The 70,081-nt window shown below is 46.5% G+C and overlaps 4 protein-coding genes across 9 annotated transcripts in view; 2 read left to right on the top strand and 2 right to left on the bottom strand.

Moving 5' to 3' along the window:
• Positions 1 to 8,701, top strand: part of Olfm2 (olfactomedin 2) — a 74,988-nt gene extending 66,287 nt beyond the window's left edge. For 2 of the 3 annotated variants that reach the window (XM_028763797.1, XM_028763795.1), the window contains exons 2-6: positions 736 to 885; positions 3,570 to 3,716; positions 3,981 to 4,200; positions 4,510 to 4,616; positions 7,596 to 8,701. In XM_028763797.1, coding sequence (XP_028619630.1) covers positions 736 to 885; positions 3,570 to 3,716; positions 3,981 to 4,200; positions 4,510 to 4,616; positions 7,596 to 8,273 — 1,302 coding nt within the window. In that variant the 3' untranslated portion in view covers positions 8,274 to 8,701. The remainder of the gene's footprint in view (positions 1 to 735; positions 886 to 3,569; positions 3,717 to 3,980; positions 4,201 to 4,509; positions 4,617 to 7,595) is intronic. The other variant, XM_028763796.1, reaches the window with a different exon arrangement.
• A 3,916-nt stretch (positions 8,702 to 12,617) lies between these two features.
• Pin1 (peptidylprolyl cis/trans isomerase, NIMA-interacting 1) lies at positions 12,618 to 24,306 on the bottom strand. The gene is made up of 4 exons (XM_028763769.1): positions 24,178 to 24,306; positions 20,683 to 20,901; positions 13,991 to 14,101; positions 12,618 to 13,181 (listed from the first exon to the last, which is right to left on the bottom strand). Exons 1-4 carry the CDS (start codon positions 24,233 to 24,235, stop codon positions 13,072 to 13,074), a joined length of 498 nt encoding a protein of 165 aa, XP_028619602.1. The 5' UTR covers positions 24,236 to 24,306; the 3' UTR covers positions 12,618 to 13,071.
• Positions 24,307 to 28,704: 4,398 nt separating this feature from the next.
• On the bottom strand, positions 28,705 to 30,551 carry Ubl5 (ubiquitin like 5). Of its 3 annotated transcripts, none has more exons than XM_028763764.1 (5): positions 30,446 to 30,551; positions 30,079 to 30,145; positions 29,848 to 29,931; positions 29,664 to 29,730; positions 28,705 to 28,880 (listed from the first exon to the last, which is right to left on the bottom strand). In XM_028763764.1, the coding sequence occupies exons 2-5, from the start codon at positions 30,132 to 30,134 to the stop codon at positions 28,860 to 28,862; spliced, it is 228 nt and encodes a 75-aa protein (XP_028619597.1). In that variant the 5' UTR covers positions 30,135 to 30,145; positions 30,446 to 30,551; the 3' UTR covers positions 28,705 to 28,859. The 3 variants fall into 3 exon arrangements, with proteins under 3 accessions (XP_028619597.1, XP_028619598.1, XP_028619599.1); XM_028763765.1 differs by having other exon boundaries at positions 29,664 to 29,701; positions 30,446 to 30,546; XM_028763766.1 differs by having other exon boundaries at positions 29,664 to 29,701; positions 30,363 to 30,494.
• Positions 30,552 to 30,566: 15 nt separating this feature from the next.
• Positions 30,567 to 37,978, top strand: Fbxl12 (F-box and leucine rich repeat protein 12). Of its 2 annotated transcripts, none has more exons than XM_028763763.1 (3): positions 30,567 to 31,153; positions 33,002 to 33,074; positions 36,528 to 37,978. In XM_028763763.1, the coding sequence occupies exon 3, from the start codon at positions 36,528 to 36,530 to the stop codon at positions 37,347 to 37,349; it is 822 nt and encodes a 273-aa protein (XP_028619596.1). In that variant the 5' UTR covers positions 30,567 to 31,153; positions 33,002 to 33,074; the 3' UTR covers positions 37,350 to 37,978. The 2 variants fall into 2 exon arrangements, with proteins under 2 accessions (XP_028619596.1, XP_028619595.1); XM_028763762.1 differs by having other exon boundaries at positions 30,567 to 32,895.
• Positions 37,979 to 70,081: the final 32,103 nt, after the last annotated feature.

Raw genomic sequence — 70,081 nt, 5'->3', positions numbered from 1 at the left:
TAGCACCTAATTAGAACCAGGGGTGGTGTTACCCTCTTGTAATCCCAACACACAAGAAGTTGGGGTAGGTGGATCACAAGTTAAAGATTACCTTCAGCCATATGGTTAGTTCAAGGCTAGCCTAGGCTTCATGAGATACAGCATATATGTGGAAGTCCAAAGATAATCTCGGTTGTCAGTGCCCACTGTCCACCTTGTTTGGACAGTGTCTTGTTCATTCCTATGTAAGCCAGCCTAGAAGGTCCAGGAGCTTCCAGAGATTCCCCCATCTGCACGTCTCACCTTGATGCAGTGTTAGTGTTACAGACACAATCTGCAGTGTCTGCTTTATGTGGGTTGTGGGGAACCAAACTCAGGTCCTCATAGTGGCATGGCAAGTGTTTCCCCCCTTGTTTGTATGTGTGCATGTGTGTGCTGGTATGCACTTGTACACATGTGCAGAGATCAGAGGAAGATCTCAGCTGGCGATGTTCCTCAGGTATTTCCCACCTTCTGTTTGAGACAGAGCCTCTCATTGGTCTGCAAAGTTGTCCTGTGGTCCAGTCAGGCCAGAAAGCCTCCAGGGACCAGCCAGTTTCTGTCTCTATCTTTTTGCATGGACTCTGTGGATCTGAACTGAGGTTCTCATGCATGCAAGGCCATCTACCCAGGAAAGGGCTTCTGTTCTTCCCAGCAAGATGAGAGGGAGCCCTCTCTTTGGGTTTCTACTCTCTGACCACACCCTTTCCTCTGCAGACTCTCTTCCAGAGCCCAGAAGAGGGCTGGCAGCTCTATACATCAGCCCAGGCGCCGGATGGCAAATGCATCTGCACAGCTGTGATCCCTGCACAGAGCACCTGTGCCCGAGATGGTAGGAGCAGAGAGCTTCGGCAGCTCATGGAGAAGGTAGGACAGGCACTGAGGGATCGGGTTGGGGAGGATGGCTGATATGCCTGTTTGCTTCCTACTCTACCTGTCGCCAACTAGGCTAAACCACAAAAGATCCAGCAAGGTAACTTGTTCTAAAGTGACCAATGACCAAGATACCATCTAGGTAGATTATTTTTTCTTTTCTTTTTTAGTTTCATTTTTATTAAATCCTTTTTATTTATTTTTTTGTTTTGTTGAGACAGGGTCTCTCTATGTAGCCTTGGCTGTCCTGGAACCCTCTCTGTAGACCAGGCTGGCCTTGAACTCAGAGATCCACCTGCCTCTGCCCTCTCCATTGCTGAGATTAAAGTCATTTGCAACCATACCCATCTCTATTAAATATTTTGAATTTACCTTTATTGTTGTTGTTATTGTTTGTCTGAGACAGGGTCTCACTGTGAAGCTCTGGCTGGCCTAGAACTTCCTATATGAACCAAACTGGCCTCAGACTCACAGATCTACCTGTCCATGCTTTCCTAGTGCTGCGACTAAAAGTGTGCACCACCTTGTCCAGCTTGTTTTCTTTTTTTGAAACAGTATCACGTAGTCCAGACTGTCCTCAAATTCACCATGTAGCTAAAACTTTGAACTTCTGATCCTCCTGCCTCTGTCTCTAGAGTGTTGGGATGACAAGTGTATGTCCACTCTGTCTTCCAGGTGAATGTCTTCACTCATTATTTGTTCCAGGTTTCCTAGAGAGAGGCCACATGTTTATAGAGCTGGGAAGGCAGTGGTTGGGGGCAATGTGTGAATTTGTTCTTGTACACTCTGACCAGGCAGCCAATGCTCACGCAGCCTTGGGTGTCCCTACTAAGAAGGTACTTGGTGCCCTTTTCAGGCAAGGGTCTCACCTGCTCTTCGTTCTGTCAAGGCTTGTGCAAATTGTGCAGCTGAGAGTGGCAGTGCACTCCTATAATGCTGAGACTTGGGAGGCTAAGGCAGAATGACTGCCACAAGTTTGAGTCCAGCCTGGGCCCCATAGGAAGATCCTGTTGAGTGGGAGAGGAGAGGAGTGCTAGTTGGCACCAAGTCTTCCAGCCTGAGTTCAATCTCTGGGTCCCACTTGGTTAGGAGAGAGAATGAGCTCCCACCAGTTGTCCTCTGATTGACACATACCAAGCAAACAAGTGTAATTTTAACATTTTAAAGGGGAGACAGGAGAAGTTGGGAACCTGAACCAGTCTGGCTGAAGTATGAGCTTCAGGTTTGGTGACCCTGTCTCAAAAAATAAGGTGGAGGGCTATTGTGGAAAACAACCAATAGCAGTCTCTGGCCTCCAGACATACTTATGCAGATGTGTATGCACACACACATATACACACTTACATACATGGATATGTATGCACACATACATAGACATGCATGCACACACATACACTTACACACAGATATGTATATACACTCAAACTCACACACTTACACACAGATGTGTATGCACAGACACATACATACTTAGATATACAGATATATATGCACACACACACACACACACACACACACGCCTGCATGTAGAATCCTTTTCACCCTGGCTGCCACCATCTGCCTCCAGGATGTTTCCTTTTCTTTGCTGACTGAAGTCCCTGTCACTGCCCATTTATCAGCTGTGATGCCTGCAATCACTCCCCTCCCTGAGCATAGGAGGAGCCTGAGGCTTGGCAGCAGGGAGCACCTGGGGACCTGCATCCCACCCACCACTGACTCTCAGAATCCTGCTCTGCCCACTCCCCTTACTGAAACTGCTTTCCCCAAAAGCTGTGGACTTTCACGTAGTGTCCTCTGATTGTTCACAGTGGCTGAAAAAAATAGTTCGTGGGATGACTAGTGATGTGCACCTTCGGGTTTTGTATAGCCTAGGCTGCTCTTGAACTCACTGTGTACTCAAGGAGGACCATAAACTTCAAATCCCCCTGGATCCACTTCCCGAGTGGTCTGCATTACAAGTGTGAGCAGCCCAGGTTTGCTGGGGATGGATCCAAGGCTTCATGCACCCCAGACAACCACTCTACTACTGAGCTTTTAAAGCCCCAGGACCTTCCCATCGCTGGTTTTATTTTTTTGTTGTTGTTGTAGTTTTTTGTTTTTGTTAGAGGCAAGGTTACACTCTGACCCAGACTGACCTGGAACTCATGCTGTAGCCTTGGCTGAGGTGGAACTCATGGCAATCCTCCTGCTTTAGCCTGAGTGCTGGGATTATAACTGTGACCCACCACTCCCGGCTCTTTTTTGCCTTTCAAGACAGGACTTCTCTTTGAAGTCCAGGCTGGGTCTTGAGCTCACAGAGATCCACCTGCCTCTGCCTCCTAAGTACTGGGACTAAAGGTGTGCACCACTACTACCCAACCTGGGTTCTTCTTTTTGAGGATATCCTTGATATTCTGATCCTTCGCCTATACCTCCAAGTGCTGGGATTATGGGTGTGTGCTACCACACCTGGTTCTAGTCTTCATTTTGGAAAACACCCTCTGCTTTGCTGTGTCAGGAGGATGGAAGTCAAGCATAGGGGAGGAGGTGACAGGATGGGACTTTATGGAGCCTGCTATTGGAAGGTTGCTAGTGAGATCAGGGGAGAGTAGGGTTGGCAGGCGTCTGTGCTGGCCCTGGCCATCTGTTTCGTCAGTGGCTGGGAGGAGGAGCTTGTTTTCTGAATGGTTCTCTTCTAGGTCCAGAATGTGTCTCAGTCCATGGAGGTCCTTGAGCTAAGGACATATCGGGATCTCCAGTATGTTCGCAGCATGGAGACCCTCATGCGGAGCCTGGATGCAAGGCTCAGGGCAGCCGATGGGTCAGTCTCAGCCAAAAGCTTCCAGGTGGGTTCTCCAGAGTTCAGCTCTGAGGTCAAGAGAGTGGTTGGAGGGTTTGGGGGAGGAGTGTCGGTAAGCGTGACTGTAGTGAAAGCAGAGGACTTGCGTTCCCAGGGTAGGGCCGGGTCTGGGAAGAAATGAGGGGCTGGCTGGGCTCTGGGGTCCTGAAGACATCCATTGGCAAGGGATGATGAGCCTTGTATCCAAGATGTGAAGGTATGGGTCAAGGGTCAGGGGTCGGATCGGAGGACATTTTCTCCTGGTGAGCAGGAACTGAAGGACAGGATGACAGAGCTGCTGCCCCTGAGCTCAGTGCTGGAACAGTACAAAGCAGACACACGGACCATTGTGCGCCTGCGGGAGGAGGTGAGGAACCTCTCTGGCAACCTGGCTGCCATCCAGGAGGAAATGGGTGCCTACGGGTACGAGGACTTGCAGCAGCGCGTGATGGCCCTGGAGGCCCGACTCCATGCCTGCGCGCAGAAGCTGGGTATGCCTTGACCCTGAAGCTTGCCCCTACCCCAGATCTCCACACCCAACCCTAATGCTGCCCGTGTGTTCCAAAGCTAGGGATGGTTTGGCATCCAACTGCTAAGCCTCCCTCTTTGGTCTCCTCAACCCAAGGCCACATCAGGCCCCAAAGTTGGAAGTAGCTTTGGCTCATTTTCGACCCTCTATGTCCATGTTGACATCCCAAGATCACAGCCAGGTTTCCTCCCCGACCCCCAGCCCCCAGCGTCCTGCCCTCCCGGGGCTCTTGCTGGATTCTATCCTCACGCTCACCGTTCCCATCTCCCAGGCTGCGGGAAGCTGACAGGTGTCAGTAACCCCATTACCATTCGGGCCATGGGGTCCCGCTTCGGCTCCTGGATGACTGACACAATGGCTCCCAGTGCAGACAGCCGGGTGAGTGATCCCACTCTAGTGACTGCCTGCAGGTGCCCGGGGAATCCACACTTGACTCTTATCTAGGTTTCATTTTTATTATTTTTAACTCGTGGGTGCATATGGCGAGGTGGGTAGTGCACTTGAAGGAGAAAAGGCCACTAGATGTCCCTAGAGCTGGAGTTAAGATCTGCCTGTCTCTGCTTCTTGAGTGCTGGAATTCAAGGATGTGTATTACCATGTCCAGCCCACTCACTGTTTAAAAATAATTACATTATTTACTTATTTAGTGTGTGCATGAACATGGATATGTGTACATGTGCACCACAGCATGTGTGTGGAGGTCAGAGGACAACTTGCTTGGGTCACTTCTCTCTTTCTACCATGTGGGTCTTGGGAATTGAACTGAGGTTGTCAGGCTTGGAAGCAGGCACCTTTACCTTCTGAGCAGTCTCACACCAGTGACTTGTACTCCATCATCCTGGGTCTTTGGACCTTCCCTTGACTGGCTAGTGACCACGAGACTGTGAGGCTCTTCTGTCCTTGTCAGTCATCTGTCTAGAGAATACAGGCTACACTCATGTGTCCTTTGACATCAGGAGACGAATTCTGATAGGCAATCTTGTCATGGTGCAAACATCATATAGTACTTGCAGAAATCAAAATGGCATAGGGCTAGGGAGGGAAATAGCATAGGGGCATGAGTGCTTGCCCCACAAACATGAGGACCTGTGTTCAAACCTCAGGTATCCATATAAAAGGCCATGAGTGGCCATGTGTACCAATGCTGTGGGAAGCAAAGATGGGTGTGTGTGTGTGTGTCACTGGGGCTTGCTGGCTCCAGCTCTAGGTTAAGGTAGAGACCCTATCTCAAAGAAATGAGGTAGAGGGCGACAGAGCAGGATACCTGATGTCCTCTGGCCTCTGCCTCCTTCATTTCTGTGGTTGATAAATATTCTGACAAAAAGTAACTTAGAGAAGAAAGGGCTTAGTTTAACTTACAATTCTAGGTTAAAGTCCATCATTGTAGAGAAGTCAAGACAGGAATTTCAAACAGCTAGTGACATCACCACCACAGTTAGGATCAGAGAGAAATGCATTGCATGCATGCATTCTTGCCTGCTTGTGCTCAGCTCAGTTTCTCCCTTCTCATACAGTTCAGGACTCTTTTTCTAGTGAATGGTCTTGCTCACGATGGGTTGAGTCTCCCCACATTAATAACAATTAAGACAATTCCCTATAGCCCAACTCTCTGTAGACAATCTCTCACTGAGACTCACTTCCTAGGTAATCTCGGCTACTTCAAGCTGAAGCTAACCATCACAAGCTGGAGAGATGGATCAGTGGTTAAGAGCACTGGCTGCTCTTCCAGAGGTCCTGAGTTCAATTCTGAGGTGGCTTACAACCATCTTTAATAGGACTCAATGCCTTCTTCTAGTGTGCAGGTGTACATGCAGATAGAGCACTCATACATACAATACATAATAAATTTTTTTTAAAGATTTATTTATTTATTTAATGTATATGAGTACACTGTCTCTGTCTTCAGACACACCAGAAGAGGGCCTCAGATCTCATTACAGATGGTTGTGAGCCACCATGTGGTTGCTGGGATTTGAACTCAGGACCGCTGGAAGAACAGTCAGTGCTCTTAACCACTGAGCCATCTCTCCAGCTCCCCATAATAAATTTTTAAAAGCTAACCATCATAATGGGTAATCAAGTGTCACAGAGCAAGGCAGTAACAACACTACTCCACTGTGATCACCGACCTCAACAGAAGACGATGGGCCAACCAATTGGTTAGTTTAGAATTGGATTTGAAGTTAACCAGTCCTGTCCATTCTCAGCCAGAGACATATGGGCAGGTGCCTTCATATTGTTGTTGTAATTTTCTTTCAACATGGAAGTTCTAACGTTTCAGCTCCACAGTGAGAGTATTCACAAGTGCATTTTGCATGGTGCTGATAAGGATGCTGCTGAGAGGGTCAATGACATGCCTGGCAATGCAGTCTTGTGCTTGCAGGAGTTAGCCACTGACAATGAATTAGGGCCAGGCAAGGTGGCAAACTCCTTTAATCCCAGCACTTAGGAGGCAGATGCAAGTGTATCTTATGAGCTCAAGACCAGTTTGGTCTACAAAATGAGTTCCAAGCCAGCCTGGGCTATATAGTTAGATTCTACTCAAAAAACAAAAACAAACCAAACAACAAAAACCAACCAAAATATAGTGAAATCAAAGTAACTCCTTATTAACCCAATAGCTGTTCAGTGAATATTCTCACCCCAGTGTCCAGTGAATCTGTGATCCCAGTAAGTCTCCTAGAGGCAAATGTTTCCTGACCCCTCAGGTCATCACCACCAATTTAGAGTTTAGTTATGTGTTCATAGAGGTATGTGCAAAGGCAGGTGTGTGCCCCTGCATGTGGGGGCCAGAGGTCAACGTATTTTTCTCTATTGCTCTCCACCATGGCTTTTCCTTTTAGTGTGTGTTTGATGTGCACAGGTCTGTGTGCTCGCAGAGGCCAGGGACATCAGGTGCCCTGTTCTATCACTCCCAGCCTTAGTCCTGGATATAGACTCTCACTAACTGAGGTAGGCTGGCAGCCAGCATGCCCCAGTTGATCCTCCTGTCTGCTCTTAAGAGCACTAGGGTTATAGGCACACATGGCCATGGCCAGCTTTTCAGATGGGTTCTGGGTTCAGACAATCTTTCTGCTTGCAAAGCAGTTGAACTTGCCCATCGAGCTATCCCTGGCCCTTTCAACTTCCCTTCCCCCTGTCGGGATCCCTTACCCCCTGAGCCATCTCCCCAGGTCCACTAATGCTCATAGTCACGAAACTATAACTGGTCACTAAGGTCACAGGAAGGACTGTGACTGAGTAGCGACATGCTGATGATGGCTGACCCTGATGACCAAACGTTGATCTTGCCTGGTTGTCCAGTTTTGGAGGGTCACAGGTTACAGTCCCTCCAGTGACTGGCTGCTGCTCTCTTAGGTCTGGTACATGGATGGTTATTACAAAGGCCGCCGAGTGCTGGAGTTCCGTACTCTGGGAGACTTCATCAAAGGCCAGAACTTCATCCAGCACCTGCTGCCACAGCCATGGGCAGGTACGGGCCATGTGGTATACAACGGTTCTCTGTTCTACAATAAGTATCAGAGCAATGTGGTGGTCAAGTACCACTTCCGGTCCCGCTCAGTGCTGGTGCAGAGGAGCCTCCCGGGGGCTGGTTACAATAATACCTTCCCCTATTCCTGGGGTGGCTTCTCGGACATGGACTTCATGGTAGACGAGAGCGGGCTGTGGGCTGTGTATACCACCAACCAGAACGCGGGCAACATCGTGGTCAGCCGGTTGGACCCTCACACCCTGGAGGTCGTGAGGTCCTGGGACACCGGGTACCCTAAGCGCAGCGCCGGCGAGGCCTTCATGATCTGCGGTGTCCTCTACGTGACCAACTCTCACCTGGCCGGAGCCAAGGTCTACTTTGCGTACTTCACCAACACGTCCAGCTATGAGTACACGGATGTCCCCTTCCACAACCAGTACTCGCACATCTCTATGCTGGATTACAACCCCAGGGAGCGGGCCCTGTATACCTGGAACAACGGGCACCAGGTGCTGTACAACGTCACCCTCTTCCATGTCATCAGCACTGCTGGGGACCCCTAGGTGTCCCTGCAAGGGTTGTGGGCAACCTTCCCACATCGCCTGTGACGTTCCCCCCACCACCCACCTTCTCTTGGTCATACCCTTGCCTTCCTAGATTCCTTCTCCCACATCCCCAGCCCAGCTTTCTGTTCTCTGTATCTCTACCCATGCATTTTCTCCATTTTATTGATCTCTGCTTTTGATACTTCACTTCTGAGTCTTTCTGCCTTTTTATGGATGCTTCTCTTCCTCATTGATCGAACCTCTCTCTTCTCCTCTCCCCTCCCTCTATCCACTCTCCCTCCTCCTTTTTCCTTTCCCAGTTTCCCACATTCCTTATCCCTCACTCCTACCCTATCCCTGGATCTGAGTGCATGGATTTTGTTTTTTAAATTTATTGTTTACATTTTTTTTCCGGGTTGCCAGAATAAACCGGACCTTTGACATTTGGTGCCTGGGTTGTTTTGTACCCAGTGGTAATTACAGAAGACTTAGCTCCACTGAGTCTCTGTTCCCTGTGCCTACAGTGTGGCCTGAGGTGAAGTTCTGTAATGGCCCTTCCCAGAGCTGGCTAGCCCCTGGAGGAGCCCAACCAACCCAAAGGCATTTCAATCAAAAGCAATCAATTTAAAAGCAATTGGATCAGAACAACATAGAATTCTACTATGGTGATGAAAACTGGCCTTCAGTGGGCATTCCCCAGTGCTGTCTCACTGATCACACCAGCACATCCCTAAGCTGTCTGGTTTTAATGGCTTTTTAACAACTTGGCTGCTTTTTTTGAGAAAGGTTAGAGGCCCCAATTTTCTCTCCACTTTGTAACTGCAGAAATCGTTTTTACATAAGCCATACTAGTTAACTGCAAGACTCAACTAACTTAAAAGGTGTACCTAGCCAGGTTTTGAGCAAACCCACTGCACTCTGTAAGAGGCTGGACAGAGATGTACTCAGTGTGGTGGGGACGGGAGTCCTGGGAGATGGTCAGGCTGACATGGAGCCATCAAACGTTCCTCCTTAGGTAACCTGCACCTGGCAGTCATTTGTCTCTCCTAATAAATCCATTCACTTCGCTAAACAAACAAGCATCAACCAAAGCAACCTAACAAAAAACCAGGTGGCATGACAGGGTTGGGCTGTCAGAGGAGGCCTGGTGCTCCCAGCTGTGGCACTGCAGGGATAGGATAAAGGACTGGTTAGGGAATGGGCTCTATACAGTCAAAGATGACCTTGAGCTTTTGATCCCCCTCATCTCACCGCCACTACCAAACCTAGTTTTTAATGATGCTGAGGATGGACTCCTAGGCTTCCTTCATGCGAGGCAAGTATTTTGCCAACTGAGCCACAGTACGATGAAGCTTCATGTTGGCCAGATCTGTGGTATAAGGGCATAGTGGTTCTCAACCTGTGAGTCAAGACCCCTCTGACAAACTTCTACCTCCAAAAATATTTATGGTTCATAACAGTAGTAAAATTACAGTTATGAAGGAGCAACAAAAATAGTTTTATGGGCTGGGCGGCAGTGGCACACGCCTATAATCCCTGCACTTGGGAGGCAGAGGCAGGTGGATTTCTGAGTTCGAGGCCAGCCTGGTCTACAGAGTGAGTTCCAGGACAGCCAGGGCTATACAGAGAAACCCTGTCTCAAAAAAACCAAAAAACCAAAAACCAAACAAACAAACAAAAAAAAAAGTTTTATGGTTGGAGGGTCACCACAACATGAGCAACTGTATTTAAGTCACAGTATCAGAAAGGCTGAGGCCAAGGTGTCACAAAAAACGAAGGGCAACTTGGTAGAGCAGTGAGTGATGCATGGGGCTCTCACCTGAAATGCAGTAGTGAGGGATACACGCTGCTTCCCATCCCCCACCCCAGCCCACTGAACCCACAGCAGGAACAGCATGTGCAGATCTCCACTGGCCATGACCTCACTCTGTTAAGGCCACCAGGAGGCTGCTGTCCCCATCTCTAATTAATGGCCTCTGTGATTAAATCATCTCCGGGAACTCAGACTTGGATGCCATATTGGGAAGGAAATCCATGAATAATGAATGGGGCTGCCTAATGCACTCATTTAAAACCAATTTCTAAAGGCATCCTCGAGAAGAGCAATTAATTCCCACGTAAGTGAACAAGCACAACACTGGGGAAAAGAAGAATAAAGCCCTGGATTAGCATGACAGACTTCATGCCACTGAAGACAGCAAAGGCTTGGCATGGAGGAACCCACTGGACATACCAGTTCTGGGGAGGCTGATGCCACCTGGGTGAGACCTTGTCTAAAAACCCCAAATAAGGAAAAGGAGTTTGCTCGTCTCCTGTGACTTGTGCTCAAGGTGGTCATGGTCTCAGCTTTGGAGAACCAGGCACACCTACAGCACTGTGAAAGTCTAGCCTTTGCTCAGAGCACACTTGTGCCTACAGACATGTTTCCATAAGGACAGGACTGATGTGAACATGTCTGTCACATGTGGGCACTGAGTGTTTACTCGTGCCAGAATATCTGACAGCACACCTACCCACTGTGTCACTCTTACACATATGCACACTTATGTATACAACGAGTAGATGGACACACTCGTGCACATACACTTAACGTACAAATACATGCAAACACATTGCAACTAGAAAGGATGAGCAATTGGTCCTACCCTCCTCACCCATCCGTCACTTCCATTCATTTGTCTGCCTTGAGCTATGTGGTGCTGAATTAACCAACTTGCCCTAAATCATAGATGAGCGTTTGGCTATAATCAGGAAGCCGCCATTCCCTACTGCAGCAATAACCCAGAATCCCCTGTGTCTGGTCTAAGAACCCATTAAGAATGAGCAGTGGAGTCTGCGCAAAGAGAAGTTTCCATCCCTTGCGGGTGGGGGGTTGTTACACTGTTGCCATCCTAAAGGCCCAGGATTTATAGCCAGTTCCTAGTAGCAGGTCTGGGTGGGAACTTGGAGAGGTGAGGGAAACCACAGGTAGTTAATAATATATGCTGGGGACACTGAGTGGGCTCCTGGGGCTCATTTATCTAACAGCAATGTTCAGTCTTAGGTTTTTACAACTGTATAGACAGGAAAAGGGGTTGGCAGGGGTCCAAAGGACAGACCCTAGGCAGAGGGTTGGGATCATATAGAACACAGATACCAAGTCACATAGCCACACACAGGGATGCACAAATTACCACTATGGTATTACCTGCTTCTTGCAGGCAGTAGATCACATGTAGCAGTGGCCCTGGGGAGAACCTTCCAGAGCTCTTGGTGTTGCAAGCTAAGATAGGGGTCCTCTTCTTCTCCTCAAAGGCCCCATGATACCTGGAGGGCTGGCACTGCCTCCTGAGCCCACCCAACTGTTACAAGACAGCGAAGCTGTGACTGTTGCCTTGAGTCCTCACTGGCCCACTGGAGAACATTTTGCTAGAGGTATAGCCAACTCAGCTCAGCCTGTGCCTGTCTGAGCTGGGAAAAAACTCATTAAACCTTCCTAATGACAAATGTTCCAGCAGGCGGCTGGCAAAGAGTGATGGCTCTCGAGAGCAGCCAGATGGGAGCAGGCTCAGGTGAGTGTTCAGGAGACCCAGGCCTGTGGGGAGGGAGGGCTCTCTTGGGGTACAGGCTTAATAGTGCTCTGGTCCCCAAGCCTTGCTGGTTAGAGCCAGCCCCACCACCCAGGACACCACCCCACCAGTCACTTGTGAGTATATGCAGAAACCCTGATTGAAGAATTCTGAGCCCTCAGTCCATATAGGCTCAGGGGCCCCTAGCCAAGGTGGAGAGCCCTCCTCTTCCCACCTGCCACTCAAGGCAATATCCATTTCCCAGCCCCCTCCACCAGGATCTCTGTTCTTCTGGGAGCTGATAAAGCCTCCCTCTCTTCCACTTGAGGGGGCCTCTGTTGCCATGGAAACAGCACCTGGAGAGTGCTAGGTCTGGTGGCTGAACCCAGGAATAACCAGTCAGAAGTGGGTGGCAGATGCTAGATATGATTTGTTCTCACCAATAAGCAGTTTGTATGTGTGCTGGGGGGGGGGTGAGGGGGAGGTGGGCATTGAGGGTGTGCCAAGGCAGATGCTGAGCCAGGTTCCCCCAGGACCATTCCAGACCTAACAGCTGGGAGCATGGTGGTGGATGGGGTGGTCTGCATATATCTTAACAGTCCCCAGAGGGCTTATACAATTCGGTCTGGACTGGTGGGGCTCCAGGTATCTTGCCTGGGAGTCTAGCTAGTGGAAAGAATTCTTGCCAGCATCCCCCAGGCTGTGGAAAAGAAGGCTTCTTAGAGCTGGAGAACAGTTTGGACACCTGGGCTTAGGGTATGGTGGGTAAAAGTTCCACTCCTGAGACATGGCGCCTCACACCTCACCAGAAAGGTAATGATACAGGACCACCAACCAGTGGCTCCACATTTAATGGAAGGTGCATGGGGCACTGCATCGCACTCCGAGGCTGAGTTGCTGCATCGCCAAGTATGGAGCATCTGCTTTTTGCAACTGAACAGAGGAACAGAGCATATAACTAACAAGAAGAAAGGCCCTCCTGACTGCCTCTGAGACCTGGGGGATCAGGTCACCTCTGATCCCCTGAGCCTGGGGGCCTCCCTACCCCCACTGCTCTTCTGAAGTCAATTCCTCCAGAAGGAGCCTGGTTAGGACAGCCTCAAATGAGGGCAAACAGGGAGCAGGATGCTCCCATCTCAACAGGAGTTCCCATCTCAGAGACCCCCCCCACCCCAGTCATTTTAGGAACAATAAATACTGTGTGACAGTAGCAGGAAGGGCGTCCATGGGCTGTGTGGCAGCCCAAGTAGGCTGGCCTGTGCCTGCCCTCATTCTGTGCGCAGGATGATATGGATGCCTGAATCCGTGAACACTGGACCACTCATCTCCCCTGTCCGTAGAGCAAACGATGCATCCTCAAACGGTTTCTGCATCTGACCTGTAAAACAGCAGAGGCAGAGGAGGTCAGGTGCGGGCTGCACAGCAGATGGGGCTCCTGCCTGCATTCAGTCTCAAGCATATCCATCACGGGGTTTATAGCCCTGTCACTTGCAGTACTGAGCTGTGGCCCGGCTGAGGGCCACAGGCCCACTAAGGAGGCTCTGAGAAGCCCAAGGACAGCATGAGGGATAATAGGCAGAGCTGTGCTGTACATTTAGATACACTGTATGACCAACTCTCCAGATTCCTAGCTAGACATTATCTGTCCTGCAGGGAGGTAGCCAGGGCTGACAGCAGAGGCTACCCCTCTTTCCTAAGCAGGTGCGTACACCATACACTTCCAGCCCATGCCAAAGAGATGAAGGAGAGAAGAGGGAGGAGGAAGAAGAAAAGGGAGGAGGGGGAAGAAGGGATCTAATTTCCTTTGCCCTTGGCGGACAGGTCTGAGCTCTGGGCTGCTTCCCTTGCCTACTTTCCCCTCCTGCCAAAGGGGGACAGTACGATTCTGGAGGACAGGTGCTGGTTCTGAGGGATCCCATCCTATAGCTCTGCCAATGACAAAACAGAGTCACCTTGATGGGCCTTTGAGGGGGACAATGATCCTGGAAGGAAAGACACCAAGGAGGTTCTATATATCTCTTTTGCAGAACAGAAAACAGGCGAGGAAAGCCTGAGGAAGGCTATGCTGCCACCTGGTGGGCCGGAAAGCCTGTGCAGGAGAGTCATCCCTCTCTCCCTTCTTGGGGCCCTTCCACCCAGAACACTGCAGGGAAGGTGCTGGGTATGGTGGGGTCTACGCTTGCCCACCTCTGCTGAAGGCACCCAGGTCTCCCCTGGCTTTGGCAGAGCTGCAATCACTGAACTGTGAGGCCAGAGATTCAAAGTCTTCCTCTCCTGACTTAATCTTCTGGATGTAGCCTGTAGAGATACAAGGGGAGAGCTCCACATCAGAGACATAGAGGCAAGACAGGATGCAGGAAGAACTGGACACTCCTAGGAGCTGGGCAAGACCTGCCTGACCTGTGCACCTTGTTCCCTACAAAGTTATCATCTGACTCCACCCAAAATACCTTCCATACCCTCATGCCCAAGCAATCACACCCTTATCCTGTGCTATGTGCACCCATGAAGACAGTCCTCCCACATGCATGTCCCCAGGGTGCAAACCTGTCACCCATCCCCATGCACCTATGGCTATAATATGACCTGAAGAGCCAGGCTAGTCATCCATAGGTGCACAAGAATGTAAGCACCCACACACTCATAGTGACCTCTTTTCAGGCCTAGACACAGAGCTGAAACCTCACAGTGGATGACTGCCCATCCCTATTCCTAGGGCAGTCTCAAGGCTCTGGACCTGCAGCTGGCTAGCATGCAGCCAAGCTCTGCACGGGAGCTGGTGACATCTTCAGCTGTGGGGAGCAGGAGTCCCCACCTGTGCAACACAGGAGGCACAGCAGGGTACTCACTAGGACATTTTGAAAAGACCTTGAGGTGAGGCTGTAAGGGCTGTGTGTGAGCGGCCATACAATGGTCACATAGGCAAGGTACCACACTGTATTGGCAGAACCCAGGAGACACTAAAGCGGCTCTACTGGGCCATGACTCTCCTGCAGGATCAGGAAGCCAGGGCTACTGGGAAGAAAGTGAATAGTGATTGAAGCGAAGGCTCAATACAACAATAACAACAAAAATCATTTGTCTCAAAGCCTGACTGAGTTCTATCCCCAGGACCTACAAGAGTAGAAGAACTAATTTTTGCAAATTGTGTCCTCTGACCTTCATATACGCTTACCAACCACCAAACCCCACCAAAACAAAACAAAGTCAGACAAACAACAAAAAAGCTTAAAGGACCTAGGCCCAGGGGAGTAAGACCATAGTACCATGTCTGTATGACTCACATCTTGGGAGCACAGTGCACACACATGTGGATGCATGTGAGACTGTGTTATGCACTCAGACATGTGCTAGGTGAGGAGACTGCCAGATACCTGGGTCTAGGTAGCACCTGAGGTGGGCAGGAAAGCCCTGGACACAGACATAAGACTGCCCATCCTGTTCCCAACTTCTGTCTAATTTGTAGCCATGGCACACACAGAGTCCCAGGGCAGCAGCCACCCAGACCTGAGCAACTCTCAAAGTCTTCCCAGCTAGTCTGGAAAGGACCCTGAGACAGCCTCCTATGTAGCTCAGGCTATCCTTGAATCAACCTTTCTGCTTCAACTGAAGTGTTGGTCATGGCCATGCATTCTACATGAGGCTCCACAGTGACCTCTGCAGAGAGTAGCCTGACACAGTTGCTGTTGGACTTCCACCCACACGTCCTACCTGAGCTGGAGAAGGTTCTGAACAGCCGTGTGCTGCTCAGTGTGCACATCACTGAAGGTCCCAACTGGTACCTGTGCAACAAGTTACTAGCTGCTATAACTAGTCCCTTGAGGCCCAGGAACCCAGCCACTTCCCAAGGGCTTTGGGCCTCAGGCTCCTGTAGGATACCAAAGCCTGACACAGGGTAGGCAATATGACTGACAGGCCAGGAGTCAGCCCCATCTGAATACATTACAGGACAGTTACCTTGGTGTTTGGCCTACAACATGCCAGGGTACACCTGTCTATCCAGGGCTCCCCAACTCCCCTCTGTCTGCCTTGGTCAGAACAGGCTGTTACCACAGACCACCGCCTGTCAGAGATACACAGGGCCATGTGGTTTGACCTGTATATCCTGGTGACTTGCCTGGAAACCACCCTTGGTATCAAGAGTCCCCTTGTACAGAAAGAATCTTATCAGTAACCTTGATCTGGTAAACTCCTGATTCTCATCTCCCTGGCTGTCTGGTTGTGTTCTTCTGTGGGGATCAAAGACTCTACCCAGGAATCTTGCCTAGCTCCAGCCCTGAGGCAGTGTCACCTAGATGTAGCCATGGCCACAGGAAGATGGGATAGCCAGAGGGCTTCTTACACACTGTCAAGCTATAGCCATTTAATAAAGACAGCACTGGGTTGGATGATACATCCCTATAATCCCAGCACTCAGGACACCAAGGAGAGACAATGTCTCGATAAAGAAATCTAGCCAGGGGCCCTCATTTACCACTGTTCCCCACTCTTGTGCACAAAACAGGAATTCCTGGTGGCCGAGGAATTAGTGAATAAAGTAGAAATTATCCATGAGGAAGGAGATGGGGACCTATCACTATTCTTCAGACACACAGTTATCTCTTGATTTTTGTCACCTGGACCTCTGTATTCAGAGCTGAGGTCAAACTCCCTGGGCTTTCTCCAGGACAAATCACAGCCTCAATGGGAGGTGGGAAGAAACAACTCCTCTGAGAGTGCCTGTCCACCTCGGCCAATAGCACCTCAGCCAGGACTCGGTCTGCCTCTTGGAGCAGCCTCTCCAGAGCTCAGCCTGGAACAAGGCCCTCTATTTGCTTTGGGGTTGTAATAGTTTGAATACAAATGGCCCCATATGGTCATATATTTGAATGCTGAGTCACCAAGGAATGGAACTGTCTGAAAAAGATTAGTAGGTATGGCCTTGTAAGAAGTGTGTCACTAGGGATGGGCTGAGGTTTTAAACACCCACACCAGGCCCAGTGTTCTTCTCTGCCTGTCTGTCTGTGGATCAGGATGTAAAACTCTCAGCCACCTCTCCAGAGTCATCTGTGCCTCCATACTCCCTGCCATGGAGATAATGGACTAACCTCTGAAATGGTAAGCTAGCCCCGATTAAATACTTCCTTTATAAGAGCTGCCTTGATCATGGTGTCTCTTCACAGCAATGGAACGGTGGAGCAGTGGCTAAGACAAGAGTGTTCAGGAGCTCCCTCGACAACAAGCAGAACAGTTGACTGCAGACATGTGTGGGTTCAGCAGTCCCTGAGGTTCAGGAGAGTGGCAGGCCCAGCTTTAGACTCCAGTTGCTGGGATCTGACCCTGCCCTGTGGTTCCCCAGCCTTATGAGTATCCAATATCCAATGGCCTTGGGGGAACAGAGGGGGTATGATTCTGTTTTAGGAGCCTTATGAAATGACTCATCTATGAATTGGGGCAGTTGGGAGCTGGGAGATGATTCAGTGGGTAAAGGTGTTTGTGTCATCTCTAACTATTTGAGCCCCCTCCTCAGCAACAGAAGAGCCAACTCTTCCGGCAGGTTGCCCTCTAACCTCTACAAGCCTGCTAGGCATACTTGTACACAAACAAACAAACACGTGTAAAAGAATGTAATGGGCTAATGGGAGCTCTCACTTCAGAGGGTTATTCTGAGGGATAAATGAATGACTGTCATAGTCAGGGCTGATGTAGAACAAACCTTTGACAGATTTAAATGTTCACTCTTCTGCTATGGGCTGCATGCTAGTGTCCCAATAGGCACTATAAAGAAGCCCTAGTTCCTGGTATGACTATCCTGGGAGATAAGGAGTCTGCAAGGGTAGGCCCTGAAATGATATGATGAGCACCTATTCATAAGAAGTGGCACAGCCAGGCTAAGGCTCAATTGGTAGAGTGTTCTCCTTCCTGCACCAGGTTCAAGCTCTAAATCAGGGATAGCAGTGCAAACCTGTAATTCCAGCATTTAGGAGCCAGAGATGAGCAGGTCAGAAGTTCAAGGTCACCCTTGGCTACATGGAGAATTATAAGGCCTGCCTGGGCTGCATAAGCTCTATCTTTAAAGGGAAGTGAAGATAGCCAAGGTGCCTTTTAATCCCAGCACTCAGAGGCAGAAGCAGATGGATCTGTGAGTTTGAGGCCAGCTTGGTCTACAGAGTGAGTTCCAGGACATCCAGGGCCACACAGAGAAACCCTGTCTCAAACAAAACAAAACAAAACGACAGCCAAGGTCACCAAAGGACACAACAGAAGCAGCTATCTACAAGTCCAGAGAAGTAATCTTACCAGGAACCTACAGTACAGAGTGAGAAAGGTGCAGGTTTACTGGTGGCTGGTTTTTGAGAGTCACTCTAGGGAAAAACATGAGGCATAGATTTTTCCAGAACTGTGAGAAAAAAACTAAGCTACAAAGCTTATAGCATTGTGTTGCCACAGACTAAGGCACAGAGTGAACCAAAAGGGTGGTTGTTCTTCAACCTAAAACTGTTTAGATAATCCCTCTCAGATCATAGGTGGCCCATAGGGAAAGGATCTGGTTGGGGAAGACCCAAGACCGAGCAGGAAGGGCCCAGAGACATAGCCATAGGCCACCAGGCTAGATGGACACCACTCAGCCAGAGGAGGTGACTGATCTTTGAAGCCTGGAAAGGGTGCTGCTCATACTCTGGTTCTGAGCCTCCCTGGATTCTCAGGACCTGGATGAGTAGGGACAAAACAGCATGGAACAGGGAGCCAGGGTCTGTCCACAGCTTGTCTGGTGCAAACAAGGACATGGCAATGATACCAGCGGGGCCTCGGGTTTCTTCTGGCTGCCTCCCAGCAGCTGTAGAGGAGCCACTGCTGGAAAAGGAGTTGCAGCAGGGATGCAGAGGTGCTGTTTCCAAAGCAGGCAGTCTGTTTCCTCAAGGCAGAAGGGGAACTGATGGTACCCCCCAGGCCAAGGCTAGCAGCCAGGGCAGATACCGCTCCTATCATTGTCACCTGATGGCCTTGAAATAAGCTCCGGGTTCAAAGGTGAGCCAGTGTTTTCAAGAAAAACAAACTGGAGAGCTAGGTCAATCCTTAAGAGCACTTACTGGCTTCCTTTTCCTGAGGAGCCAGGTTTGGTTTAGAGCATGCATATGGGAGCTCGTAACTGCCTGTAACTCTAGTTCCTGGGGATCTGATGTCCTCTTCTGGCCTGCATGGGCAGCAGGCCTTCATCTTTACTCACACACATAAAATAATCTTAAGCACATCACACAAAAGGTCAGCAAGATGGCTTAGCAGATGACTCAACCTGATGATCTAAGTTCAACCCCCCAGAACTCACATAGTAGGTGAAAGCCCAACCCTAAGAATTGTCCTTTGACTTCCACGCTTGAGCGTGTGTTCCCATATGCATATGGCTGAGAAGGTAGATTAGAAGCTAGGAGTACAAGCTACGCTTACAAAAACCCTGGGTTTAGTTTGCAGCACCCACATACTAGCTGAGAAGCCTAACGCCAATTTTAGGGAACCTGATGCCTTGTAGCCTCCTCTGACACCAGCCACACATACATGCAGGCAAAACACCCATACTCATAGTTATCAAACAGGAGTTAAAAATGGACTCATCATCTCCAGGGTCAGCTTTGTGCTTACCCATCCCTGGTCTACTGCCAGACCTACCCGCAGATGCCCGGCCTCTCCCTGATGACAACATCATTCAGGATGGCTGCCACTGACCAAGACTGCTTCCTATAACCACACTGCTACAACAGCCGCTGAGGTAAGTATGCATTAACGTTCATTTTACACAAGAGAAAACTGAGTCTTGAGTGATGCTCTGAATTTCCCAGATCACAGAGCTCACCAGGCACTGCTACTATCTAATCAGGGTGCCGACTTTCTACTTCACTCCAAATGGCAAGCAGAAAGGAAAGAGTGAGGGCCTGCACGGGCCGAGCTCATCCCAATATAGGCACTTCTTTTCAAGATAAGGTCATCAAGTGGCCTGGAACTCAGTATGTAGGACCTAGGACTTAAAAAAAAAAAATGCACTCATTTGTGCACAGTGTTGTATTGGAGTCAGAATACAGTTTGAGGGAGCAGGTTCTCTTCCACTACGTAGGTCCCAGGAACTGAATTCAGGCCCTCAAGTCTAGTAGCAAGTGCTTTTGCCCACTGAGCCGTCTTCCCAACCCCAGCCTGAACCTCTGATCCTCTGTCTCTATCTCCATGCAGAGGTTACAGGTTTGCATGACCATGCCAGGTTCACAGGGCACTAGAGACTAAAGCCGAGACTCCTTGTAAGTTAGGTAAGCAAGCCAACAACTGAGCTACAACCCTAGTATAGTACAGCACTTCTCCAGCAGTGACTGCTGACCAGACTGTGTGGAGGGTCTGGTGGGGTGAATAATGCTTATTGTCTGCTTGACAGAATCTAGAATAACCTGGAAGATGGGCTGCTGGGGGGATCCTCATCTAAGAAGTGGAGAAGGCAAGCTGAGTACTAGCACAGGGCCATTGTTCTTTGTCCCTGACAATGCTGTGATATGACAACTCCTTTACTATGACTTTCCTGTTACCTGGAACTGTGACATGAGCCCAAACAAACCTTTCTCTATTAAACTGCTTAGCAGTTAAAACAAACAAAAGCCCTCTTGAAAACTTTACTTATTTATTGGGGCAGGAAAGCACACGTGCCCTGGCGGGCTTGAGGGGCGACAGAAAACTCCCAGGAGTAGGCTCTCTCCACCACATGTACCCCCGGAATAGAACTTAGGCTCTCAAGTGCTTTTGCCTGCTGAACCCTCTTGCTGGTCCTTGTCAGAGTATTTTGTCACAGGAACAGGAAAAGATAGCCTCTATGGCCCAGCTGAGAGAGAACCTCCAATAAGCCCCTGCTTCCTCCCCCTACTTACCATTGATCAGCTCCAGGGCCTCCTCCTTGCTCCTGGTGATCTTTTCCTGCCGCCAGGACGAGGGCCTCCGAGATTGGCTGTGTTTCACCAGCAGGTGTGAGCAGCGCACCCTGGCAGGCTCACCCTGGCCATTCTTGCTGCTGCCTCCAATAGTGCTGCCACCACTGGGCCGCTCCCACTGGCTGGCGTTGGTGATGTGATTGAAGTAGTATACCCGGCCTGGGGAAGAGCAGCACCTACTTCAGCTGGGGGCCGAGCTGAAGAGGACTCCATCCCCAAAGCCAGGATGAGTAGTGGCCTGGGAGGTACCTTCTTTAGCAGATCCATTTCCTGTTCTACTCCATGTTACAGGCTTGGGAGGATGCTGTGCCTATTAGGACCTGTTAGGACTATGCTACTGCTTTAGCTGGTACCAGACGGACACTAAACCAGTAAATCAGACAAAACAGCTTCTAGGCCTTTGATGGCTTGGCAGGTAAAGGAACTTGCCAAGCCTGACAACTTGAGTTTGATCTCCAGGAACTCGCCAAGTGGAGGAGAGAACCCATCAGCCTCAAGATGTCCTCTGACCTCCATACAGCATAATGCCACATTACAAAATAAATAGGATCAGATTTTCAAAAGCATCCTTAGCTATAGTTTGAGAACAGCCTTCACTACACAGGACCCAATTCCAAACATACGCAACAAACAAATAGCATGGGGTGAAGATCTATCTCACTGGTTCAGTGCTGCTTGGTGTTTGTGAAGTTCTAGGTTCAAGTCCCAGGATCACATATCACCAAAGATAAAGAGTACACTGTTTTTACCCATTGCTCCATTCCAAACAAACCCCAGACACCACCTCCTTCATCTCTGCTCAGAACAGCAGCAATTGTGTCTAGTGCCTACAGAGATAGATATCCAAAGCTCTATCCTTAACCCCTGCACTGGTGGCCTAAGCCAGAGAGCAAGGAGGCAGCGTTACTCTAGACCTGATGTCATCTGAGTGACAGTGAGGAGCATAAAGGAGATGGTGAATCAAAAACTTGAGGGAAAAGTCTGGCTTAGTGGAATATACCTACATGCCTAGCACTAGGGAGGCTGAGGCAGGAGGATGGATGTCTGCAGTTTGAAGCCAGTAAAGGTTAAGTTCTCAAGACTGTCTCAAAAAAGTGAAAGAGAAAAGAAGAGGAGGGAGGGGTTATGACAGAAGCTTGAAGGAAGGACCCAGTAGATTCTGAGTCATTCCAAGGGCTGAGAGTCTATCTGGGTTACATAGCTGATCTAGCATCAAAGAAGGGCTGGGTGTTACCCATGAAAGAAGGGCTTTCATAGTCCTACTGAGAACAAATGGTAAGAACTGGTCCATAGCTAGGCAGAAGGCAAGTGTAGGGGTGTGTGTGTGTATAAAAGAGTTTCACTATGGGGGCTGGATAGATAGATGGCTGAGATTAACAACAGCAGCTGCTCTTCTATCAGACTGGGGTTCAATTTCCAGTACCCACCCGGAGGCTCACAACTGTCTATAATTCTAGTCCAAGGGTGCCTAGCACCCTCTTCAGGCTTCTTGGTGGGTATTACATGCGTATGGAATACACATGCAAGCCTAATGCCCATACATGTATGTAAAAAAGTTTATGTAGCTCAGGCTAACCGTGAACTAGATCTCCCCCTGCTTCTGCTAAGTGCTGGAGATACAGCTGCGTGCCAGCTAGAAACAAGTTTATACCAGAGGTCACAACTCCACACTAGGAACGGAGCAGCCTGACAAGATCAAAGCCTCTGGGGATAACTCCAACTAAAAACCTTCGTAACAGACCATCTCCTTGAACTTCATCTTTCTCGTCTGCATAACTGGAGTCAGAGAATAAGGACATCAGACCTAGGCATAAAGGCATATAACTTTAGTCCCAGCGCTGAGAGGCTGAAGCAGAGGATCATGAGTTGGAAGCCAGCTTGGGCTACACAGCCAGCCTTTACCTCAGCTAATCTGTGTGATGTAATCCCAGTAGAACACCAGAGGCTCAAGGTCATACTAGGGTAAGTAGCAAGTTCAAAACTAGTCTGAGTTCTCCTCTCTCTCTCTCTCTCACTCTCTCTCTCTCTCTCTCTCTCCTCTCTCTCTCTCTCTCTCTCTCTCTCTCTCTCACACACACACACACACACACACAAATTTTAAAAAGGAAAAAAGAAAATGGCTCAATGAGTAAATGCTTGCAATCAAGCCTGAAGATAAGAGTTTTCAATCTACTCATGGTAGAAGGAAAATTCTTGCTGTCTGATCTCCACATGCACATACACTAAGTATAGTATTACTAATATTATTAATAAAGACTGTCTCAATTAAATAAGTTGGGAAAAGTGGTGCATGCGTATAATCTCAGCACTTGGGGGAGCTGAAGCAGGGGGATGAAGAATTCAAGAATAACCTGTCTTTAAAGGCTCTGTCTAATACCTTTCCACATCCACCCTTGATAAAAAAAGGGGAAAGGGAATGACATTAAACCTAGCTGGGCTAATTCAGAGAGAGCCAGCATATGCAGTGTCCAGAACCCTGATGCTTAATAACTAAAAATTTTGAGTGAGCTCTATAGGCTTCATCGATCTGGCTCTAACTGAGACGATTGTAGGCTACTCTAGGCATTGCCACTGACACTGGGAAGGGGACGTTTGGGGCCAAAAAATAAAAATAAGTAAAAAACAAAAAAACCAAATCATTGCAATCCAGGGCATTCCCAGTAACTGGATTGCATTATCAGATGAGTTCTTTCTGTGTCCTGGCCTCAGTTTCTCCCTCTTGAAAGATGGTAGCGGCAGAAAAGAGGAGGATGAGAAGAGAGGGAGAGAATGAGCCAGGGAAGAAGAGAGGGAGGGAGAAGGGGAGGGAGATGGAGAAACGGAGGTGGAGGTGGGGATAGCAGGAAAGGAAAGTGGGGAGGTGAGAGAGGAGGGTAGAGTGGGGGGTAGGGAAGAGGGGAAGGGAGAGAGAGAGGAAGGGAGGGAAAGAGGGAGGGAGGCTAGGAGGGAGATGCAGGGCGGATAGGAGGGAGGGAGAGCGCGAGACTTGTAAAAGAACTTGAAGTCTTTCAAAGAGCTTGACACCATGCTTGACCCAGGGATAAACTGGCCTGGTTAAAGCCATCACTGTAGCAGGGTCCCGATAGGGGAAAAATCGGGCACGTGTCTCGGATGCTGCCGGAGAACCCAGAGTAGGGCGGCCCACGCCCTCTGCACCGAGTCCGGATCTCTTCCTCTCACGGGAGCCCCAAGGTGCAGCCTCGTCACCTCAGAGCACCGAGGCCCAGTGGTGGACGAGGACTGGGGCGTGCCTGTGCCTGCCCCACCTCCTACCTCAGTTTCTGGCTTTCCGGGCCCGTTATGCCGCGGAGGAGGCCAGATCTCCAAGCGTGAAGCAGAGCGGTGATGAGACACGCCTGTCCCGGCAAGCTCGAGCCCAACTTCCGCAAGCTCGCGAGGCCCCGCCCCGGGCCCTGGGCGACCCCTAAGAGGTACCTGAGCTGCGACTCATTCGCTTCTCCCAGCCGGACGGCAGCTTCTCCTCGTCCGCCATCTTCCCTCCTGCCGCAGCGCCCGCTCCGCCTCCGCGGCTGTGACCCCGCGCCAGACCAGCGCTGCTGTTGATTGGCTCGTCCAATAGAGACGCCAATTGGACGGCAGCCCGGAGCCTCGAGCACTAGAGCTTTTTATTGGACTCTCCGGCCTCCTGGACCGCCCCTATACACACCCTCCCTCCTTTCCAACTCCACTGCTGATTGGTTCGTCTGGAAGCCACGCCTATTGGATGCTCCAACCGGGGAAGTGGCTTCCTTTAAGCATCAAAAGGGCTCTCTACCCTTCTTAGTGCGCTTAGCCCACAAAATAGAGCTTATTTGACTGGCTCCTGCGGCAGCCAATCCGGCCTTCTTCAGCCTGTCTCGGCGGTCCGCCAGCATCCACGCGGAAGTGGCCAGCTGGGACTAAGGTATTTGGTACTTTTGCAGTGCTTTGCTGTTGCCATAGCAATGCAGTTGCCTTGGTGACAAGAGGCTAACTAGCCTAAATTTGGCTTTTGAATTCTTCTTCCCACCTGTTTCCTCCAGATGTCCAAAGCGAAGCCAGTCCTTTTTGGTTTTACAAGGTGAACCATTTCACTGGTCTATTCACCCACCTTCCATGTCTTTTTTAGACCCTACTTCGGCTTATTCCTTCTCCGTGGGCTCCTCCTGGCTTCTAGGCAGGTGACTGATGGGTGAGACCATTACCACTAGGGAGAGGGTGGGTAGCTCCAACGATCGGTTTTAGTCAATTGGTAGTCTGAGGAAAAGGGTGTGTTAGTGTATACCTTCAATCCCAGTACTCAGGAGGCAAAGGCAGGCAGTTCGAGACCAGCCTGGTCTACAAAGTGAATTCCAGGACAGCCAGGGCTACACAGGAAACCATGTCTCAACAAGCAAACGAACAAACAAACAAAAGAAAAAAAGATCTAGCCGGGCGTTGGTGGTGGCGCACGCCTTTAATCCCAGCACTTGGGAGGCAGAGGCAGGCGGATTTCTGAGTTCCAGGACAGCCAGGTCTACATAGAGAGACCCTGTCCCGAAAAACCAGAAAAAAAAAAAAAGAAAGAAAGAAAAAAAGATCTGTGGAGGGCTAGAGAGATGGCTCAGTGGTTAAGAGCTTTTGCTACCAAGCCTGATGATTTGACACAGGAACATCTTTGTGACTTTGAAGCCAGCCTGGTTTATACAGTGAGTTCCAGGACACCCAGGGCTACACAGACAGACCCAGTCTTAAAAAAAAAGAAAAAAAGGTGGGGGAGAATAGCCCAGACCTAGTGTTCAAATCATAGTAGTAAAAAAATTACATGACAGATTTAATAAGGCTACTTCCTTATTTCAAGCCAGTACAGAAGTATAGAGACCAGATAAAAAGCTTCATTGCATTCTTCTTAGCCAGAAATACTCAATGCATTCACATAAGGTTCTATTACAAATGTTTATTTTTCTGGATGTGGTAGCATATGATTTTAGTCTCAGCACTGGGGAGGCAGAGACAGATGGATCTGTGAGTTTGAGGCCAGCCTGGTCTACAAAAGGAGTTTGAAGAGAGTTAGGGATGTTACACAGAGAAATCTTGATTCAACAAACAAACAAACAAACAAACAAACAATAGTTTATTTTATGCATGGTATGGTGGTCTTGCCTTTAGTCTCAGAGCTCAGGAGGTAGAGGTAGGAGGCAATCTGGGTTCAGTTCCAGCCAGATCTACATTCAAGTTTCAGAGTGGCCAGGGCTACATATAGAGAACCTGTTTCACAAACAATAACAACAAAATTCACCTCAAAACCAAATAATGTTTATTATTAACCTGAGTCATGGTTTGGTGCATACGTGGAGGTCAGAGGACAGCTCTGTTATGGGGTAAAGCCTGGAGACAACTCAACATGACCAAACTTCAAATTGATAGTCTGGATGGCAACTGCCTGGAAAGGAACATATCTCATAGAGCAGCCCCAAATGCTTATTACATGTAGTTTTTAAAAATAAAGAACACAGAAAAACTACATTTGGGGCAAGCCAGTAAGCAATTTAATAAAGAGCTAAGAACATGCAGTTATCTGGGGCATTTTTACCCTGAATTTGTAAAACAGGGTTGGGTGCTCTCCCATGGGACTTTTCAGGGCAAGGGGTAAAAACCAGAGATGGCTGTACCCGAGACAAGATGGAGAAGGTTTTACCCTGTTACAAGCTCTATGTAGTTGGTTCTCTCCTTCCAGCTGGGTTTCAGGGCTGGAACTTAGGTCTTAAGGTTCAGGAAGAAGCATCTTTATACCAGCCCAGCTTTTCTATTGTTTTCTTAAAAAAAAAAAAAAAAAAAAAAAAAAAAGACTATGCAGCTTAGAGAGATGTCTCAGTGGGTTGATACACAATTGTGGAGTCCTGAGTCTAAATGTGAAGAACCCACATAAAGCTGGATGCAGTAACAAACAGGCATCAGCAACTCGATTTCCACATCCAGAAGGAGACAGTGACAGCCGAAGTCCTCAAAACTCCTGTGTTGACTTATCTTGGTTGTCAACTTGACCACATCTGGAATTAACTAAGAAAGCAGTGGGGACTCACCTGCAAGGGATTTTTCTCGGTTGGATTATTTGAAGTGAAAGACTCACCATAAATCTAGGTCATCTGAGGGCAGAAACCTACCCCTTAAATCTGGGCCACACGTTCTGGTGGCAGCCCACATGAAAGGGCATGGAAGAAGGAAGCTGTTGCTCTTTGTCTATTTGCCTTCACTCTCACTGGTGGTAGTGTCTACTTCATGGGACTCCAACATAGACTGGAAACTGACAGCTCTCTAGATCTTCTCTGGGCCTCTAGTACCAACTGGGACTGCTGAGACATTCAGTGAACCAGACAACCACCAGATCCTTGACCTTTCTTTCCCTCCAGGAGCTGGCCATTGTTGGACTACTCAAACCAAAGTCTGTAAGCCACTTGAATAAATCTCATATAAAATATTCATCCACCAGTTAATAAAAGCTAAGAACATGCGGTTATCTGGGGCTTTTATCCCATTCTACTGTTCCTTTAGAGCTTTGATTAATATGGCTACTGAACCAGGTAGCCTCAAGTACAAGTAGCAAAAACAAAGACACCATGTCCCAAACAAGATAGAGGGCTAGAACTGACAACCAAGGTAGTCCTCTGACTTCCATAAGCAGCCCACGGCATAGTGCACACATAAGCTCAAACATGCACACTAAAATAAAAGCTAAGCCAGCTCAGTAGTACAACCAGCTTAGACTGTGCAAGGCTTTGGGTTTGAGCTCAGCATTGAAAAGAAAAACCCACAAGAGTACTGTGCCAATATATATTTATAGAGCCAATGAGGTAGTTCATTGGGTAAGAGTGTGTCCTGAGTGAGTTCCAGGACAGCCAAGACTACACAGAGAAACCCTGTCTCAAAAAATAAAAAAAAAACAAAAAAAACAAAACAAAACCAAAAAAAGGATCTCATTATGTGGCTCATTGTGTTTTGGACTGCTGTAACAAAATATCCAATAAAAGCAATTTTAGTACTTTACCACTTTTGAAACAAGGTTTCTTTGCTTAGTTTGGTCTCAAACTTAAGATCCTCCTACTTGTCCACCCAAGTTTATTTTGTTTACAAGGATATATGTGTATCTCTGTTTCTGTGTGTGCTGAAGTATGGGTGTTAGAGCTGGGTGGTGGTGGCACACGCCTATAATCCCAGCAATTAGGAGGCAGAGGCAGGCGATTTCTGAGTTCGAGGCCTGCCTGGTCTACATAGTGAGTTCCAGGACAGCCAGGGCTATACAGAGAAACCCTGTCTTGAAAAACCAAAAAAAAAAAAAGTAGTAGTAGTAGTATGGGTGTTAGAGGACAACCTTGAGTTGGAACACAATCTACCTCCTTTTATGCAGTCATTAGCCTAAAGCTTACCAATTAAGCTAGACTGGCTAGCAAGGCCACTGACGATCTCGTCTTTACCTGTCCAATGATGAGACTAAGTGTACACCTGCACATCCAGCATTTTTACATGGGCTCTAGGGATCAAACTCAGGTTCTCATGCTTGTAGGGCAAACCGTCTACGTATCTCCCCACTAAACCAAAAAATACTCTTCAGAAATTACTGATCCTCTGGAAACAAAGACAGCCTTACTTTCCTTTTCCAAACTTGGGCCGCACTGTGAAGGGTAGATGGAAATAATGCATGGGCACATCCACAGCTCCTGGCAATTTTTTAAGAGCAAAAATGAGACCATGGTGGTACAGGCCCTTTTCAATCTCAGCACTTGCGAAGTGGAGGCAAGAGTCAAGATCATTGATGGTACACAGCCAGTTCAAGGATATCCTGGTCTACAGGAGACTTTCAAGACAAAAATTTTCCAACTGTTGAGATGCCAGGTGTGCACCACTAGGCCCAGCTTCCAGTCAATCTTGAGCTTCCCTCAATGAGCAGTAGTATACCTAACTACCAGACACCGGCTCTCCCCTCAGGACACAACTCTCACACAAGCATCACAGCAGCAAAGCAGCAGCAAAGTCTTTATTCATGTGAACTGTTAAAAATGGCCATCTATACCAGTGTCAAATGAGGGTGGGAGAGGAAGGCAGGGCAGAGCAGGGCAAGGAGGAGGAAGGAATTCCCCTCTACTGGTAATAAAGCTCCAGGTTCATCCCATCGTGGATTTCATCTGAAGGTCAAGTGTTAAGGAACTTTCACTGAGAGCTGGCTCTACCTTCCATCTACTCACAGCTGGATCTTGTGGCTCAACGTCCAACCCTAAATTAGGGAACGGACTTTCTGATCTAAGAACTCAATAATATTCAGTGGTCCGTAAGACCACTGAGAAGGCCAAGATGTTTGCCAAAGCCTGGTATACAGAGTCAGATCCCCAAGCACACCCCCACCCCATCTCACACACACACACACACACACACACACACACACACACACAGAACAATACATTTTCTTAAATGTTCACGCTCAGGCTGGAGATAGGGCTGCTCTTCCAGAGACCTGGCTTTAAGTCCCAGAATGCGTGTGGTGGTTCCAGGGAATCTGAAGCTTTCTTCTGGTCTCTGCTGGCAGCAGACATGCATGAGGTGCACAGACATAACTGCAGGCAAAAGATCCAGACCCCCCGTCCCCAAATCTCACACACACACACACACACACACACACACACCTACAGTCACACTCCACCTTCACCTTCTGTCCAACACTCAGGTTGGCATTCAGTAATAAGTATTTTGAACTTGAATGTCAAAATCCTTCGGAGCCAAGTTAAATTATTTCACCGACCACCCTCTTCACCAACAAAATAATTCCACAAGTTTCCATTTTCTCAGTAGTCACATTAGGACACATTCGAAGTTAAACATCCCTCTTGCTTAATTTCTGTACAGGTTTCAGTATAGAACCAGAACTCGAGATAAATACGTGGAATCTTTCATGAATGTTAGAAAAAGGATACAATCTCCCAGAGACACGTGGTCCTTAAAAATCGTGTACCTACGGGATAGATAGCTTTCAGAGAGAAGCTGAAAGGGGTGGAGTGTCTTTTGTCCTGAAAACAAGCTGAGCCCTTCTTCGGGGTTGCCCGAGGTGCTAGCCCTAACCGAAACCTTCTAGCCTAATATTGACCAGCGCGTACTTACCACTTTTTAAGAACGATCTTATTCCAGCGGGTGCCAGTTTGAGCGGCTATCAGTTTCTTCAAGTCGCCGATGGTGTCATCGGTGCTGGGCACGAAGGAGTTAAGGTAAATGAAAGGAAAAGGTAGACCGAGGAAGCCGATAACAGGCCTCCCGGTAAGCGTCATTTAAGTGAAATCATCCAACACCACCATCTGCCCCAGAGACCACTGGCAGTCACCCCTCGGTGGATACTTGCACTTAACGCGGACTTTCTTTCCCAGACGGTCGTTGCAAACCACCTCAATCATTGTGGCTGGAGCTACACCGGGTGGAGAGAAGCATGAAAAGGAGCAGAGTCAGGCCTTTCGGGGTCGTCCAGGTTCTCAAAGCCCCTTCCTCGGTTAAGTTCTCTGGTCAACATTTCCCCGAACACCGGACTCAAACCCCTGCAGCCCCAGTCTACAGTTTCAATTGCAGGGACCACAGACAGTCACGACTCCACCCCTTAACTGCGGCAGGCCCAGGCCCAGACTCACCCGGCTTTGCCTCCCGCAACCCCTAGGCTCCCAACTCTCGGCAGCTTCTCGTGACCTCGGGCCTCTCCGCTTAGCCTTCTCACCTCAAAAATCCTCGAACCTATCGACGACACAACTTGTAGCTCGAACGCTGAACCCTGGCCGGATTTAAGGATGGAAACAGGAAGCGGAAGTGATATAACGGAACCACCGGCCCTTAGATGCTCCGGGTTCCGGGCTAGCAAAGATTGCGATTCTGTTGCGCAGTCTGCATGAGCTGAGACTAGCTAAGAGTGGATTTACAGCCGACGTTGGAACTAGTGTTGGAGACTCCTTCATCGTGGCAGAAACCTAAAGGGTCCCAGCGGCGGGGTGATCGACCTTTCCCAAGCCAGCCTGACAAGCCTCCTACCGCACAATCCCGGCTGCAGGTGTACGGAAATGGAGTCATGCAGGGCCTGTGGCTTTCTTTCATTCAAAGCTCAGCCTCAAACCCTGTGCTTGCCTTTCCCCTCTGACCGTAGTGACCGTTTCAGAGGCTGCAGGGGTGCAGACTGCAGTTGATGAAAACTAAGTCGGATCCTGGACGGGAGGCCATGTTGCGTGCCACTCCGCCTGTCTGTGCCCTGCCTGCAAAGATGTTGGAAACAGCATACGGGGAAAGATCTTTTGCTTTGGTTTTTAATCTTCAATGAACACCTGTTCCAGATTACAGAATCGCGAGAGCTGATGGGAGAGGAATCTCTTCTTAAATTCAACCAGTTTCACCTTTATTGAGCGATTCCTTCTTAACAGACAGGACTCTTAGCAAGGTAAGCATATATTGACTCGAGAAAAAGAAAAGTCTACCCAGGGCCTTGTGCTTACCTAATACGACTTGTGCTTACCTAATACAAAATTTAATCTTATGCGTAGATAGGAGAAGGCATTCTAGCTTTCTTTTGCGGCTGTGGCCACGCCTCCCTGGCTTGGCAGTCCTGCTGTCTCCTCACCCCCACCCTAGTCACATCTTTCAGTTTCGAATGAAGTTCTGTTCCGCATCTTTAGTGCTTAGATCTGTTCCAATCTCTCCCCAATGCCTTGTTTCCGTTCCGAAAAGACTTCCCAGGGTCTACCCGACTCCCATATTGGCGAGTGAGCCATCGGCCATAGTATCCGGGCATACATACAAGAAAAGTTGTGGGGTTTTGTTTTTCTTGTTTTGTTTTTTGGTATTTGTTTTAGTGTTGGAGGTCGAACCTAGGGCCTTCTAGCATGCTAGCAGCCAAGGGCTCTCCCACTTAGCTGCACACCCAGCTCCTGGTTTAGCTCCTGTTTCTCCAGCGATACTTTTAGAGCCCCGTCCTAAAAGCTCTTAACTATTCCTATAGTCCTAAATCCCCCAGCCGCCCCCTTTACCGCCCGCCCATTCTAAACTTGATCCCATCCCCTATATCAGACCTTGTTCCGCCTAATCTAAGTTTTACAAGTTTGGTCTTCAGGTTCAGCTAGAACCCCTGGTTCTTGAGCCCGTTCCCACACAAGTCATGGTTTATGGTTTTGCTGCTCTGTTAACTTTCCCTGCTCAAGTCATGCCTTCTGGGAATACGGTCTGGTCCAAGGCTGTTCTCTGCCTTGGCAACAACCCTAAACCTTTCCCAGCCCAAGCCAAACCTTTTACGCACGCCACTAGCCTAGAAACGCCCCTAGTCTCTTCCTACTGAAGCCACGCCTTCCCATTGTTGCGGACGGCCTCCAATCGGCTCCTCTGCCCCTGGCCACACCCCCCACTCGGCGGCGCTACTTCAAATGCTAGTACTTTGGCCTCGCTCGCAACACAGTTGCTCTTCGTCTCTTTCCCTCTCTCCCAGAGTCCCGCCTAGGGACTTTTCTGCTTTTCCCCAGCCCCTGGGCCCCCTGGTCACGGCCCAGGACCACGCCCAGCCCGTTGGAGCCACGCCTTCTAGGCGTGTGCCTTTCCTCAGCCCGGCCTGCAAGGCGTCTACCTGCCTCAGCTCGCCACGTCTCCGGGCTCTGGCTACGCCCCGAGCCCTGTCTTGCCAGAGTCACGCCTTCTGGGTTGTCTGCTGACCCTTCCGGGTCTGCTGCTTATACTTAGCTCCACCTCATGGCCACGCCCCCGGGGCGTTCCTCACCCCCCAGCCTTCTGGGTTTGCTGTTCGTCTTCCCTCCCGGCCCTGGCCACGCCTCATGCCCCCTCCTCTCCTCAGCCACATCTAGGTTTTCCTATTCCCAGTTCCTCCCGTTGGCCAAGCCGGTCAGGCCTAGTCAGTCTCTAGTCTTGGCCTCCAAACGGTCGTCAGACCGCGCCAGTCCAGTTCCGGGGCCTCAGGCACTTTTCTAGGAAGTTAAGGACCCTCGGCAGGCTTAGGAAAGTCGTGCCGGTTCGGCCAGTCCGGCCACCTCAGCGCCCTCGGGGGAGTGCGGCCTTGCCACCACCGGAAACGGAAGCACACGACGGCCGGACCATGGCGACGCTGTTTGACCTCCCAGACTTGGTGCTCTTGGAGATCTTCTCTTACCTCCCTGTCCGGGACCGGATCCGCATCTCCAGGTGCAGCCCGGTTCCTCAGGGGAAGAGCCGGGCATGGGCTCGGCAGGAGATGCGGATCCGGTCCCAGCAGGCCGGGGTCGTTCTAACGGCCGGTCCACTCCTCCAGGGTCTGTCACCGCTGGAAGAGGCTAGTGGATGACCGGTGGCTATGGCGACACGTCGACTTGACGCTCTACACGGTACGCGGGACCCTGGAGCGGTTCGGGGAGAGCCACCCTCCTGCCCTGGGACGGAAGGGGGGGTGTTTTGTTTTGCTTTCTAGTGTTTGCTTGCTGATGGTTTTATTTATTTATTTTTGACAGTTTCTTGAGGCTTTTATTTTGTTGGTGGTGTTTCTTTGGGGGCGGGGGAGGTTTTCTTTTGCGACAGGGTCTCTAGCCCAGACTGGCTTCCGGCTTCCTATGAAGCTGAGGTTCAGTTTGAGTTTCTTTTTTTATTTATTGGATATTTTCTTTATTTACATTTCAAATGTTATTCCCTTTCTTGGTTTCCCCTCCAGAAACTCCCTATCCCATTCTCCCTCCCCCTGCTTCTATGAGGGTGTTCCCTCACCCACTTCCACCTCACCACCCTGGCATTCCCCTACACTGGGGCATTGAGCCTTCAAAGGACCAAGGGCCTCTCCTCCCATTGATATCAGATAAGGCCATCCCCTGCTACATATGAGACTGGAGCCATGGGTCCCTCCATGTGTACTCTTTGGTTGGTGGTTTAGTCCCTGGGAGCTCTGGGGGATCTGGCTGGTTGATACTGTTCTTCCTATGGGGTTGCAAACCCCTTCAGCTCCTTCAGTCCTTTCTCTAACTCCTCCACTGGGGGCCCCTTGCTCAGTCCAATGGTTGGCTGGGAGCATCTGCCTTTCTATTTGTCAGGCTCTTTCGGAACCTCTCAGGAGACAGCCATATCAGGCTCCTGTCAGCACTTCTTGGGATCCACAATAGTGTCTGGATTTGGTGTCTGTATATGGGATGGATCCCAGGTGGGGCAGTCTCTGGATGGCCTTTCCTTCAGTCTCTGCTCCACACTTTGTCTCCATATTTCCTCCTGTGAGTATTTTGTTCCCCTTCTAAGAAGGACTGAAGCATCCACACTTTGGTCTTCCTTCTTCTTGAGCTTCATGTGGTCTGTGAATTGTACTTGGGTATTCCAAGTTTTGGGGCTAGAGAGATGGCCCAGAGGTTAAGAGCACTGACCTCTCTTCCAGAGACCCTGAGCTTGAATTTCTAATCTACCTCTGCCTTCTAAATATTGGACTTACCAGCATGGGCCCCCATGCCTTGTTTCTGTGTTACTGGGAATGGAATTTAGGTTTCTTGGATGCTAGGAAGGCACTCTTCTGACTGAATCATGTACTGGTTTCCAACTAACCACCCACTGCTTCAATCTCCTGAGTGCTGAAATTACAGCTGTAGGCCACTGTGACCTAGAAGTATTTGCGTTTTGTTTGTTTTTCTTGAGGCAAAATTTCTCTGTAGCCCTGGGTGACCTGGAACTCTGCTTCTCTAGTGCTGGGACTAAGGGTGTGCACCACCATGCCCTGCTGGTTTGGTTTTTAAGTGCATTCGTGCTTGGAATTTTCTGCATGTCTATCCTAGCACCAGCCTTTACCTCTTCCTCTGCAACTATCAGACCTCAGTTTCTCATCCAAGATAGGGGGATTTAACATAGTGCTTGTGGAGCTATTGGTGGTACAGTGTTTGACTCTGGTGAAGCCCTGGGCTCCATCTCTAGCACCAAGAAAAAAAAAGTACTTTCTGTCTGGTGTATTTTATGACTTAGCCAGTTGCATAGGGAGATGATTTAGACCAGTGTGTGATCTCCAGCATTTAATAAATGTAAGCTTATAACTTTTGAGTTTTTCTGGTTTTGTTGTTTTGATTCTTGAGATGGGTCTCAGGTATCTCAAAATAGCTTCCAGCAGGCTATGTAACCAAGGATGACAGAAGGTTCTGCTCCTCTTGCCTTTTCCTCTTGTATGCTGGTGTAATCACGGGTATGTGCCATCACATAGTTCATGTGGTGCTGAGAACCAAATCCACGCTTGTGTTTGCTAGGCAAGCACTTACCTAACCCAGCCACATTCCCAACCTCTACTTTGTGGTCTTTTGAAACAGCATCTGTCAGTGCAAAAATATAACTGTCACCTCAGTGTGGATAAGAGTTTACTCTGGAGCCAGATATGAGTGACCATGTACCAAGAATACAGAATTAGGTTTTCTCAAATATATGTTTACATATAACAATTCCATGAAAACATTTTCTACATTATTATTATTATTATTATTATTATTGAGACAAGGTTTCTCTGTGCGGCTCTGGCTGGCCTGGAGCTCAGTCTGTAGACCAGGTAGCCTTTGAACTCATGAGTTCCACCTGCGTCTGCCTTCAAGTGCTGGGGCTAATGGTGTGTGTGCACTAACTCTGTCCAGCAAAATTTTATAGTAATAGACTAGAGAAAGCCGTAATTTAAGACACCTTTCAAAAGAGCTAGCCATTTCTCTAGCAACTACACAGAATATTTTTTAAAAAGATTTATTTTCTTTGTCAAAAAGTGGTCAAAATTTTTTATACCATAAGACTGGGCCTAGTACAGGCTTGTTACTACAGAGGTTGAGGGAGGAAGGTCATAAATTCAAGGCCAGCCTGGGTAATTTAGCTCGGCCCTGCCTTTAAATACAAATAAAGGAAAGGCCCAGAACTGTGACTTGGTTCTAGAATGTTTTCCTGGCCTGTGTGAGGCCCTGGGTTCATTGCCCAGTGTCTTCAGAAATAAGAGGATGCTATGAACTGAGGTATAGCTGAGTTCACAGCATGTCCTTAAAGTACATGGAGTCTTAGATTCCATCCCAACGTAAGCAATGAATCGCTTGTTCTACCCAGCTGTTTCCCCTTCTCTTTGGGGTAAAGTGTACATACAATGAAATGCACCGTACTGTCTTGTTGATTGCATAGTTTATTTTTGTGTGCATGCACCTACATGTACATGTTTGTGTATGCATGAGTCCAAATGCATATGTGTACAAGAGCACAGAGAGGCCACAGGTCAGTTTAGGGTATCTTCCTCAGGTAGATTTCCCCCCCCCATCTTCCCATCTTCTCTCTCTCTTTCTCTTACACACATACACATACACACACACACACACACACACACACGTTTGTACCCGTATATGTACATGTAAATTTTTTTGTTTTGTTTGAAACAGGATCTCATTATGTAACCTAAATTTGCTGTGTAGACCAGGCTAGCCTGGGATTTAGAGAGATCCCCTTGTTTATGTGCTGTTCCCCACCCAACCCAAAGGTGTGCACCACAATCTCGGACTGCCATGTTTGTTTTTGAGACACGGTCTTCCACTGAACTTGGAGCTTTCCAGTTGACTAGGCAGGCTGGCCAGAACTCTGGATCCTCCTTCCTGCCTCAACCTTCGCTGTGTGCTGGCAGGGATTAAGGACATGAGTCTTGATACCCAGCAAAAGAAACTGCTTTGCTCTAGGGAAGGAAGCTCATAGAAGAGCAGAATCCCAGGGAAACACCAGAACCCAGATCCCAGGCATGTCTGTCACCAGTTAGATGGATCTTCTGGGAGCCCCCATACCTCTCCTCCAGTCACCCCAATCTCTGGCTCTTGCAGATGCGGCCGAAAGTCATGTGGCACCTCCTGCGCCGGTACATGGCATCCCGGCTCCACTCGTTGCGCATGGGCGGCTACCTGTTCTCTGGCTCTCAGGCCCCACAGCTGTCCCCGGCCTTGATGCGGGCCCTGGGCCAGAAATGCCCCAACCTGAAGCGCCTGTGCCTGCACGTGGCTGACCTGAGCATGGTGCCTATCACTAGCCTGCCTTGCACACTGAGGACCCTGGAGCTGCACAGCTGCGAGATCTCGATGATCTGGTTGCAGAAGGAGCAGGACCCCACAGTGCTGCCACTGCTGGAATGCATCGTGCTAGACCGAGTACCAGCCTTCCGCGATGAGCACCTGCAGGGCCTTACCCGCTTCCGAGCCCTGCGCTCGCTGGTGCTGGGTGGCACTTACCGGGTCACTGAGACCGGGCTAGATGCCAGCCTGCAGGAGCTCAGCTACCTGCAAAGGCTGGAGGTGCTGGGCTGCACCCTGTCGGCCGACAGCACCCTGCTGGCCATCAGCCGCCACCTCCGAGATGTGCGCAAGATTCGGCTGACCGTTGGGGGCCTGTCAGCCCAGGGCCTAGTCTTCCTGGAGGGAATGCCTGTCCTGGAGAGTTTGTGCTTCCAGGGTCCCCTTATCACCCCAGAAATGCCCACACCCGCTCAGATTGTGTCCTCCTGCCTCACCATGCCTAAGCTCAGAGTGCTTGAGGTGCAAGGGCTGGGCTGGGAGGGCCAGGACGCAGAGAAGGTCCTGTGCAGGGGCCTGCCCCACTGCATAGTTATCGTCAGGGCTTGTCCCAAAGAATCCATGGATTGGTGGATGTGAGGGCATCACCCATCCATCTCTGGAACCTAGCCTAGCTCTGAAAGTGACCTTCCAAGCAAACTGAATCCTGTAAATTAATCAGGCATGAGGGACCTGGAGGGCTCAAGGAGAGGAAGCTAGGACCTTGGGGCTTCCTGAGCTGGGCTTGTCTGTAATCTGGGTGACCTCAGACTTGTCATCCAGCCTCTGGAAGGCCCAGTTCACACATTTAGGAATATGCATCATAGCTACCTCATGATTCATTTTTAAATCTTTACCATCTCTCCCTGCCCCCCCCCTTTTTTTCCCAATACCTGAGATCAAAACCATGGCCTTAGGTATGTTAGACAAGCATTGTTGTGTGCCTGAGCTACACTGGAGCCCTGGGAAGCCTTAACAAACCCAGAAGACCCTTATCGAGGGCTCATCTTCAGGAAAGGTCAGGAGCAGGTCAACGTGTTCAGGGCTCTGAGGTCGGCCTGGTTTTCTACCTACATGGTTGAGAGACATGGAGGTCAGGGGCAGGGGAGCCATGCTGTTCGAGTTTTCTAAGAGGTTCTCAATCATTTACTGTATTTTGTATCCTGCCTTTTTCAAGTTTTCTACAGCATATAATATTTTACTATTAAAGAAAGAGAATGTTTTTCAAAGTGTGTTGCACTCATTTAACAAGGGTTGTTCCTCCCCAGCACACGTTATTCACAGGCAGTTTTTAGTATTTATTTACTTATCCTTTGTATTACATTTATTCATTTTGTGTTTGTGTGTGTGTGCACCCACTAAAGCTCATGTGTGGAGGCTAGAGGACAGCTGTGGGCGTCAGGTCTTTCTATCCTATGGATCTTGGGGAATCAAACTTTAGTGGTCAGGCTTGGTGACAAGTGCCTGTACCCACTGAGCCATCTTGCCAAGCTGTTTATTATTTCTTAGATGGGCGCTTCATGTAGTAATCTTCAAATATATTGGAAGTTGAGGATAACTTTGAACTCCTAATTGTCCTGCCTCTGGCTACCAAGTGCTAGAGTTTCTGATGTACACCACCTCTCCTTCCTTATGGGATGCTAAGGATGGCTTTGAGCACACCAAGCAAATGCTCTACCCCTGAGCCACCTACCAGGCCCTCCCAGGCACCTTTCTAGGTACCTAGCTGCACAGTGAACAAAGGGAAGACCCTGCAGCTCCAAGTGTAGATGGTAGGGGACTAAAGAGGTAAGCATATTTGTGAACCAGACACGGCACAGACCTGGTCAGTACCCAGGAGGTGAAGGAGTCTCAAGTTTATAGTCAGCCTGGGCTACAGTAGAGTGAGACCCCATTTCCAAAACAAAAACACATCCCTGGGATCATTTCAGAGCCTCTTAGGTGGTGAACTGAGGTGTTTTTTTTTTGTTGTTGTTTTTTTGTTTTTTTTGTTTTTTTGGTTTTTCGAGACAGGGTTTCTCTGTATAGCCCTGGCTGTCCTGGAACTCACTCTGTAGACCAGGCTGGCCTCAAACTCAGAAATCCGCCTGCCTCTGCCTCCCAAGTGCTGGGATTAAAGGCGTGCGCCCAGCCAAGCTGAGGGTTATTACAGGTATATAGACACTTGGGAAGGTGGGCCTCCTCAGAAGTCTGAGAGGTGAAGAGACAATGTGAGGACAGCTAGGGGGTGACAGGAAGGTCTAAGACTTGATGAGGTCCCAGCATGTGGATCAGTGTCAAAACCCTTCTCTTGAACACTTAAGGTTCTGTTCTTGGTACTAGAAAACCAAAATAAGGGGCTGCTGAGATGACTCAGAGGGTGAAGGTGCTTTCTGTCAAGTCTGAATGGAGCTTCATCCCCATGGTCAACAGAGAGCTGACGCCTGAAAATTATTCTTTGACCTCCATACATGTCCTGTGGCATGAGTGGATGGATGCCTGCATTTGTGCACTAGAAGGCATGCGTGTACAAACACACACACACACACACACACACACACACACACACACACACCAAAAAGACCCTGAGGAATGAATTAGGCATTTCCAGAAGCATTTCTGTAGCAATGTGAACAAAGGAGAAAGATGGAGCCGGTTGGGTCAGAGAGATGGAGGCAGGGCCTGGTGTTGGGGTTCAGTGTGAACTGGTGCCTCTTCCTGTTTTGAATGGGAACAGTTTGATCATGCAGGTGCCAGATGCTTAGCGATACTGGCTGAGTGGATCACTTTGATCTGAGCCGGGGGTTGGGGGGCAGTGCACATCTGTGGTCTCTCCACCTGCTGTGGGTGGACCCCCCCCAGGGGGGTGTGCACATTGCCGAGCTGGAAATGCTCAGTTCCTTATTTCAGGTTTACCCGTCAGAAGGGATGTTTCTTGTCTTAGAATACAAAGCTTTCATGTGAGCCTTCAAAGGGACTTCAGAGCCGCTTAGGTGACCAATTCACATGGGACATGACATTTTTTTATTTCTACCACATGGAACTTTAAGGGACATATTCCTCCTAAGGCTATCTGCTGAAACTTTAAACCTAGAGGTAATTACATTAGATGTAAGTGTTAGGAGGGATAGGGCAAAAGGGCAGGGCCCTCATGAATGAGATCAATGTTCCCCTCCCCCATTAATACTTCTGAGTGGGCCTGGGGACCTGGGTCTGTGGAAGAGCACTTGCACAAGCATTAGGTCCTGGGTTCAAATCTTTAGCACCCTCAGAGAAAGCCAGGTGAGGCTATGCCTTGGCCCCAGCACTGTGCGTGGTGGACACTAGGAGATTGTAGGTCTTGGTGGCTGCTAGCCTAGCTCCTGTTTCCACGAGAGACCTGATTGGTCTGAAGGGAATAGGTCAGAAAGTGACAGAGCAGCATGTCTCAACATGTCTCCGCATGTGCACATGGATGCAATCCTCCACACATAATTAAAATTTGCTTCCAAGACCCTTTCGGATCCAATTATGTGACCCTCTGAGGACACAGGAATGACATATAACCTGAGATGTCTTCAGCACTACCACACTTACAGCTTGATCTTAGACTCTGAAGCTTCCACGATTGTTACTAATACATTTCTGGGGTTGGTTGGAGAGGGGTGGGGTGGTCTGTAAGTGCAGCCATGCATGTGACAGTCAAAGGCCAACGTTTAGAAGTCTGTTCTATCCTTCCACTGTGGCTTCCTAGGACCAAACCCAGGTGGTCAAGCTTGTGGAGCACCCACTGATCCCTCTTAGTTTAATTTTTCTGAGACAAGGTCTCTCGATGTTGCCCTGACTGTTGTGGAACTCACTATGATTCTCAACCTTCTTAGTGCACAACCCATTAATACCGTTTCTCATGTTCTGGTAACCTCCAATTATAAAATTATTTTTGTTGCTACTTCATGACTATAATATTACTACTGATATGAATTGTAATGTAAATATCTCATTTCTAATGGTCTTAGATAACCCCTGTGAAAGGGTTATTTGACCCCCAAAGGAGTTGAGAACTATAGATTGAGAACCACTGATGTAGGCCAAGCTGACCTTGAACTTGTGGTGTTCTTGATTCTGCTTCCCCTGTGCTGGGATTAAAGGTATGTGCCACTATGCATGACCAATATTTATTTTCTTTGTAAGTGTGTGTGTGTGTGTGTGTGTGTGTGTGTGTGTGTGTGTGTGTGTGTTTAGTCACACGGGCCACAATACCACATGTGGAGGTTGGAGGACCACTTACGTAAGCCAGTGCTCTCCTTTCAGCCTGTGGGTTCTGAGGTTTAACTTGAGCATCAGTCTTGGTGGCAGGTGCCTTTACCTACTGGGCCATCTCCCTGCCTGACCTCAGCAGTTCTAGTTTCCCAGAGAGCTCTGTGCAGTTGTGTCACTCATCTGCTTCATGCCTGTTTTGTTTTGTTTTGTTTTTTATGAGACAGGATCTCACTGTGGAGCTCTGGCTGTGCACTTGATACTTTTACTGCTTTCTGTCCTACTTGACTTACTCAAACCCTAAACCTTTACACTGAGTACAGAGGGGAACTCATCTCTTGCCTCTGGGCCTTGAAATTCGTATTTTTTTTCTTTCTCAACTCTTTCAGCATTTTGCTATGATGAAGTGGAGAGGTCTGCAGCTGTACGGTAGGTCCTGGAGACATAGCTCCAAGCTCCAAGCAATATAATATCTAACAAAATAAACTTCCAACCAAAATTAATCAAAAGAGACTGGAAAGGACACTTCATACTCATCAAAGGAAAATCCACCAAGATGGTGTCTAAATTCTGATCATCTATGCCTGAAACACAAGGACACCTATATTAGTAAACATTTCTAAAGCCTAAATCACATGTTGAGCCCCACACATTAATAGTAGGAGACTTCAACACCCGACTCATCATCCAGACAAAAACTAAACAGAAATGTTACCAACAGCTGTTAGTATGACTCAAATTCTATATGTCTACAGAACATTTCATCCAAACATAAAAGAATATACACTCTTCTCAGCACCTCATGGAACCTTCTCCAAAACTTTCTCCAAAATACTCTGTTACAAAGCAAGTCTAACAGATACAAGAAAATTGAAATAACCCCCTGCATCCTCTTAGACCACCATAGAGTAAAGGTGGATTTCAACAACAAGAACAGAGACAACAGAAATCCTACAAACTCATGGAAACTGAATAACTGTCTACTGAATAACCACTGGATCAAGGCAAAAATAATAAATAAAAAAGACTTTCTAGAATTCAATGAAAACAGGCCAATGATAACATACCCAAACTTATGGGATATAATGAAACCAGTGCTAAAAGGAAAGATCATTGCACTAAGGGCCTTCATAAAGAAAATAGAGAATCTCATTCTAGCAACTTCACAGCATAGCTGAAAGTGCTAGAACAATGATTTAGGTTCACCCAAGAGGAGTAGGTGGCAGGAAATTATCCAACTCAGGGCTGAAATCAATAAAATAGAAGTGAAGAGAATGATACAAAGAACCAGTGAAGCAAAGAGTTGATTCTTTGAGAAAATTAGCAAGATAGACAAACCCTATCTAACTAACTAACTAAAAGACAAAGAGAGAAAATCCAAATTAACAAAATCAGAAACAAAAAAGGGGACATAACTACAGACACCAAGGAAACCCAAAGAATCAGTAGGTCATACTTCAAAAACCTGTGCTCCACAAAATTGGAAATCTAAAAGAAATGGGCAATTTTCTTGATAGATATCACTTACCTAAGTTAAATCAAGATTGGATAAAGAATTTAACTCAAGAAAACAGAACCAGTCAGTAAAAGTGTCCCAACCGAAAAAAAAAAAGCCCAGGGCCAAATGGTTTTAGTGCAGAGTTCTACCCGACTTTTTTTTTTTTTTCCTTTGTTTTTTTGAGACAGGGTTTCTCTGTGTAGTCCTGGCTGTCCTAGAACTCACTCTGTAGACCAGGCTGGCCTCAAACTCAGAAATCCACCTGCCTCTGCCTCCCAAGTGCTGGGATTAAAGGCGTGCACCACCATTGCCTGGCGTCTACCTGACTTTTTTTTTTTTTAACTTAATTATTTATTTCATGTTTGTGAGTACACTGTAGCTCTCTTCAGACACACCAGAAGAGGGCATCAGATCCCATTACAGATGGTTGTGAGCCACCATGTGGTTGCTGGGAATTGAACTCAGGACCTTTGTAAGAGCAGTCAGTGCTCTTAACCACTGAGCCATCTCTCCAGCCCTCTACCCGACTTTCAAAGAAGAGCTAATACCAATACTCCTTAAATTATTCTACAGAATAGAAACAGAAGGAACATTCCCAAATTCATTTTATGAGGCTACAGCCACACAAAAACTCAACAAAGAAAGAGAATTATGTGCCAGTTTCCTTCATGAATATTGATGCAAAAATACTCAATAAAATACAATCTGAATCCAAGAAAACATCAAAAAGATCATTCATCATGATCAAGTAGGCTTCATCTCAGAGATGCAGGGATGGTTCAACATGGAAATTGGTCAATGTAATCTCTCAGTCTACTGTGTAGAGAAACTGAAAGAAAAACAACACATGATCATCTCATTAGATAGTGAAAAAACATTTGATGAAGTTCAGCAACCCTAAATGACAAAAGTCTCCAAGGGATAAAGGCAATATACAGCAAGCCTATAGCCATCATCAAATTAGATACTGGGTCTCTGGGCTATACAGCTTCTGGTTCCTGGCCCTATAGGTAGTGTAAAGAGTGGGCTCCCTCTCATGGCATGGGTCTCAAACTGGACCAGTCATTGGCTGACCACTCCCATAATTTTTGGGTCCCTGGCACATGTTGTAGATAGAACAAATTGTAGGTCAAAGGTTTTGTGGCTGGGTTGATGAGTCGGGTGTTGAAGTCTCCTACTGTTAATGTGTGGGGCTCAACATGAGATTTAAGCCCATTAAATGGAGAGATACTTGAAGCAATCCCACTAAAATCAGGAAGACGACAAGGCTGTCCACTCTCTTCATACCTATTCAATACATTAATTGAAGCTCTAGCTGAAAGACTAAGGTAGAGGAGGAGATAACAGTATAACAATAAGCAGGCTTGCTGGGCAGTGGTGGCACATGCCTTTAATCCCAGCACTTGAGGCAGAGGCAGGCAGGTTTCTGAGTTCAAGGCCAGCCTGGTCTACAGAGTGAGTTCCAGGACAGCCAGGGCTGCACAGAGAAACCCTGTCTTGAAAAACAAAACAAAACAAAACAAAAAAAACAGTAAGCAGGCTGAGAAAGAAATCAGGAAAGCAGCACCCTTCACAATAGCGGGGAATAATGTAAAATATCTTGGTGTAACTCTGATGAAGCAAGTGAAAGTTCTGTATGACAAGAACTTCAGATCTTTGATGAAAAAAATGGAAGAAGATCTCAGAAGATGGAAAAATATTCCATGCTCATAGATCAGTAGGATTAACATAGTAAAGATGGCAAGTTTACCAAAAGCAATCTACAGATTTAATGTAACCCCAACCAAAATTCCAACACAATTCTTTACAGACTTTGAAAGAACAGTGCTCAACTTCATATGGAAAAACAAAAACCCAGGATTGCTAAAACAATCTTGTACAATAAAAGAACTTCTGGAGGTATCACCATCTCTGATTTCAAGCTATACTACAGAGCAATTGTGATAAAAACTGCATGGTACTGGCATAAAAACAGACAGTTAGCTGGGTGGTTGGGGGCACATGTGGTTAATCCATGTACACAATGGAGTATTACTTGGCTGTTAAAAACATAAAATTTGCAGGCAAATGGAAAGAATTAGAAAAAAAAAATCGTCCTGAGTGAGATAGCCCAGACCCAGAAAGACAAACAGTTGTGTACTCACTTATGATCGGATAGTAGATGTAAAGGATAACCATGCTACAGTCCAGAAATCTAGAGAATCTTAAGTAACAAGGAAGGCTCAAGGGGGGATGAGTGAATCTCCCCCTAGGAAGGAGAAATAGATGTCATGGGGGACTGGGGGTGGGTGGGTATGGGAACAGGGCGGGGATCGGGTTGAGGGAGGATGGAAGGAGAGAATACTGGGAGAGGCAACTGGAATTGGGGTGCGGATCTTGGGAATGACCTAGAAACCTAGTGCAATGGAAACTTGCAGGCATCTATGAGGGTGACCCTAGAGAAGACTCTTAATAGAATTGTATCTAGGGTAAGCATTAGGATAATTGTTTTCTAAAAAAATACTTTGACCTTAGAAAGAAATAAGAAATTATTGTAGAAAACTAATTGTTTTCTGTTATCTATAGAGTTGTTTTTCTGAAGGAGCTTACAGCCTTTGCACGGCTTTGGTCACAGGAGGGCCTGGTGCACCTGGAGGGTCTTGCATTCATTCTTGGGCGCTGCACACAGTGCACAATAAGGACTTAAGCTGCAGGGCAGGATGGTTTCCTTCATGAAACGTGTGGACTAGATTAGGGGCTTTGGTAGGAAAAACTTGCTTTACCCCCCAAAACAACTTTTGTGTGATGGTCTACAAATATGCTTCTGCACGGCTCTTTAAGGTTCAGTTCATTGAAGCTGGAACTCCTTGCTGCCTCAGAGCCCGATTACATTGTGGAGTGACTGTCTTTCTTTGAGTGACTTAGAAAAATGACACTAATGTGGGATATGGAGCCTGAACTGGCCATCTCCTGTAACCAGGCAAGACTTCCAGCAGAGGGATTGGGACACCAACCCAGCCACAAAACCTTTGACCTACAATCTGTTCTATCTACAACATGTGCCAGAGACCCAGAAATTATGGGAGTGGCTAGCCATGCCATGAGAGGGAGCCCACTGTTTACACTACCTATAGGGCCAGGAACCAGAAGCTGGGTATCCCAGAGACCCAGGATAGAACCAAATAGGACTGGAAAAAAAAAAGTCAGTGATCTTTTACTGTACTCATAGACGGTGCCGAGTTGGTGCCTAGCCCAATTGTCGTCAGACAGGCTTCATCGAGCAACTGATGTAAACCGATGACCCACAGACAAATAGTAGGTGGGACTCTGAGAATCTGGCAGAAGAGGGGGAGGAAGAAAGAATCCAGAAGGGTCAAGGACACCAAAGAAAACCCACAGAGTAAACTCACCTAGTCTCACAGGGACTCACAGAGACTGAGCTGACAATCAGGGAGCCTGCATGGGTCTGACCCTCTGCATACATGCTATGGTTGTGTAGCTTGGTCTTCTTGTGGGACTCCTAACAGTGGGAGTGGGAGCTGTCTCTGACTCCTTTGACCACCTTCGGGACCCCTTTCCTCCTTCTGGGTTGCCTTGTCCAGCCTTAATACTAAGTAAGGGTGTTGCTTAGTCTTAACTGCAACTTGATGTGCCATGTTTGGTTGATACCCATGGGAGGCCTGCCCTTGTCTGAAGAGAAATGGAGGAGGAGTAGGTGGAGGAGGGTACTGGAGGGGAGGAGGGATGGGGACTGCATTTGGGGTATAATATATGCGAGAAGAACACATTTTTAAATTCTTAGTACAGTGGTATAGTGCACGCAAAGACATTCCTTCTAAAGAGAAAGGTGAGTTGATGCACCTGTCCTTTCCCACCACCAAGAAAGGAACACAACCTTTGTTAAGTGGGCCTATCTGGAGTTGTGAGACTGCACATTCCTCACTTGGATGTGTTACTCTGGCTGGTATACCAAGTGACTCAGAAAGCTGCTTTGTGTGGGCCCTGGAGCAAGAGAAGGCTCTTCAACAGGTCCAGGCTGCTGTGCATATGTGATCATATGCTGTGCTGGACCATATGATCCAGGAGACCCAGTGGTGCTGAGGTGTCAGTGGCAGATAGGGATGCTGTTTGGAGTCTTTGCCACTATAGGTGAATCATAGAAAACACCTTTGGGATTTTGGAGCAAGGCTCTACCGTCATCTGTAGACAGCTATTTGCTCTTTGAGAGACAGCTCTTAGTCTGCTATTTGGCTGTAGTAGAAACTGAATATTTGACAATCGGCCAAGTTACCATGCTACCTGAGCAGCCCATCAGAGCTGGGTGTTATCTGATCCACGAAGTCATAAAGCAGGACATGCGCAGCACCTATCTGTTATTAAATGGGGGTGGTATATATATGATAGGGCCCACATAGGGCCCCCAAGGCACATGCAAGTTACATGATGTTGTGCAAATGTCTATGGTTTCTACTCCCATTACAATGCCGTCTGCAGCCAAGTATGCACAGTAGCCTTGTGGGTGTTCCCTATGATTGGGTTGACTAAGTAAAAAAAAAAAGACTAGGGCCTGGTTTACTGATGGTTCTGCGTGTTATGCAGATACCACCCAGAGGTGGACAGCTGCAACATAACAACTTTCTGGGACAACCCAGAAGCTACCAGTGAAAGGAAATCTTCACAGTGGGGTAGAACTTCAGCCAGCGCTCATGGTTATACGTTGTTTGAAGGAGAAGTGGCCAGATGTGCTATTGTTCACTGATTCATAGGCTAATGGATTGGCTAGATGCTCAGGGACTTGGAAAGAGCAGGATCAGAAAACTGGTGAGAAAGATGTCTGGTTAGAAGTTCTAATCCACATGCTGGCCTCCAAACTTATACTACTCAGACCTTTGACAGGCCATTGACAAGAACATCAAACAGCTAGAGATTGACATCACTAATCTGAAGAAATTCCTCGTTTCGCTGTCTAAAGAGACCTCCAAAAATTGCAAAGGACTTTATTGGACTTGATTTACTCTTTTACAATAGAAAAGACTGTGTACAGCTCTTGACTGTGTACAGCCCTTAAATAAGAATGTTGCCTTTACATAGACAAGACAGGGATGGTTAAAGAGAGCATGAAAAAGGTCCGAGAAGGCCCTGAGAAAAGTCAGACAGAGAAAGAGAAAGATGAGAGCTGGTACAAGAATTGGTTTTCAACCTCTCCATGGTTGTCAACCCTACTTCCTCCCATCTTGGGACCATTAATTGGGTTATTTTTGCTTACTTCTTTTGGTCCCTGGGCCTTAAATAGGCTAACTTTGTGAAACAACAGATAAATAATTTGGTAGCAAAACCTATTCAGATACATTATCATAAGTTAGCTATGGAGGACCACGAGACTCAAGATGAGGTTGTTACTCTATCTAGGGTGTTCCTAAAACCCATCTCCACCCAACCTAAAAGAGGGACTTCTGCCCCTAGACCAAGCAGAGAGGGGCCACCCAGGACCCCCTCTGACTGGCGATCTGAATTCTTGCTTAGGCTGCGAGGCTAAGCACTGCAAGGGAATATAAATAAAAGATAAAAATATCTCTTTGGGTTCCCTGAGAGACAAGCCTGACTACATAGGGGTTGATGTCAAAAGTATCCCTTCTCCAGGAAAAAGACATCGGGATGGGTATGTCTCTCATGCCTCACTGGACAATGACAGGGGGACCAGAGCCATTACAAGGTCCCCTTTAATTGCTGGAAGTCAGGCCTCTATCCCTGCCTTCGCAAAATTAGAATCACCACAGCCCTTCTATACTTAGAGAAGGGAGGAGATGTCAGGGGCAGCCCTGCTTATACACTGAAGGCCTAAAATCAGCAATAGGTCTGTCATACATGTATACTAACACAAAGTCGAGTCTCTGTGGAAAAACATTGAAACAGATGGCTATAAGCTGTTGTAAACAGGCAGCTTTTGTGGAAATTTACCAGCCTGAGTAGTCGTAGACCTTGTAAATAGGTAGCCTTGGCAGATAATACCAACTTAGATAAGGACAAGTGAATCATAGGCTGAGTCATAGTGATCTGTCCCCTGAACCTTCACCCAGCTGATACCCTATTCTGGAAGATATCTGTCCTCCCCCTGAACACCCACGCTCTGGTGTCATCCCCTTCCCCATGTCCTGCCTTTTTGTGTTTATAACCCCTGTGTGAATAAGTAAAAAATTACGATTTGATTAAAAAAAAGAGACATCCCAAAGTAAATTAAAATAATCTTTGATGATAAAAAAATCGAATATGCAAGCCATGAGCTAGAAACATGTTAATACTTTTACTTTGTACAATTGCTCATAAAAATAAATGGTTAATAGTATACCTTGTAGATTTAACAAACTATAAAAAAAAAAAAAAAAGAAAGATGTCTGGAGGAGAAGTATGTGGGTAGATCTCTCCAGATGGTTGAAGGATGTGAAGATACTTGTGCCTTATGTAAATGCTCATCAAATGGTGACTTAAACTGAGGTGGCATTCTGTAATCAAGTAGATGGGATGACTATTCTGTGGCAGTCAGCCTCTTTCCCAGCCATTCTTGTCATTGCCCACAGACCCATGAACAAAGTGCCCATGGTGGTAGAGATGGGGTAATGCACGGGCTGGGCAACATGGACTTTACCAAGGCTGGCATTGCTACAGCTGCCGCTGAGTGCCAGATCTGCTAACAGCAGAGACCAACACTGAGTCCCAGGTATGGCACTATTCCCTGAAGTGACCAGCCAGCAACCTGATGACAAGTTACTACATTGGACCACTTCCTCTGTGAAAGGACAATGCTCTGTTCTTACTGGAGTAGTTATTCTGGTTAAGGATTTGTCTTTCCTGTACTTAATTCTTCTGCCAAAACCACCATCTGTGGACTTATAGAATACCTTATCCACAGAATACTGTCATGGTATCTACACAGTATTGTTTCTGACGTCACTCACTTCCTAGCCAGAGAAGCAGAATGGTGGGCTCACGATCATGGAATCCACTGGTTTTCACCATGTTTCCCACCATCCTGAAGCAGCTGGCCTCAGAGAAAGGAGGAACAGCCCTTTGAAGACAGAGTTACAACACCAATTAGGTGGCAGCAGCCTGGAGGGCTGGGGCAGGGGTCTCATGTGCTTTGGATCAACATCCAGTATATAATATGGTATCTCCTATAGCCAAGAACCATGATTCTAGGAATCAAGAGGGAGAAGGAATCTAGGAATCGATCTAGGAAGAAAAGGGAATAATTCTGCTCACTGTTACCCCTGGTGACCCACTAGAAGAGATTTCGCTTCCTGTTCCCACAACTTTTAAGTTCTGCTGGCCTAGAAGTTTTGGTTCCAGGGGGTGGGGGACAATCCTGCCAGGAGCCACAACAAACATTCCACTGAACTGGAAGTTCTGAGTTCCCTCTGGCCACTTTGTCTTCAGATGAACTTAACAGACTTAGAAAGGAATAACAGTGTTAGGGGTAATGGATCCAGATTATTACAGGAAAACTGGATGGTTTCTCCACAGTGGAGGTAAGAAAGATTATGTCTGTGGGACAGGAGATCCTTTAGGGTGTGAGTCTCAAACTTCCTAATTCGATACTTTAACCTAGTGAAAGGGTCATTCCAACCCTCTCGACCACAGTTTGAGAATCCCTGTTTTAGGAAGTCTCGTGGTGCTGCCAAGTCCTGTGATTAAAGCCAGTGGGAGGCTACGGTAGCCCTCCAGGCAGGACGACAAAGAGCACACACTTACAGGAATGAAGGTGTGGTTCACTCCTCCAGGAAAAGAGTCAAGACCTGTTGAGATGTTTGCCGAGGTTGGAGAAGTACAGAATGAGCAGCAGGAAGGTAGTTATAAATACTAGCTAAGGCCATGGAACCAGTTGCAGAAACAAGGATTATAACTGACATGAGTGTTTCTGTTATACTTTCCTTAAAATGTATTTGTAATGCCAGGTGGTGCACAGTTTTAATCACAGCACTCAGGAGGCAGAGGCAGGGGGATTTCTGTGAGTTTGAGGCCAGCCTGGTCTACAGAGTGAGTTCCAGGATATAGCTAGGGCTATATAAAGAAATCCTTTCTCAGCCAGGCAGTGGTTGTGTATGCCTTTAATCCCAGCACTTGGGAGGCAGAGGCAGGCAGATTTCTGAGTTCGAGGGGTTTCTGTTTCCACAGTATGAGTACACAGGACAAATCTCAAAGAAGGCTTATTGTCAGTCTCACTGTTGCTTGACTCATCAATGCAGTCTGCTTGTTGCCAGTCTGTAGAGTAGATCTAAAGAGGAAAAAGAAGATTCAGGGTTCTGTCTCTACACTGCATGATGGTACAGGAGTTTCCATTCTCAGTGTAAGACGTTGATGATTGTGAAAACAGGCATTTCCCACTTCTGGTACTCACTCATGCTTCCTTCACTTACCTCCCTTTATACTCTCATTTTTTACCTGCAAAAACCAACTATGAAAGCACAGTGTGTGTGTGACCAAACCCAAGGGCTCATGCATGCTAGGCAAGCAATCTACTACTGAACTATATTCCTAGCCACCTAAAAGATATTTGAACAACATTAAGAGCTAGGCATAGCTGAGCATGGTGGTACATATCTTTAATCCCAGCACTCAGGAAGCAACAGCAGGTAGATTCCCTATGAGTTGGAGGCCAGTGATACCCTGTCGAGGAAGAGGAGGAGAAGAAAGAGGAAGAGGGAGATGAGGAAGATGAGGAGGAAGAGTTTAAACCGTAAACATGGCTGCTGTTATCTACTACAGGTGTATCATGCTTAAAGTGTGGCAACTGGAGACTATATACTATTAAAATAGGATCTGAGGGTATGGGTACAGCTCCAGGGTAGAGCACGTGCTTGGTATAGTGTATACTGAGTCCTTTAATCTCCTGACAACAAATTTATTCGTTACTATTCTGGAAGTTTACTTTTTGCCATCTGGAAGGCACAGTAACTTAGAGGGAACGGTACTGCTACATAAGCCGAACAGACGCCACGTGAGAATGCTTAGGCCAGAATCACAAGTGTTCAAAGTAAACACAAGAACTACCCAAAAGGGTCCGAGGTTGTACCTGGTAGAGTACTTAGCATACCAAAGGCCTGGTTTCACTCTCTAGTACTGAGTAAAAACTGGGGGTGGTAGTACATGCTTGTAGTCACAACACTCAGGAGGTATATATAGAAGGATCAAGAGGAGTTAAAGGCCATCCTCTGATACACAGAGATTGAGTCCAGCTTGGACTGCTTCAAACGGCAGCAAAAATCAGAAGGTCCTATTTCTGTCAGGATATGTTTCATGATGTGGTCATAATTCGCATATACTCAGCACTCATTTTCTCTTGGTTATAAGCCACCATGTTTATTAAAGGTTGAACAATATGTAGGAAACATTGAGTTTGCAACCTTCCTTACACTCATCAGATCTACTATGAGATCACAGTGAATGTAAAGAATTTAGCAGAATGACAACTTTTCCATGTTACATACAACAGTTTCTCCACTGTAAAGTCTTAGGTATTTAACAAGTCCTCAGCAAGTAGGGCTTTTATATTTATGACATCGCATGGCTCCAGGGTGGTATTACATATTAGTGCACTTTAATGGCATCCCAATGGTTCTCACATGTTTCTTAAATTCATGGGAATCTTGAGAACAAGAGAGTGTTCATGTCTTTCACATAAGCTGGTTTGAAGGCTCACCCATACTTCACATTAATAAGGCTTCTCACCAGGGTAAATTCCATCATGATGATTAAGATGTGGAGAATTTTTTTTGTTTTTTGTTTTTTGTTTTTTTTCGAGACAGGGTTTCTCTGTGCATCCCTGACTGTCCTGGAACTCACTCTGTAGACCAGGCTGGCCTCGAACTCAGAAATCCACCTGCCTCTGCCTCCCAAGGGCTGGGATTAAAGGCGTGTGCTACCACTGCCTGGCAGATGTGGAGAATTCTTGAAGGGCTTTCGACATTCTCTCCAACCAGAGGGTTTCTGTTCAGACTGATTTATTAAATGTTCAGTTAGTCGATAAAACGTGTTGTAATTTTTTCCACATTCTTGATACTTAGCGGAAACCTCTCTATCATGAATCTGTGCATGGTGATAGAGGTTTGAGGATATTATGAAAGCTTCCCCACATTCCTTACACCTGTGTGAGTCCTTATGTGTACAGCGAGGCTAGAAGAAACTGGAGTCTTTCCCACAGTACTTATATTTGTAAGTTTCATCCCAGTGTAAAGGCGAATGTGTTCATTACGGTGTGCAGAACTTTTTTTTTAATTTTTTTTATTGATTTATGTGAGTACACTGTAGCTGTCTTCAGACACACCAGAAGAGGGCATCAGTTTGCATTACAGATGGTTGTGAGTCACCATGTGGTTGCTTGGAATTGAACTCAGGACCTCTGGAAGAACAGCCAGTGCTGTTAACTGCTGAGCCATCTCTCCAGCCCCCGTGCAGAACTTCTAAAATATTTTCCACATACCTTGCAATCAAAGGGTTTCTCCACCATATGAGTTGTTTTTTTTTTTTGTTTTGTTTGTTTGTTTTTTGTTTTTCGAGACAGGGTTTCTCTGTGTAGTCCTGGCTGTCCTGGAACTCACTCTGTAGACCAGGCTGGCCTCAAACTCAGAAATTCCCCTGCCTCTGCCTCCCAAGTGCTGGGATTAAAGGTGTGCGCCACCACCGCCCGGCATCCATATGAGTTTTAAAATGTTCATTCAGTAGATAACACCCTTTGTAGGCTTTGCTGCATTCCCTACATTCATAAGATCTCTCTGCGCTATGACTTCCGTAGGTGGAGGAAGTGTGGAAGCTTTCCCACGGAGATCACATTTATAAAGTTTTCTCCAGTGTGTGTTCTTAAATGCGTGTGAAGGTAGGAGGATGCATGGACGGCTTTCCTACATTCTTTACATAAATAGGGTTTCTCTCCAGTATGAACTCTTAAATGTTCAGTCATATTTGAAGGAATTGTGACGGATCTCCCACATAACTTACTTTTGTAAGACTTCCGTCCTGCATGTGTTTGTACATGTGTAGGAAATCCTGAGCACTTAGTAAAAGCTTTTCCACATTTCTTACATTTATAGGGTTTCTCTCCAGGATGAATTCTGAAATGTTCAGTTAGACTTGAAGAAGTAGTAAAGGAGTTTTTACATATTTTACATTCATAAAATTTCTCCCCAGTATGGGTTAGCATGTGACTATTAAGGTTTGAAGAGTACCCAAAAACCTTTCCACAAACCCTGGGAGTCATATTAAAGTTTCCTACAAGCTGATTCCACAGAGAAAGCTCCTGTCTCGTGAATGTTCCCTCACATAGAGTGGGAAAGTGCTTTCTACACTAATTAGAGTCACAGGTGTGCCTTGAGCTTTCAGCTTTCATATGCCTCTTAAAATATGAATGATCTCTGAAGATATCTTTATGTTGCACACAAGCACAGAGTTCCCAAGCACTGTGGCTTCCTGCCTGTTGAAGAAAGAATACATTTAGTAAATGGATTATTCAAAATTAAGGGTTTCAATCATTATGAAGATAGAAATATTATTAGATCCTTTGCATTCTTATTACATAATATAACTTCTGCTGTTGTTTCCAAGTCAAATGATGAAATCCTAATGCAAGAATCATATCATCTGTTCTAACTTTGGAATGGTTCCTATATATCTTCATAAAAAATTTTAAAGACTCTCGAGACAGAGTAACACGCGTGAGGATGCATATATGTAGACACCCTGAAGCTGAAGCTTTCAGTTATGGTCTAACTTTTCACTTCCCTGTACTCAATTTATCCAAATTATTATTCAGTCATATTTTTGTAGATTTTACATTGAGAGATCAATAAATCTATTGCTCATACCATTGGTGCATATTTTAGTTGAACACATATAAACATATGTCTATTGACAGTTATTTTTTGCTTTATTATACATTAAATAGGCTTCTGAAACATGTAAGTCCATCCATGTACTTACTTGGAAAATCAAGTCTCTTTCTTCCCATTTTTCTTTTCCTTCCTTCCTTCCTTCCTTTCTTCCTTTCTCTCTCTCTCTCTCTCTCTCTCTCTCTCTCTCTCTCTCTCTCTCTTTCTCTCTCTCTTTTGAGATGTTTAGGGTTTTTTGTTTATTTGTTTGTTTTGTCTTATATAATTCTGTATTTTTTTTACTCACTCACTTTACATCCTGTTCACTGCTCCCCTCCTGGTCACCCGCTTCCACAATCCTTCCCCCATTCCCCTTCCCTTCTCCTCTGAGTGGGTTGGGGACCCCTGGGTATTCTCCCACCCTGGCACTTCAAGTATTTGTGATGAAGCCCAAACTTTTAAGCAACAATTGACAACATTCACCATATTCAGAATAACCATCAAAGACAGATTTCTCTTGCAAAGGAGCATGCCATTTCTCTTAATAGTTCTCATTTGCATTAATTTTCTACCCATGATTTCCCAATTCTTTCATACTAAGCATGTTATAAAATTGTTTTAAAGAGCCAGGAAGATGGCTTAGCAGATAAAATGCCTGCCATGCAAGCCTGACAACTGATGATCAATGCCACAAAACGGATTCAGTAGCATGCATCTGTAATCACAGCACTTTAAGATGGGAGGCAGAAACGAGAGACTGGTCAGAAGCTCGTGCACTAGCAGACACAAGAGAGCTGCTGTCTCAACATGGTTAAAGAGAATCAACTCCTGACTTCAGCAAGAGGGAGGGCTATGACATACATTTCTCCTGGCATACTTATACCAGTGTGCCTGAGTATGGAGAGAGAGAGAGAGAGAAACACATAAATTAATTGCTTTAAAAATTTGATGTCTAACCGGGCAGTGGTTGCACTCGCCTTTAATCCCAGCACTTGGGAGGCAGAGGCAGGTGGATTTCTGAGTTCGAGGCCAGCCTGGTCTACAGAGTAAGTTCCAGGATAGCCAGGACTACACAGAGAAAACCCGGCTTGAAAAGCCAAAAAAAAAAAAATTGATGTCTAATTATACATGTGGAAATGTGTTTTTGGGAACCTTGAAGGATTTGGTTTCATGATGGGTTTCACATTCTCATATCAAGGGTTTCTGTTTTAAAATGCTGCTCCCCCTACCTACAGCATCCTGAGTAAATGCTACTTATTTTCTACAGTGGAATCTGTAGTCTTCGTAGAGTATGGAAACTAATAAACATCCTTGGTTAATCTTACCATTTACACCACATTAGAAGTTTGTTCCCTCAAAGTATTTTGCATTTTCCATTCTAAAAACAACCAACCAAACAACCATGATAACAAAATTAAGGTTTAGAACTGAGAGATGTGTGGCAGGAGTAGAAAGCAACAAGTCCTGCCCAGTGTGCCAGCGTGTCAGGATAGTGGCAGGAGACTGAGTTTAAGGCCAGCCAGGCTACAGTGTGCGCGGCTACCAAAATAAATAGATAAAATATAAAAAGAAGAAACTATATCTTGATCATTTTAATTAGGTTCAAACTTGGCAAGGGTAGAATTACGAGTCATAGTTTTAAACAGTTTATTACAAATGCTTCTTCCCCTGTCTTCTTTTTTTTCCCCCCAGTGTCTCTCTCTGTATAGCCCTGGCTGTCCTGAGGCTCTGTAGACCAGGCTTGCCTTGAACTCAAGCAATCTGTCTACCTCTGCCTCCTAGGTGCTGGGATTAAAGGTGTACATCACCACTGCCCAACTACAAATCACTTTTTTAAAATGAAAACTGATGGTAAACAAGAACATTATTGCTGGGTGGCGGTGCCACACGCCTTTAATCCCAGCACTTGGGAGGCAGAGACAGGCGGATTTCTGAGTTCAAGGCCAGCCTGGTCTACAGAGTGAGTTCCAGGACAGCCAAGGCTACACAGAGAAACCCTGTCTCGAAAAAAACAAAACAAAACAAAAACAAAACAAGAACATTATCAAGGATGATGAAGAGGAAATATCTTGACATAGCATAGGACAAAATTGTAAAAAGAAAAAAAAAAGAAACTTAACAGGGCATTTTGTGGGATCACAGAAAAGTCTGGGCAAAGTGTAAGAAATTCAGAATTCCTTCTGAGATAAAGACTGGTACCTTTTTATTATTATTATTATTATTATTATTATTATTATTGAGACAGGGTTTCTCTGTGTAGCCCTGGCTGTCCTGGAACTCACTCTGTAGACCAGGCTGGCCTTGAACTCAGAAATCCACCTGCCTCTGTCTCCAAAGTGCTGGGATTAAAGACGTGCACCACCACCGCCCGGCAAGACTGGTACCTTCTGAGGTCAACTCTATATTTGAAAGTTTCATTATAGGACTGAAGATATATCTTAGTAGCAAGAGTGTTTACCTAAGCAAGCTCAAGGTTCAATTCCCAATACTGAAAAGAAAAAAAAAACTTTCATTATGGCTTGATGCGATGGTATACACTAACAACTCCAGTAACCATAAGGTAAAGGCAGAAATATGTTGGGGCCAGCCTGGGCTATACATTGTGGCCCTAAATCAAAGGGGAGGGAAAACAAAAACAAAGAACTTTATTCTATTTCCAGACTTAAGGAACGTCCTGATCACAATCATTTCCCATGAATACTCACCCTGGAAACCTCTTCCCACTGTCTGTAAATCTTCCTCCAACTAGGAGATCAGATTGGGTTTGATGACCTCACATCCTACACATAGGGAAAAAAATGTAGTCATGGAAGTGGTTCATTCTGCAGAAAACAAAGTAATGATAAATTTAGGACCCCCTCCCTTTGCGTGATTGCGTGCACATAATGTGTATGTTGGTGTATGCATGCATGTGAACATGTGTCAGGTGTCATCCTTGATAGCTCTCCACCTTTTATACTGAGGCAGGGTTTCTTGCTGCACACAGAGCTCATCGCTCCAGCCAGCGTAGCCCTACAACTTCCCAGGAGTCTGTCTCTGTCTTCTGAGTGCTGGGGATTACAAGCAGCCACTATGCCTGCCCACTTTTCACCTGAGTTTTGGAGATCCAAACTACAATTCTCATGATGGGACAGGCAAATGCTTATCCACTGAGCCATCTCCCTACCCCTGATGTGTTCTGTTTAGACAAGATCTCTTCCTGGAACTTGGGACTCCTGTCTAAGACTAGGCTGGCTAACCAGTAAACCCCTGAGATCCTCTTGTCTGCACATCCCAAGCACTGGGATTAGAAGTGCATGCCAGCAGTCCAGTTTTTTGTGTTTGTTTTTAAATCTGAGATGGCCTCACAGTATATCTCTGGCTGGCCTAGAACTCACTGTGTAGATCAGGATGGCCTCAGGTTCACAGAGCTTCTGACTATGCCTTCCAAGTGCTGAGATTAAAGGCATCAATCACTTTTCTGGCATCACAGTTTTTTGAGCACACACGGTACCTGGAGCTCACTAATTCAGATAGACTGGCCAAGGAGGCCCCCAGGGTTCCTCCAATGTCCCCCTCCCCACCGCAGGAACTGCAGGTGCAGCCACTATACCTGGCGTTAAATAGTCCTGAGGATCTGAACTCAGACCCTCAGTGCTTGATTGTGAAGCATGTTACTAGCTGAGCCCTCTCCAGTTTTCCTCTTTCTAATTTCTTTTTTAGATTTATTCATTTTATTTTATGTGTGTTTCACCTGTATGTACGTATATATGTTCACAATGTGTGTGCCTGATGCTAGAGATCAGAAAAGGGTAGAGGATACCCGTGCCCTGAGTTACAGATGATTATGAACCACCATGCGTGCTGGGAATTGAACTATGGTCTTAACCTCTAAAGTATTTCTCCAACCAACCAACTAATAATAAGAATAAATTTTTATTTTGTGTATGTTTTGCTTGCATATGTCTGTTTACCACATGCACGCAGTGCCCTTAGGGGCCAGAAGAGGGCACTGAATTCCCTTGAAACATGGGAATTGAATTCTGGTCTTTTGGAAGAACAGCCAGAACTCTTAACTGCTGAGCCATCTCTTTACCTCCCACCCCCACCCCCCGTTTTTTAAAAGGGTTTTTTTTGGGGGTGGGGGCTGGGCAGTGCTGGTGCATGGTTTTACTCCCAGCACTTGGGATGCAGAAGCAGCAGATTTCTGAGTTTAAGACCACCCTGGTCTACAGAGTGAATTCTGAGACAGCCAGGGCTTTACAGAAAAATCCTGTCTTGAGAAACCAAAAATAAATGTATTTTATTTTTATTATTTATTTGTGTGTGTGTGTATCCATTTATGTGTGCACCTGTGTGCAAGTGCTGTTAGAGGCCAGAAGAGGGCATCAGACCCCTACGAACTAGAATTACAGTGGTTGTGAGCTGCCCAGTGTGTGTGCTGGGAACTAAAAGAGCAGCAAGCGTTCTTAAGCAATGAGTCATTACTCTAGCTTCTGGTTTTTTTTTTTTCCCCTTGTTGTTTAAGATAGGCTCTCACATTAGGTAATCCAGGCTAACCAGCCCTGCTGTCTGAGCTTCCCAAGTGCTCGGAGTAAAGGTGTGTGCCACTGCTCCCAGCATCGAAGAGCTGCTTTCTAAAGAATGTACAGGAAATGTTTCAAAAGGACTAAGCATGTAGATCACCTTTTTCTGAACATCTAGATGTTTATCTCTGAACCCTAAAACCCAAATTAAGGCTCATGCACATATTAACAAAACACACTCTGAATCAAACAGAAAATAAAGTGAAACAAAGATAGCTGTTCTTCTATGAGAAAAGCTACACCAGTGTCTTACAGATTCCAGTGTATCAGATTCATCACAATGGTGTGTTAAAATGTAGAGGGAGGAGCCGGATGTGGTGATGCACACCTTTGATCCCTACAGAAGGCAACAGTAAATGGATCTCTATGAATTTGGATCCAGCTTTACCTACATAGAGAGTTTCCGTTTCGGCCAGAGCTATGTAGTGGGACCCTTATCTCAAAAAAAAAAAAAATAGAAAAATTAGAAAAAAAATTAGAAAAGCTTAGGCACTAGGAGTTAGGGGTGTAGCACAGTAGTAGGGCACTTACCTAGCAAGTGCAAGGCCTAGGTTTAGTCCCCAGATCTGCAAAAACAAACAAAAATACGACAAGGGTATACCCAGATTTTCTTACTCAGTAAATTAAAGGAGGAAATGGATGGTTTACATTCCTAACAGGGTGATGGAACTGATAGTGAACCACATTTTGACGACCAGGATACTATATTAAAACTTACAGAGAGGCTGGGGAGATGGCTCAGCAGATAAAAGCATTTGCTGTGCAAGTCTGATACCCGAGTTCAATTCCTGGAATCCACAGTCGCAGGAGAGAATGGACACGTGTACACTGTGGCACATGTATGTCCATGTTCACACACGTATATCATACACACATGTAATTATAAAAAGTAAGAAAATTAACTAACCAAAAAATACCTAATAGGGCATGAGGAGAAGGCTCAATGGATAATGCATCTACTGCACAAGCAATGGAACTGGAGTTCAGGGGCTGGAGAGATGGCTCAGCGGTTAAGAGTGCTGACTGCTCTTCCAAAGGTCCTGAGTTCAATTCCCAGCAACCTCATGGTAGCTTAAAACCCTCTTTAATGGGATCTGATGCTGTTTTCTGGTGTGTGTGAAGACAGCAACAGTGTACTCATATAAAATAAATAAATAAATCATTAAAAAACAAAACTGGAGTTCAAATCCCCAGACTATGGAAAAACCAGGCACAGTAATACACACACACACACACACACACACACACAGAGAGAGAGAGAGAGAGACAGACAGACAGACACATACATATGTACACACTCACATTCACATATTTTAGAAGTCACCTCATACTCCCAATATTAATTTCTAAAGATTAAGAAATTCCAGAAAAAATTTCTAAGATTTATTTATTTATTTATTTATTTATTTATTTTCTGAGACAGGGTTTCTCTGTATAACAGCCCTGACTGTCCTGGAACTCATTCTATAGACCAGGCTGGCTTCAAACTCATAGAGATCCACCTGTCTCTGCCTCCTGAGGGCTGTGATTAAAGGCTCACACTACCACCGCCAGGCTAATTTCTAAGTTTTAAACTGCATGATTCTTTAAGTAGCTTAAGAAGCTCACAGCTTCCTACTCTCCCCGTTGCCCGTTAGAGCCATGCTGTACATACTAGTTACTGTTTCTTTCCCCCCTGTAGATTACCCATCACACTACAGCAACACCTATGTTCAAGCAGTCCTTTTTCTGCTTCATAACTGCCCCAAATGGTGCAGTACTGATGCTGCCAATCTGGCTGTGCCAGAGAAGACATGAAGCACTTCATTTAGATAAAAAAGTTAAAGGTTTCTAAGCCAGATATGGTGGCACACACCTGTAATCAAAGCATTTGAAAGGAGGCGGGATGACAGCAAGCTCAAGGACTCAAGGACAGTCTGGGTTACATACAAAGCTTGAGGCAAGCATGAGTTACAAAGGCCCTATTCTCATGAAAGGAAAGAAAATAAAACAAGAAGTTCTTAATAAAGAAAAAAACTCGCTGGGCGGTGGTGGCGCACGCCTTTAATCCCAGCACTTGGGAGGCAGAGGCAGGCGGATTTCTGAGTTCGAGAGTTCGAGGCTAGCCTGGTCTACAGAGTGAGTTCCAGGACAGCCAGGGCTACACAGAGAAACCCTGTCTTGGAAAAAAAAAACCAAAAAAAGAAAAAAACTCATGCTGAAGTCACTACCATCATAATATCTACATTAAGAATGATTCTTGAGCAAAGTGTGGTGGTACAAACCTTTATCCCCAGAACTTGGGAGGGAAGCAAGCAGGTGGCTCTCTGAGAATTTGAGGCCAGCCTGGTTTACGTAGCAAGATCTAGGCCAGTCAAGGCTCCTAAAGGAAAAAAGGGGTTGGGGTGGCGTGCTAGAGAGGTGAATCAGCACATAGGAGCATGTGCTGTTCTTCCAGAAGTCCAAGTTCAATTCCCAGTATCCCACAGCATCTCACAACTGTCTGTAACTCCAGTTCCAGGGTATCCAATGCCCTCCTCTGACCTCCTTGGACAATGAATGTAGATGACGTATTTTCATACACATAAAATAAAAGTATTAAAAGGATTCTTGTTTGTTCCCCTCCACACAGTTTGATTTCTTTTGAATTTATTTATTTATTTTGAGACAGGATTTTGTTATATAGCTCACATTGGCCTTGAAACCATGCAGCCTGGGTTGGCCTCACTCTCTAGGTAATCCCTCTGCTTCAGCCTCTCAAATGCTGGGGTTATAGGATCCTGACTTCTGTCTTGGGGTTTTCTGAAAGGGGGAATGTAAGAATTCATGTAGGTCAGCCTGGCTATGTTGCTGAGTCTCCTACCTTCACCTCCTGCATATTGGGCTTTCAGATATATGATACCATATCCAGTTCTGTGTGGTACCAAGGATCAAACCCAGGGCTTCATACACGCCAGACAAACACTATAGCAACTGAGCCACATCTCCAGATCCTGTACTCAGCTTCAGAAAGAATCTTCAATTTGTGAAATTGGGAAGAGAAACAAAATTCATACTCGTTTTGCCGCTGAAGCTAAAAACACTGTTGAGGGGGCTGTAGAGATGGTTCCTCAGTTAAGAGCACTGGCTGCTCCTCTAGAGGATCTGGTTCCCAGCACTGAACCCAGAAATGCTCATATCATCTGTTCAAAGGGATCCACACCCCTCTTCTGAACTGTGAACATATGGTGCACATACATACATGTAAAACACCCGTACACATAAAATTAAATGAAAACGATCTGAAACTCCCCTCCCCCCCAAAAAACATTTAAATTTATACATAGGGCAGAGGATGCTGTGTAGACTGAGGTCTCTCCTGTAGTCTTTGAACTTATTCCTGTGGATAAAGATGACTGCTAATTTACTAAATACATCTCTTCCCAGGTGGTGGTGGCACACGCCTTTAATCCCATCACTGAGGAGGCAGATGCAGGAGTATTTCTGAGTTTGAGGCCAGTCTGGTCTACAGAGTGAGTTCCAGGACAGCCAGGGCTACAGAGATAAACACTATCTTGAAAAACAACCCTCCTCCACCAAGACAAAACAAAACAATACAAAATGGGTTTCTTTATTTCTCAGTGTATACAGATTGAGACTACTGATCACTCAGTACACCCAGGATATCACGTCCTCTAAGACACTACAAGAGACAATGGCATTCTTACCTTCTGAGAACAGGTTCTGGTAGTTCTCCAGCATCATCTCCCTCTGGAGTTCTCTCTGAGTTTGATCCATTATAACCCATCCTCTTGGGTGAAGTACACAGCCACATCATCAAAGGTCACAGAGTCCTGAATCATATATGTTTATTACAGACGAAGTCATGAGTCCCAACACTTGTCAGAGACCTGGGGGCTTTCACTGTCTGTCTCAGGGATTGATGCTCTAGGAAACATTTTTTCTTCACTTGTTAAATGTTTTATCCTGCAATCAAAATAGGCAATGCAAACCAGTCGACATAACAAAGATTCATATAAATAACTTTCCAAACTTTACGAAGAAAAATACCCGTGAGCATAGAGGCTGGGCTCCTGATGCCATAGGGTGGAGACCAACCAGGAAGCTTTGTTTTTAGGAGGCAGCAGCCCAGAGGCTGAGGGGATAGTCAACTGGGTGTGGCTATTCTGAAAGGTAAGCCACTCCATAAATAAAACACAACCTTGTTAAAACACTTGTGAAGAGGCCCATGTAGGCCCTGGAGGTCCAGGGTGCTTTTAACAGCCCAGGGGTTTGGCAGAAGTCCTGTCATGGCTGCCTCTGCACCCCCATAACTACTTTGCTCCTCATACATACAGGGCCCTTGGCTCCAAACTAGAGAAGTCATTGTTCGTTTCCTGTGGATATATGGCTTCATGACCCTTCTCACAACTAAACACTCCTTCTCTCTGTTCCCCTGATACTCCTGAGAACATTACATGTACTTTGTAAACAGGCAAAGAACAGTCTTGGGTTGGGAAATACAACTTAGTGGTAGAGTGAGTGTCTAGCATATTTAAGGCTCTAGGTTCAAGTCCAAGCACAGAAAGAAAGAAAAAAGATGTCCCCCTGGCCCCTCCCGCTGCAAGAGAGCTGACCCCCTCCCTCACCAGCTTCAACGGGCTCCCACCTGGCCTGGGCAGCACAGTAGAGCTGGCCCTAGTGTCATGGGCTTGGGTGAGCAGGCCAGAGGGCATGAGAACATGACAGCCTCACCCCTGCTGGCTGGAGCACTTGGGTGAGCTAGCCAGAGCAGTGCTGGAGAGCTTGCCCTGGTGGTGTAGGTGTGAGAGAGCTGACCAACTCAGCTGCTACCGAGGCCCAGATCCAGGGCTTGGAGTTGGCCCACCCCAACATCTACCACATCTATGAACTGCTGGAATTCGTGAAGAGGGCAGTCCTGCAGATCCAAAGCTGCAGGACCTCCATGACACAGGGCAACAGTGATAGTGTAGCAGAAGCCAGAGGCCTGAAACCAGACCAGTGACTCACTGCAATGAACTTTTGCAGGTAAAGATGTGTGGACAAAAAGGTACACTGTGGGACACACTGTAACATCCTGCAGCTTCCACAGTGACGTGTGTTTTAAAATTTAATTTCATATTTTTATTTTTTATTGTGGGGGGAGAGGTTGCAAGGGCGGAGAGTGGATATGAAGGGACAGGGAGATGAGTGGGTTCAAGGTATATGATATGAAGTTAAGAAAGAATCAATAAAAAGTTAAAAAAAAAGACAAGATATTTTACAAAGATCTTTTATTTATTTATACTTTTTGTGTGTAGTATGCATTCCATGTGTGTAATAGGTATTCACATGTGTGGGTACCTGTGTGGAGGTGAGCATGCAGGTATGTGTACTAGCGGCCAAAGGTCAATACTGTTTATTTTCTCAATTGCTCTCAAACTAATTAACTGAGGCAGTGTCTCTCACTTGAAACCAGAGCTCACTTATTCAGCTGGTCTAATCACAGGCTCACTTCAGAGATCCCGTCTCTGCCTCAGAGGCCTGAAATTACAGACTACTGAAGTTAATGCCACCATACCCATCTGGCATTTACATGGTGCTAGAGATTTGAACTCTGGTCCTCATACTTGCACAGCAAGGACTTTACCCACTAAGCCATCTCTGTGGTTCCAGGAATTTTTTAAAAAGAGAACTTGTTTCTTGGGGTTGGAGAGATAGCTCAGTGGTTAAGATTATCTCTTGTTCTTGCAGAGGACCTGGAATCTGTTCCCATCCCAGCATCCACATGGTATCTCATAACCATTTATAACTCCAGTTCCCGGGATTCTGATGTTCTCTTCTGACCTCTGTGGGTATCAGACATGTATACAGTATACAGATATACATGCAGGCAAAATACTCACAAACATAATTTAACACAAGCAAACAAACAAAACTTATTTCATTTGGAGGAGGGTGGCAGTATACAGCCACCACAGCAAACATGGCAGTCAGAAGACAATTTGCAGCATGTAATGTCTGTATCCTGTATCCTGGAACTGGAGTTATAGATGGTTGTGAACCACCATGTGGATGCTAGGAATTCACCTTTTATCATGTGTGTCCATGGGAACTTAAGTATTCAGGCTTGGCAACACATGTCTTTACTTGATGAGCCATCTTACCGGCCCCAGTATTTCCTAAAATACTTATTCTTATATATTCCCAAACTGGTCTCCAACTCACTATGTAGCTAAAGACAGCCTTCTGGCTTCTCCCTAAGAGGATGATCTTGAATTTCTTTTTTTCTCAGTTTTACTTTTATTTATGTGTAAATGTGTGTTTGTGTGTGCACAGGTGTCCATGGGCTGGAAAAGTGCACTGGATTTCCTGGAACTGAAGTTGCAGGCAGCTGTAAGCAAGTGTTGTACCTACTGAGCTCCCTACCCCAAATAGGCTCTTCCTCCTTAAAATTTTGTCAGAATACTTGGAAAAATAACAAACATACCCATGTCACCATGTATAACAATGTTAATCAGTAGTTACTGAGATCCTGAGTGAAATTTCAGATAATTCAACAGTAATTATGGTGTTACTCCCTGGGGAAATTCATCTGGGGACTCAGTCTTGATATCTTGGCTCTACGAAGGTGTAGAGTCACATCTACCTAGATGGAAGTATTTCTACTTGGGGTGGGCACATTTGACACTTGTGACACAGTCTCTGTATACCTGATAAACATCTCCTAGACAGTGGGCCCCCATTCTCTCTGCCTTTTCCTTTCCTCCAGACAGAGTGGGTCAATAGAAAGGAGACCACCTGGAAGAAAGAAAAAATGTGAGAATCCAAAGATTACTACATTTTTCAGTGTCATCTATCATAGTGTCAAACCCATCGAATCTTATATACTTAAAAAATTAGACATGTACACTATTTTAAAAAATACTTTTAGGGTTGTGAGATGGCTCACTGGTTAAGAGCACTTGTTCTTACAGAACGCTTCTTACAGAAGACCCACATTCAATTCCTAGCACCTGAAAAGCCCCCGTGAGGAGAGACCCTCACTCAAGTCACGGGAGATTACAGCCACCCAAAAACTCGCAAGAGACCTAACTTGCTGCAAACCGCAAAAGGCTTTATTTCAGGATATCAGCCGGCTGAGGTTGAGACTCACAAGAGGAGTGTTGACCTCGAGGCCAGAGGGGAAGGGTATTTAAAGGAGAAAACCACAAACCAGGGGGGTACAAACCAGGGGTTTGAGGGGGAATCATAAGAACATCAGCAGACAGTATCATAAAAACAGTGGAAGGTCCCCAGCCCATTAGATCATGTGGGAAACACACCCTGTGTACTTATTTTTTTCAAGAATTTAATCTTGTTTAATCATCTGCATGTGGCCAGCCCGTCCTTGGAACAGCCCAGATGACTGTAGTCAGCCAGTTCCTGGAACCCAGAGCCCAGAGCCTATGAACCAGATGACCTGCATTCTTGGCTCTGCCCTTTTGTGGTCAGCTAAGTTCCTGGAGCACAGATGGCCTGGCTTCAGCCTCTATATGCTAGGGGTCTCAAAAAAAGTTTATTCTTTTCACACCCACATGGTGGTTCACAACCATCTATAACTCCAGTTCCAGAGTACACGACACAGACATACATGTAAGCAAAACACTCATACATATAAAATAAATCTAAAATATTTTAAAAATAAATTTCATATTTGCTTATGTGTAAATATGTAGAGATGCTGTAATACACACATGGAAGATAACTTGTAGAAATCGGTTCTCTCCTTCCACCACATGGGTTCCAGGTAACTGAACTCAGATCATCAGGGTTGGCATCAAGTGCATTTACTCAGTGAGCCACCTTGCTGGTCCTATTTGTTTTTTTTTTCAGACAGGGTCTTACATAGCCTAGGCTAGCTTTGAACTCCTAATCCTTTTGCCTCACCTCTAGGTGCTGAGATTATAAGCTCTACCATGCCTGCCTAGATATACACATTATTGACAGATATTAGAGCAGCTCTGTCTCACCTGGAGCCAGGAAAGAATCATAAGCCATGCCAAGATTCTATAATGGTCTCATTTTACATGTCAAGTACCAGCCTGGATTTTCTTTCTCAAGAGAAATCACTTTTTATGGTGATTAGGCAGTACACCGTTCTGTACATCCAGAGAATGCTCTACAAGAGCTCCATTTTTGCTTTTCAGTGAGTTTATTAAGTATATAACAAGCAAAGCAAACATATAATTAGCATAGAATAGATGGAAGGAAGCATCAAATACATGGCAAAGCACCAGCAAGTTGCATTGCTCAAACATGCAGCAGGACATTGCCTGCAGAAGCCATCTTAAGGCAGCAAGCTGAGACTCAGTGGAGCAAAGTGTCCCTTTCGTGTGATTTCTAAACAAAGAAAACACAAGAATTTCAAAGAAGTCTGCTTCCAGTGGTGCACCACCTCTGTCTGTATACCATCCAGCAAAGAGGTGCATATTCTTAACATCTGAGTTGAGCATTGCTTCACTGCTGACTAGAGGGCAGCTCAGGTCCAGAGTAACACCCCAAGCATCTAGTGGGCTATGACTGTGTTTCAACCGCTGTGTGATTCTTTTGTTCTCCACCTTCTAATTCTCCATCCTCTCCATCTCTTTCTCTCACTCTGTTTTCATGAATCCCTTTCTCTTGGAGGCTCAAACAAATCTCTGACCTGTTTCTAGATAATAGGATATGATAAATATTCCAAGACTTTGCCAATGTAACAAAAATTTGAAGATTTAAAATTGTGTGTGTGTGTGTGTGTGTGTGTGTGCGTGTTGTGAAGATGGACATGCACTTCCCCTAGTGCTTGTATAGAGGTCAGAGGACAACTTTCAAGAGTTAGTTCTCTCCTTCCACCATGGGACTCAGGAACTGAACTCAGGCTGTCAGTCATGTCTATGACACAAGTGCCTTTACCTAATGAGCCATCTCACCAATCCACATTGTTTAAAAATGTTTGTGTGTACGTGCACATGTTTGAGGGTGTGCATGCTCCTTTGTGTCCAATCATCTCATCTATTGGCTCAATCAATCATGGCTCAATCAGCTCAGCTATTACTAAGAACACTATCTTATGCAATAAATCAACACATCAAGATGTGGTTGAGTTTTCTGTATATAAGCTTCAAGATTCTCAAAATTATTTTTTTTCTATACCAATGACCTGAGCATAGGTAACTACAATATTATTTATAAAACTTTAAAACTTAATCATTATGAGCTTTGGCCCTAACTCTATACCTTTATCTATGCCTACCTCACCTCCCTGTGCACTGAGTGTGCGTGTGTGTGTGTGTGTGTGTCTGTCTGTGTGTCTGTGTGCATGCATGCTCCAATGCTTAAGAAGGCAAGACAACTACCTCAAGTATTGTTCCTCAGGAGTATTCCCCTTGTTTTATCAGACAAGTTCTCTCCCTGGCAGAGAACCTGTCAAGTAGGCCAGAGATCCATCTATCTCTGCCTCCTTTTTATGTGGATGCTAGAGACTGAAATCAGGTCCTCAAGCCTGTATGGCAAGCACTGTACTGCCTGGCTATCTCCTCAACCCTACTCTCAAAGTACACCATTTCTTTGGTCCTAACCCACCCTCCAGCTACCACCATCCTCCTTTCTGTGTGAACATTTTCTTCTGGGAAAGGAATACACTAGCCTTTCGACTGCTCTTGAATTTTGTCCATAAAGTTCTCCACTCAATAGTCTTGCTTACTCACCCCAGCTCAGACACCTGACAGCTAAGTCTTTTCCATGTTTCATTATCAACTCTCAGTCCTTCCTCAGTCCTTCCCTACTCTTTAATGCACTTTTATAAATAAATAAATAAATAAATAAATAAATAAATAAATAAATAAATGTGAGCCACCAATCCCAGCATTCCACTGTTATTGTTTTTATTAATTGCTATTGGTATTACCACCATCAGTAGTAATGGTGGTGGTGACAAGCCTGTCACACATGCCAAGCCGAGTGCTCCACCCCTCAGCTATATCTCCAACCCTTTTATTACTTAGAGACAGTGTTACCCAACTTTATCCTGAACTTGGCTCTGTGGTCCAGGAGGACTAGCTATTGTAGTGGTGACTACTTCTTCTCCTTCCCTGCTCTTCCTCCTATCTTCCCTTTCCTTCTCCCCTTCTTCTGGAGAATTACCAACCTCCTGTTCGTAAAGCGCCTGCCTTACAAGTACCAAAGTTCACTCTTCAGATCCCAGGGAAGAAACGTTGGGTGGAACCTGGTGACTTGGTTAGAGGTTGAGAACAGATACTGCTCTAGGGGGAGGCCTGAGTTTGGTCCCAGCACCCATAATGGGTGGCTTACAGCCACCTGTAACTCCAGCTTTAGGAGAATGAGACACCTCTGGCCTCCATAGGAGCCTGTACTCAACATGCACGCACGCACACACACACACACAGACACCACACACACACACACACGAATAAAAATATAAAAAATATAGATTTTTTTAAAAAGAAAGGTTGGATATGGTGGCAGTACATGCTTCTAACAGAGTGTTGGGGAGTAGACACAGGCAGATCCCTGGAGTTCTTTGGACAGTCATCCTAACCTACATGATGAGTTCCAGGCCTGGGAGAAGCCCTATCTAAAAAAAAAAAAAAAAAAGGTAGATAGCGCCTAAGAAATGACTCTTGAGGTTGTCCTCTGGCCTCTACATGCATATGGACATGCATGTACCCACACCCACCCACAAATAAGAACATAAATAAGTTAAAAGAAAGGGTTAAAGAGATGGCTCAGGGATTAAGAATGCGTGACATGCTCCCAGAAACGGCTGTGTTCAGTTCCTAGCATTCATATTGAGGAGCTGACAGCTCCCGACCTCGCTCTTCCCGCAAACCTGGTCGGGCGAGCTGCGACACTGGCGAACCCGGCTACCTGCGTCCTCCCACGACCCCGTCCACCTCAGGACCTCTGTCAAGAGGAGTCCTTACTACCCGTGCGGACCTCACAGCGCGGAACCACAAAGACTCTGAGTCGCTCGCGGAGATTGACTGCTAGAAGGCCGGCCGTGGTGATGCTACTTCCTGTTTGGCTTCACTGCGCCTCCCCTAAGAAGACTGAGGGGTAGTAGTTTAGTTACTCTTGGTAGATGAAGATCAGCTCAGTTAGGGAAGGAAAGGCCGAAGACAGCCTCAAGGAAATGGCCTTTAGGACACTGCCTGTGACAGGGATTCACATGGGACTGAGGTCAGGGATAGATGAGGCAGATGAACCGACCAGAGTGGAGTG

The sequence above is a fragment of the Grammomys surdaster genome, unplaced genomic scaffold, assembly GCF_004785775.1.
Source record: "Grammomys surdaster isolate TR1022 unplaced genomic scaffold, NIH_TR_1.0 140, whole genome shotgun sequence".
Classification (NCBI taxonomy): Eukaryota; Metazoa; Chordata; class Mammalia; order Rodentia; family Muridae; genus Grammomys; species Grammomys surdaster.
The sequence above is the reverse complement of the archived record's forward strand: the minus strand, read 5'-3'. Positions and strand labels throughout refer to the sequence as shown.

Bases quoted from the DNA above. Each gene is read 5' to 3' on its own strand.
- Fbxl12 (XM_028763762.1), top strand. From the start codon at position 32,810: ATGGCGACGCTGTTTGACCTCCCAGACTTGGTGCTCTTGGAGATCTTC. The intron at 32,896-33,001 runs GTGCAGCCCGGT...CCACTCCTCCAG, and splicing joins GACCGGATCCGCATCTCCAG to GGTCTGTCACCGCTGGAAGA. The intron at 33,075-36,527 runs GTACGCGGGACC...TGGCTCTTGCAG, and splicing joins TCGACTTGACGCTCTACACG to ATGCGGCCGAAAGTCATGTG.
- Ubl5 (XM_028763764.1), bottom strand. From the start codon at position 30,134: ATGATTGAGGTGGTTTGCAACGACCGTCTGGGAAAGAAAGTCCGCGTT. The intron at 29,932-30,078 runs GTATCCACCGAG...CTTCGTGCCCAG, and splicing joins AAAGTCCGCGTTAAGTGCAA to CACCGATGACACCATCGGCG. The intron at 29,731-29,847 runs GTAAGTACGCGC...CACCCCTTTCAG, and splicing joins AAGATCGTTCTTAAAAAGTG to CTTCTCTCTGAAAGCTATCT.
- Pin1 (XM_028763769.1), bottom strand. From the start codon at position 24,235: ATGGCGGACGAGGAGAAGCTGCCGTCCGGCTGGGAGAAGCGAATGAGT. The intron at 20,902-24,177 runs GTACCTCTTAGG...GCTCTTCCCCAG, and splicing joins GCGAATGAGTCGCAGCTCAG to GCCGGGTATACTACTTCAAT. The intron at 13,182-13,990 runs GTGGGCAAGCGT...GCTGTTTTACAG, and splicing joins CCTGGGTGCCTTCAGCAGAG to GTCAGATGCAGAAACCGTTT.